Source organism: Bombina bombina, chromosome 1 (genome assembly GCF_027579735.1).
Source record: "Bombina bombina isolate aBomBom1 chromosome 1, aBomBom1.pri, whole genome shotgun sequence".
In the NCBI taxonomy this organism is placed as follows: domain Eukaryota; kingdom Metazoa; phylum Chordata; class Amphibia; order Anura; family Bombinatoridae; genus Bombina; species Bombina bombina.
The window spans coordinates 385,948,602-386,020,690 of record NC_069499.1 but is presented as its reverse complement, the minus strand read 5'-3'; positions in this window follow the sequence as shown (position 1 = coordinate 386,020,690).

Below are 72,089 nucleotides of genomic sequence, written 5' to 3'. Positions count from 1 at the left end.
TAACAACTATCACTAATAACTCCCACTAACTCACTCACGCTCCCACTAACAGACTCTCTCCCACTCCCGCTAACTCCCACTAACTCACTCACTCTCTCACGCTAACACTACCAACTGACTATCTCACGCTAACACTACCAACTGACTCTCTCACGCTAACACTACCAACTGACTATCTCACGCTAACACTACCAACTGACTCTCTCACGCTAACACTACCAACTGACTCTCTCACACTAACACACTCTCAAAAATTCGCAAAATCTCTATTCTTAAATCTCCAAAGACCCACCAGCAACACAGTCAAAGAAGCCCTGCTTGTGTGGTGCTTATATACCCTGTGTAAATGTTTAATGATGTCCCAATTTCCATTGTAATTAGTGTTCAGGTGTGCTTTATTAGCAATTAATATTATTGCAATGTGTATTAGGTGTGTTAATTTGCGCATGCTCATTTTGAGTTGGTATTTGTGGAATGTGTAGAATGCGATGATGTCATAGTGGTCGTTTTCTCTAACATTGTCCAATAGTATTCTTTTTAAATGTGAATTTGCGATGGTGTGTTCTTCGTGAAGTGTTGTATATGTATGTTTTTCATAATATATAATGATATTGAATGCGATTTTTTTTTTAGTGTATGTATATATTTTTTATTCCTTGTTGTTATTGTGCGATTTTCCGCATCTTAAAGTATATGCGTATTCCCCGTATAAATAGTATTAAAACTTCCCCCGCTTGTGAATGTGTAATGCTTGTGTGCTTTGTTGATTGATTGATGTTGTGACATTTGCGGCGTGTTATTGTTGTGCATGATGTGGTATGCGTCATATGACCGAGCTGTGCGTATTCTCGCGAGATCGAGTGTTAGGTAAAAAAAGCTATTTTTTGACTTTCCCATTGATCTCTATGGGAGACTGTCTAACGCGGGCAGGATTACGCGTGTGACATACACGCGTTAGGAGCATCGTTAGATGGTCTTATATTAACTCTAAATACCGGAGTCAAACAATGACGTGCGTTAGACATAAAACACGCGTGGCGTTAACAGCCCATCTACCGCCGAACTCTAAATCTAGCCGTAACTGTTTATTTTGGATTTCTGTAACTGTTTGAAATGGCAATGCGTAAAATAAAAATAAAATAAAGATTTAAAAAAAAAGATTGGAGTGATCGGTTACTAAGTCTTCATGTTTTCTTTCCAATATCTCCGTCCGTTCCACTAGTGAGGAAATGTCCCATTTGAGTTCGCTGACAGATTGGCGGAGGTCTTGTCTCAGGGATGTATAATGGGTGTCTATCTTATCCGATAATAGTTTAATGGAATCTAGGAAGGTGGACTGTGAAAGCGTAGATCTATCTTTTTGTGAGTTATCCATTTTAGTGTTCTCGGGAATGAAGGCAGTAGAGTCTCTTGAATCTTCTCCTGAAAGCTCTGGATCAGATAAGTTTTGTCTATGAAAGTGGTCAGTCAGGGTTCTTTTGGGGTTGTCCTGATGTTTAGGTTTTCTCTTAACTGAATGTGCCATGTTCAAGAAGATTAACTTCGAGATCTCTAAAGTTAAGCAGGAGATATTACTTCCTTGTTAGATTTGAAAACTGGGACCGAATCAGGTCAGCACCTCTACCAACTGGGCTTTAGCCCTCCATCACTTCCCAATGTTCTTATAAGAAGATGTGCCGGATCATCAGGGTATAGGTGGGAATGCTGGGGTAGTTTATCAAAACTATCAGATGTTTAAGGGTGATCCCTCTCCTGGGGAAGTGCCACATCTGGGTGAGCCTGGGAAAAGGAGTGTGGATATGACCCACAGAGTCAAGTATCTGTGGAAAAGGGGGGAGAGGGATCTTTGTGCGACAGGTGTGAGATTCAGTATGTGCAACTCTCACTATCTTGAGTGGGGGACTAGTATGGTAACTAGCCCTCAGTGGCAGATTGAGTAGTGTCTTCTGTAGTAATAGTGGAATGTGAATGAATTGTCTGTCACTGTTAGGCTGGCAGATAAGGTAATGTAGTGTAGCCTGTGTTTATTGGAATAAGGAGAGTGATGACAACTCTATATATTTTTGTTAGACCCCAGTAATTTGTATTTTATAAGGCAGTCCTTTTAGTGGCCTCTTAACTATCTAACTGAAGAGAGGTTATATTAGATTTGTCAGGCAGGGTGTCTGTAAAAGGATCCGGTTAAAATCCCTCAGGCCTCTTAAGACTGCTATATTTGTGGACTGTAATTTTTATAAAGCAAGGATCACCTAAATTACCCTAAATAGGCAGAGGGGCTGTAAGTGCTTGATTGGTGTATCTTACCCTTATGCTTCTGTCGGGTTATAGGGCTTCCGTAGCTGCTAAAGTCCTCTAGGTTTCAGTAAAGTGAAGGGCTAAATATGGCGTCTTTTTGCGCCAAAACAAATCAACACTAAAACTTTCCCCACCGCTCACTTTACTGCTTCAACAACAAAGGAGTTCTTAGCCTCTCCAGTAGTGTTGGGCTTGTGGATTGTGGCCAAGAGAGTCGGGAGTAGTTTCCCCGTGAGTGTGCGAGAGCTCCAGTTGCACTGAGTCACACGCCACTCTGTGATCACAAACAGCTGCGAGGGCTAGTGAGATCAGAGAGCATAATGCTGCGGCTTCAGGTTTGATAAGAAGGACCTGCGGGAGAAGTCGAGTGTGTTTCTGCACTAAAGAGGTAGGTGTTGACAGGTCTCTAGCCGTCCGGGGGCGACGATTATGATGCTTGCTGCAGAGAAAGTGCTTTACTTCACAGGTTGTCCTCTGAAGATGTTCCACTCTGCCAAGAACTCCTTAAAATAGATGATAGCGGAATATAGGGCTAGTTTTAAAGTTATTTTACTTCAAAATAAAACGGTCTAAAGTAGATTAAAAGATAATTTTAGGGAAGAGTTCAAGCTCTTTGCGATCGCTCAGTGTGGCTGTAGGCTCCGCCCCCCCTTAAAAATGTATTTTAATAATAAACTTACATTTTACATTCAATGGGGCCTATTTATGAAAGGCCTGTTGGACATAATCCGACATTGTGGATCATGTCCAACAGACCTTGCTGAATGCGGAGAGCAATACGCTCTCCGCATTCAGAATTGCACATGCAGCTCTTGTGAACTGCTGGTGCAATGCTGCCTCCTGCAGATTCAGCCGCTAGCAGGGGGTGTCAATCAACACAATCGTATTCGATCGGGTTGAATTGCAGCGATGTCTGTCCGCCTCCTCAGAGTAGGTGGACAGGTTATGAAGCAGAGGTCTTTAGACCGCTGTTTCATAACTGTGGCACAATCCGATATGCAGCGTTGCCTGCAAAAGCCGGCGACGCCGAAATTTGCGCTGGTTTGGTATCACATAACCTAGAAGTTACGCTCGTATATTTCTGCCTTCGCCCGTAGTTTTTTGGGCCATAGGCAGGTATACCAAACCAGCGCAGTTTGGTATCCAATATACATCTATATATATCTTACTCCATTTTCACCTCCTACCATTTTCACCTACCCCCTAAAGTGAGCTCCTACCCCGCCGCCATCTACCTTACCTACCCCCTAAAGTGAGCCCACTACCCCGCCACCATCTACCTTACCTACCCCCTAAAGTGAGCTCCTACCCCGCCGCCATCTCCCTTACTAACCCCCTAAAGTGAGCCTGCTACCCTGCCGCCATCTACCTTACCAACCCCTAAAGTGAGCTCCTACCCCGCCGCTATCTACCTTACCTACCCCCTAAAGTGAGCCCCTTACACCGCCGCCATCTATTTTATAAATATTAACCCCTAATTTAATCCCCCTACACCGCCGCCAGCTATATTAACTATATATAGTTAATATAGTTATTATATTATATATATTAACTATATTAACCCTAATATAGTTAATATCCTTATTATATTATATTATATATATATATATTAAGTATAATAACCCTATCTAACTCTAACATCCCTAACTAAATTCTTATTAAAATATATCTAATTAATATTATTAATTAAAATATTCCTATTTAAATCTAAATACTTACCTATAAAATAAACCCTAAGATAGCTACAATGTAATTAATAATTACATTGTAGCTATTTTAGGGTTTATATTTATTTTACAGGTAACTTGGTATTTATTTTAACTAGGTACAATAGTTATTAAATAGTTAATAACTATTTAATAGCTACCTAGTTAAAATAATTACCAATTTACCTGTAAAATAAATCCTAACCTAAGTTACAAATACACCTACACTATCAATAAATTAAATAAACTACAAATATCTAAACTAAAATACAAGTAAATAAACTGAACTAAATTATAAAAACAAACAAACACTAAATTACAAAAAATAAATATATTACAAGATTTTTAAGCTATTTACACCTATTCTATGCCCCCTAATAAAATAATAAAGCCCCCCAAAATAAAAAAATTTCCCTACCCTATTCTAAATTAAAAAAGTTCACATCTTTTTTACCTTACCAGCCCTTAAAAGGGCCTTTTGCGGGGCATGTCCCAAAGAAAACAGCTCTTTTGCATTTAAATAAACATACAATACCCCCCCAACATTACAACCCACCACCCACATACCCCTATTTAAACCCACCCAAACCCCCCTTAAAAAAACCTAACACTACCCCCCTGAAGATCTCCCTACCTTGTCTTCACCCAGCCGGGCAGAACTCTTCATCCGTTACGGGCGATGTCCAATCAAGCAGCAGTGAAGTCTTCTTCCATCCGGGCGATGTCTTCAATCAAGCGGCAGTGAAATCTTCTTCCATCCGGGCGATGTCTTCAATCAAGCAGCAGTGAAGTCTTCTTCTATCCGGGCAATGTCTTCAATCAAGCGGCAGTGAAGTCTTCTTCCATCCGGCGATGTCTTCAAGCAAAGCGGCATCTTCAATCTTCTTTCTTCGCTCCTCCACCGCGGAGCATCCATCGGCACGAAGACTGAACGAGGACTGAGGTACCTTTAAATGATGTCATCCAAGATGGCGTCCGTCGAATTCCGATTGGTTGATAGGATTCTATCAGCCAATCGGAATTAAGGTAGAAAAATCTGATTAGCTGATTGAATCAGCCAATCAGATTCAAGTTCAATCCGATTGGCTGATTGGTTCAGATTTTTCTACCTTAATTCCGATTGGCTGATAGAATCCTATCAGCCAATCAGAATTCGAGGGACGCCATCTTGGATGAGGTCACTTAAAGGAACCTTCATTCGTCGGGAGTCACCGGAAGAAGAGGATGGATCCGCGTCGGCTGCTTCAAGATGGTCCTGCTCCGCGCCGGATGGATGAAGATAGAAGACGCCATCTTGGATTACGTCATTTAAAGAAAGAAGATTGAAGATGCCGCTTTGCTTGAAGGCATTGCCGGATGGAAGAAGACTTCACTGCCGCTTGATTGAAGACATCGCCGGGTGGAAGAAGACTTCACTGCCGCTTGATTGAAGACATCGCCCAGATGGAAGAAGACTTCACTGCCGCTTGATTGAAGACATCGCCCGGATGGAAGAAGACTTCACTGCCGCCTTATTGGACATCGCTCGGATCAGATGAAGAGTTCTGCCCGGCTGGGTGAAGACAAGATAGGGAGATCTTCAGGGGGGTAGTGTTAGGTTTTTTTAAGGGGGGTTTGGGTGGGTTTAGAATAGGAGTATGTGGGTGGTGGGTTGTAATGTTGGGGGGGGTATTGTATGTTTATTTAAATGCAAAAGAGCTGAATTCTTTGGTGCATGCCCCGCAAAAGGCCCTTTTAAGGGCTGGTAAGGTAAAAGAGCTGTGAACTTTTTTAATTTAGAATAGGGTAGGGAATTTTTTTTATTTTGGGGGGCTTTATTATTTTATTAGGGGGCTTAGAATAGGTGTAAATAGCTTAAAAATATTGTAATATTTTTTTTTATTTTTTTGTAATTTAGTGTTTGTTTGTTTTTGTAATTTAGTTTAGTTTATTTAATTGTATTTTAGTTTAGATATTTGTAGTTTATTTAATTTATTGATAGTGTAGGTGTATTTGTAACTTAGGTTAGGATTTATTTTACAGGTAAATTGGTAATTATTTTAACTATGTAGCTATTAAATAGTTATTAACTATTTAATAGCTATTGTACCTAGTTAAAATAAATGCCAAGTTACCTGTAAAATAAATAAATATAAACCCTAGAATAGCTACAATGTAATTATTAATTACATTGTAGCTATCTTAGGGTTTATTTTATAGGTAAGTATTTAGATTTAAATAGGAATATTTTAATTAATAATATTAATATTAATTAGATCTATTTTAATAAGAATTAGTTAGGGATGTCAGAGTTAGATAGGGTTATTATACTTAATATATATATAATATAATAACAATATTAACTATATTAACCCTAATATAATTAGGGTTAATATAGTTAATATATATAATATAATAACTATATTAACTATATTAACCCTAATATAATTAGGGTTAATATAGTTAATATAGCTGGTGGCGGTATAGGAGGATTAAATTAGGGGTTCATATTTTTAAAATAGATGGCGGGGGTGTAAGGGGCTCACTTTAGGGGGTAGGTAAGGTAGATGGCGGCAGTGTAAGGGGCTCACTTTAGGGGGTAGGTAAGGTAGATGGCGGCGGGGTAGGGGCTCACTTTAGGGGGTAGGTAAGGTAGATGGCGGCGGGGTAAGGGCTCACTTTAGGGGGTAGGTAAGGTAGATGGCGGCGGGGTATGGGCTCACTTTAGGGTGTAGTTAAGGTAGATGGCGGCGGGGTAGGGGCTCACTTTAGGGGGTAGGTAAGGTAGATGGCTGCGGGGTAGGGGCTCACTTTAGGGGGTAGGTAAGGTAGATGGCGGCAGGGTAGGGGCTCACATTAGGGGGTTATAGATTTAATATAGCTGGCGGCGGGGTCCGGGAGCGGCGGTTTAGGGGTTAATAACTTTATTAAGTGGTGGCGGGGTCCGGGAGCGGCGGTTTAGGGGTTAATACATTTTTTATTGTTAGGATAGTGAGGGGGGATAGCGGATGGAGGGTTAGACGTGTCGGGCTATGTTTGGGAGGCGTGTTAAAGTGTACGGTGATTTTATAACTTAGTCAGGTTTTGTAGGCGCCGGCAGTTTCTATAGTGCCGTAAGTCACTGGCGACTCCAGAAATTTGTACTTACGCAGATTTCTGGACATCGCTGGTTTGTCAGACTTAAGGCACTTTAGTCTCTGACGGTGCCGTATATAGGATAGCTCGAGTTGCGAGCTGAAACTGCGGGCAGGGGGGTTCCCTCGCTTGCGCCGCAAACTACGATCTTTATCGGATCGCGCCCCTAGTGTTTTAGTCGAGCCTGAAGTCTCACCAGAAACACGGGGCTTTAAGCTCCATATGGGATATTAGGGATGGGTGAAAGTGTAAATTTCCAAAATCGAATGTTAGAACTAATGTTATTACCGAAATTCGAATTACAAATCTGAATTACTGGAAAACACTGTGCCAATAGTGGCCTTAGCAGCCTTCTTCCTATTCTTTTTCGTCTTAGCTGCTGTCAAAGCACTCGCAGGTGAGGCATTCACAGCTTGCAAAGCTTTCTCGAACATCACAAGATCCTCCTTGCAGACAAGAGTACCATTCGAAGCATAAGTGTAGTCAGGTGGCAGTACTTTGGCAGGGCAGAAAGTAATGCTGGTGCTTGGCTGTGCAGAGGTGAAGATGGTTTCCAGATTAGGCATATCATCAGAAAGTTGAGAAGACGCTTCAGGAGCAAGAGGTAGAGGTATAATCTGGGTGTCAGGGATTTCAGGACTAACAAGAGCAGGTTCCGTAGGTTTACAGGAAATAACAATCTCAGAGGTTAGTAGACTCCTCTAAACAGCAGAACCTGGACAGCCATAACAGCAACCTTGGTAGCTCCCAGAATTTCATGTAGAACAAAGAGGGTGAACAAAAACAGTGCCTGTTTGGAGAGCTCCTTCTGGTTCTTTCTTGGGGAGCCTGCCTATTACGGATTAACCCTATCAACATGGACTCCTCAATGTCCTGGGAAGGAGTATAGGATTCATCAGGAGCATTAAGGTTTGTGGTGAGTACTGGTAAAAATCATCCCAGTCACGAGGAAGCAGTGATCTGTGGGAACGTGGAACAGACCTAGGATCCTTAGTTTGCCTTGTGTTAGTACACTGAGTGGCCATGGCTGTTATGAAAGCCTCCAAGTTGTCTAGGACGGGACTCTTAGACAGGAGCATCTGGTGTGCCCGGTTTTTTATCTGCCCAGAAAGCCGGTTGATGGCTCAGCGGACCATGATGAAGTTAGTGGCATATGGAAGAGACTTTAGGGCAAACAACAGCACACAATCTACCTTAAAGGGCAAGAAGGAGGAACGTCTACCATTGAATCTCTCAGGTAAAAGTACAAAAGGTTCACAATACGCTGTTTCTAGTGAAACAAGTTGGATACTTGCTGGGTTCTGAGACAAGTTGGATTTTTGCTGGGTCAGGGTAGTGAGCATCCTGTTCATCTCTGCGGGCTCCATAATGGTCAGTTCTTATGTAAAGGTCTTACCTGGATTGGAGTCTGTAGCAGATATATGTGCTCATCCTTACAGGTATCACAGCCCAAGGTGATCAGGTAAGAAAACCACATGGGCTGTGAATAAATTCACGGGGGCTGTGTGCAAAAAACAAGGATCCAAGTATGCTGTACAAACAAGGGTAAATCCAAGAGACTAGTCAAGATATTGCAGAGATCAAAGCAAGCCAGAGGTGCAGGTAAACGATGAGCAAAGCCGGGGTCACAAGCCAGGGTCAGTCTTGGGGAATCAGGAACAAAGACACCTAAACTAGAAACAGGAAACATAAAAACAAAGAACTGTCAATTAGCACAGGAAAAGGCAGGGTTATATAGCCAGATAATGAGCTGCTAATTGGTAGGAAGTCCCAGGTAAGCCTGACTAACAGGTTGTAAATAAGCACAGGTGATCCAGGTAAAGCAATATCCAGAGTCCAGCCCCAGTGATGCAGACAGGATAAGGAAAGGTAATGAAAGGCTTACATACACACACAAATAGAGAGAAGCAGCTGTGGCTTAGTGGCAAGAGAACAAGCCTTGGATAAGAGAAGACCCAGGTTCAAGTCCCTTGCTTGTCCCCAAAGGGGTGACCACGCCTGACTGTTTGCATGGAACGGTGGGAACCGTGACAGTTGAATAGATATGCAACACAAAATAGTACAATTGTCTTCAAATACATTGTAAAAGCATATGCTGTTTATGTTATTTTAATTCCACTTTAAAAGAAAGCACCTTCATCCTTAAAATGCAGAAACATTTAATATTTCCAGTGGAAATGCTAAGTGTAAAATTTGTGGGATCGCTTAGCTTATAAATAATGATCCCTTATGCTTGAACTGGGAAATTCCTAGTCCCAAAGCAAGGCCTAATATAGCAATTAATATCAATAAATGCTGAAGAAAGCAAATTGCACTTCAGTTTTTTCTAGAAACGGTGAACAATTGGATGATCTTTTTTTTCACTAGCATTTACCATGATCACAGAACATCAAGTACTGAGTGTGTCTGTCATTAATGTGTCACTTTCAGTCTTTCTTATATTAGATACAATGCATTGATCACAAAATGTTTTACATTGATATTTGTGTTTTTGCTTATTATAGAGAACCTCTTGTGCCAAATCTTGTAATACTCTTACTCACTACCAAACGTGTATCTATTACACAGAAATCCAATTTATTTTGGGCTACTATGAAGTATAAGTTTATTTCTAAAGCATGAGTCTTATGATTGTGTATAGGCTGTGGATATTCATACATACATAGATAAAAACAAATGAGCTAATATTGGATTTACTATTTGCATATCTATACAAAACTATACTTTCAAACCAAGTTGTTATGAGTATAATTTAAAGGGACATAAATCACATTTTGAATGTGAAATATTTTGAAACAACAGATATTAAAAATGTATGCTCACATTCAGAGGAGCAGATTCCTTGCTCTATTTAAATTTCTTCGTACAGATGTCCTTGGGTTGGATGTAAGGCTAATATAGTGTATAAAAAATTCACTGTGCCACCGTATAAACGAAACATTAGAACAACTTTGTGATAACTTGCAATAGAGCAAATTACATTGTTCTGTGTTTGATTATAGATCAATCTGTATAATTGCAGAACTTTGCTGCATAAAGTTACGTACCATTCTGCTGATGACTTTGGAACACTGAGATCAAAAACATTTAAGAGTTGTTTTATAGCTCATTTCTCATATTTGATTTTAAGAAGTATATTGAGCCTCTACTTTATTTTAAAAATAAATCAAATTAGGATTCTGCAGTCAATATAGGGTTAGGCCTATATAGTTTGTGTCCACTGTGATACATAGAACAATATCATTTGCTCTGTTTTACGTCAAAATATGTATAATATATATTGTGATATACTGTACTATCATTCTTAGTTTTTTCTTATATTTTTCTTATATAGGGTATCACGCAAGCAATATTGTACGTACGACTTTTTGCGTGCATCTAGTTAGCTCGAGAGTGATAACTTTTTACTTCCAACTCGTAATACCAGGGCAACATGACTAGCGCAATTAGCGATCTAGCGAAAGCACTAAATAGCGCTCCACTTGTAATCTGGCCATTAGCTTGTGGTATCCCCACCTATTCTTAAAGTTTCTATACTGGAGTCTATGTAAACACAGCCAGCAGAAGAAATAACTATCCTGCACCCCACTGAGACTGTAAAGTAATCAAAGGTTAATTGTCCACATAGTCTACACTTGCTTATGTAAATGTTAACAAATAATATTCAGTATTTTTTTTTTAAATTAAATGAGTAACATATAGTGCAGCACTAACATATTCTGAAAAACATTAGTTCGTATGATTAGTTTGAAACAAATGATTCAGCGCTGCACATGTCTAATGTTTAGTTTTGTATAGAAAAACAACTTTGCAGTATACTTCCATTATCTATGTTGCCCCCTTTTCAAGTAATTTAGTGCTGAAAATTGTGGATTTTCTAATGATCATAATTGGAGATGCACATATCATACTTCTCAAAGCTAATTCTGTTACATATATTTCCCTACTTGGCTTTGGCAGATAAAAACTGCAAAACTAAACATTTCACACTAACATAATCACCCTGGCTAGCAGAAACAAGCCTTGGTGGCTCCTCCAAATAAGGCAAGTGGTGAGCTTGGATTTTGAGAAACAAATGCAGAAAATGAGATGTTTATTTGTTTTAAAAATGTTTAGGTTTGGCTGATATTGTTCCATAGCATCAAAAATGCCTTTTAATTTTAAGGTGTTTACTGCACCTTTAAGGTTTCTTTTTTTGGTAATATGGTAATAGCGTTTTCATTAACATTACTATTAAGAGAAAATAAATTATTTAGTTGGTTGATCCTTTAGTTTATGTTGTTCATATTTGTGATATCAATAAACAAAACAACAAAACTTCATGTTTCTAAGCAACAACAAAGTTTTTAGAAATAGGGCAATATCTGACATGCATTGTTGATAGATTAGAGTTTCCATTGCTGACTTTATGCCATCTAAAGGATTTGTAATCTTTCCCAGATGTGTGTGTTTAGCAGTAAAATGTGAGGCACAATATAGGTGAAAGAAATCTGGTTACTGACATGTAATTCAGCATTATGCAAATGAAAATAAAACTAATAATGAGATAGCTATTAAAATGATAACTTGATGTAGTATTATTTCTAAATACAGATATACTTTTATATAAGATTGTTGATAAAAGGAAAGAGATCATTTTTTTTTCTAAAAACCTAGACATTGATAAATTGGGAACTATTTATTAAAGTTTCAAATATGAGATAAGAGGATAATTTTGTTTTCTATGCAACTGTTATATTTGATGTCTGATAAATTTGTGTTTATGTAAGACTTTGAATAATTGCTTTTGTAATGACTTGAACGAATACAGAATTTACTAAACTTTGCTCAGAGCACCCAGATACACTAAAATTATATATTACTCCATTAGCTTCTATTACTTATCACAAAGTAATTATTTTGATTGAGGACTCATGTTAAAACTGACTCAATTATTTAAAAATAGCTTATAGTAAACCTGTAGTCTCAAACCCAAGATTCTTTAAATAATCATTCTCTAGGGAAACTTATGAGTATGTTATAAACATATACATGTATACACATGTAGCTGATCAAAGGATATGACCAAATAAAATCACTAACTGTCTCATAAATTAACCAAACATGAAAGCCTTCTAGAATGTCTATTAGAATCACATATCATCAAAAAGCGCTCATACTTCAGTATGTTTTCCTAATACAAAAGTCTTTATCAGGTACTAATGATGACTTTATACACTGTATATTTTTAAAAGAACATTGAAGTCAAAATTAAACTTTCATATTTAGATAAAGCATACCATGTTTTTTTTTGTTTAAAAGCTTTAGATTGTACTTCTATCATCAAATATACCTATTTCTGTTGGTACCATTTGTTGAAACATGGCCCCTTTCCATATTGAAATGTGCTCAGGAGCATTCGTGAGACTACATCAATATATATACATATAGCATTGAAAAGACATGCACACTCCTGAGCATACCAAGGTAAGCTGATGAAAAAAAAGAAGACAAACTAACGCCTAGATTACGAGTTCTGCGTTAGCCTTAAAAAGCAGCGTTAAGGGGTCCTAACGCTGCTTTTTATCTAACGCTGAGATTACAAGTCAGGCAGGAAAGGGTCTACCGCTCACTTTCTTTCCACGACTAGAGGCTACCGCAGATCCCCTTACGTCAATTGCATATCCTATGTTTTCAATGGGATTTGCCTAATGCTGGTATTATGAGTCTTGGAAGAAGTGAGCGGTAGACCCTCTACCGACAAGACTCCAACCGCAAAAAAAGTCAGTAGTTAAGAGTTTTATGGGCTAATGCCAGAACATAAAACTCTTAACTACTGTGCTATAAAATACACTAACACCTATAAACTACCTATGAACCCCTAAACCGAGGCCCCCCCACATCGCAAACACTATAATAAAATTTTTTAACCCATAATCTCCCGCTCCGGACACCGCCGCAAAGTACATTATACCTATGAACCCCTAATCTGCTGCCCCTAACATCGCCGACACCTATATTATATTTATTACCCCCTAATCTGCCCCCCCAACGTCGCCGCCACCTACCTACACTTATTAACCCCTAATCTGCCGACCGGACCTCGTTGCCACTATAATAAATGTATTAACCCCTAAACCGCTGCAGTCCCACCTTGCAAACACTATAATAAATTTTATTAACCCCTAATAGAGCTGATTACTTTGGTGCAATGCCCCACAAAAAGCCCTTTTAAGGGCTGGTAAAAGAGCTGATTACTTTTTAATTTAGTATAGGCTAGGGTATTTTATTATTTTGGGGGCTTTTTTATTTTATTAGGGGGCTTAGATTAGGTGTATTTGTAACTTAGGTTAGGATTTATTTTACAGGTAATTTTGTAATTATTTTAACTAGGTAGCTATTAAATAGTTATTAACTATTTAATAGCTATTGTACCTAGTTAAAATAAATACAAAGTTGCCTGTAAAATAAATATAAATCCTAAAATAGCTACAATGTAACTATTAGTTATATTGTAGCTATATTAGGGTTCATTTTATAGGTAAGTATTTAGTTTTAAATATAATTAATTTATTTAATGATAGTAAATTTATTTTGTTTAATTTAAATTATATTTAAGTTAGGGGGGTGTTAGGGTTAGGGTTAGACTTAGGTTTAGGGGTTAATAACTTTATTATAGTAGCGGCGACGTTGGGGGTGGGAGATTAGGGGTTAATAATTGTAGATAGGTGGCAGCGATGTTAGGGAGGGCAGATTAGGGGTTAATAAAATTTATTACAGTGTTTGCTAGGCGGGACTGCGGCGGTTTAGGGGTTAATAAATTTATTATAGTGGCAGCGAGGTCCGGTCAGCAGATTAGGGGTTAATAAGTGTAGGTAGGTGGCGGTGACTTTGGGGGGGGCAGATTAGGGGGTAATAAATATAATATAGGTGTCAGTGATGTTAGGGGCAGCAGATTAGGGGTTTATAGGTATAATGTAGGTTGCGGCGGTGTCCGGAGCAGGAGATTAGGGGTTAATAATAAAATGCAGGTGTCAGCGATAGCGTGGGCGGCAGATTAGGGGTTAATAAGTGTAAGGTTAGGGGTGTTTAGACTCGGGGTTCATGTTAGGGTGTTAGGTGTATAGGATAACAATGGGGCTGCGTTAGGAGCTGAACGCTGCTTTTTTGCAGGTGTTAGTTTTTTTTTTCAGCAAGCTCAGCCCCATTGTTTCCTATGGGGATATCGTGCACAAGCACGTTTTTCCGGCTTACCGCTACCGTAGGCAACGCTGGTATTGAGAGTTGAAGGGAAGCTAAATTATGCTCAACGCTCCCTTTACTGAGGCTAACGCAGCCATTCAGACAACTCGTAATACCAGCATTGCCTTAAGGGTGCGCTGGAAAAAAAAGCCTTGTTAGCACCGCGTGTCTTTACCGACAAAACTCGTAATCTAGGCGTAAATGTGATAATAGAAGTTACTTACATGTATTTTAATTGCAAGCTCTATCTGATTTATGAAACCTTATTGGGACAGTAAACACCATATTTTTTGTTGTTTAAAAAGGTAGATAATCCCTTTATTACCCATTCCCCAATTTTGCATAACCAACACAGTTATAATAATATACTTTTTACCTCTGTGATTACCTTGTATCTAAGCCTCTGCAAACTGCCCCCTTATTTCAGTTCTTTTGAAACACATGAACTAACAACCTCTAGTGGTGAAAAACTGTCAAAATGCTTAGAGGTCTTCAAGGTCTAAGGCCTAGATTTAGAGTTGGGCGGTAGCTGTCAAAACCAGCGTTAGAAGCTCCTAACGCTGGTTTTTACCGCCCTCTGGTATTTGGAGTCAGTCAGGAAAGGGTCTAATGCTCACTTTTCAGCCGCAACTTTTCCATACCACAGATCCCCCTATGCCATTTGCGTATCCTATCTTTTCAATGGGATCTTTCTAACTCCGGTATTTAGAGTTGTGGCTGAAGTGAGCATTAGAAATCTAACGACAAAACTCCAGCCGCAGAAAAAAGTCAGTAGTTAAGAGCTTTCTGGGCTAACGCCGGTTTATAAAGTTCCTAACTACTGTACTCTAAAGTACACTAACACCCATAAACTACCTATGTACCTCTAAACTGAGGTCCCCCCACATCGCCGCCACTCGATTAAATTTTTTTAACCCCTAATCTGCCGACCGCCACCTACGTTATACTTATGTACCCCTAATCTGCTGCCCCTAACACCGCCGACCCCTATATTATATTTATTAACCCCTAACCTGCCCCCCACAACGTCGCCGCCAGCTACCTACAATAATTAACCCCTAATCTGCCGACCGCAAAGCGCCGCTACTTACGTTATCCTTATGTACCCCTAATCTGTTGCCCCTAACATCGCCGTCCCCTATATTATATTTATTAACCCCTAACCTGCCCCCCTCAACGTTGCCTCCACCTGCCTACACTTATTAACCCCTAATCTGCCGAGCGGATCTCACCGCTACTATAATAAAGTTATTAACCCCTAATCCGCCTCACTCCCGCCTCAATAACCCTATAATAAATAGTATTAACCCCTAATCTGCCCTCCCTAACATCGCCGACACCTAACTTCAAGTATTAACCCCTAATCTGCCGATCGGAGCTCACCGCTACTCTATTAAATTTTTTAACCCCTAAAGCTAATTTTAACCCTAACCCTAACACCCCCCTAAGTTAAATATAATTTTATTCTAACGAAATAAATTAACTCTTATTAAATAAATTATTCCTATTTAAAGCTAAATACTTACCTGTAAAATAAACCCTAATATAGCTACAATATAAATTATAATTATATTATAGCTATTTTAGGATTTATATTTATTTTACAGGCAACTTTATTATTTTAACCAGGTACAATAGCTATTAAATAGTTAAGAACTATTTAATAGCTAAAATTGTTAAAATAATTACAAAATTACCTGTAAAATAAATCCTAACCTAAGTTACAATTAAACCTAACACTACACTATCAATAAATAAATTAAATAAACTACCTACAATTATCTACAATTAAACCTAACACTACACTATCAATAAATTAATTAAATACAATACCTACAATTATCTACAATTAAACCTAACACTACACTACCAATACATTATTTAAATAAAATATCTAAAAATAACTACAATGAAATAAACTAACTAAAGTACAAAAAATAAAAAAGAACTAAGTTACAAAAATTAAAAAAATATTTACAAACATTAGAAAAATATTACAACAATTTTAAACTAATTACACCTACTCTAAGACCCCTAATAAAATAACAAAACCCCCCAAAATAAAAAATGCCCTACCCTATTCTAAATTTAAAAGGTTCAAAGCTCTTTTACCTTACCAGCCCTGAACAGGGCCCTTTGCGGGGCATGCCCCAAAGAATTCAGCTCTTTTGCCTGTAAAAAAAACACATCCAATACCCCCCCTAACATTACAACCCACCACCCACATACCCCTAATCTAACCCAAACCCCCCTTAAATAAACCTAACACTAAGCCCCTGAAGATCTCCCTACCTTGTCTTCACCTCACCGGGTCCCGATCTGTCCAGAAGAGCCTCCGATGTCTTGATCCAAGCCCAAGCGGGGGCTGAAGAGTGACGTCCATCCTCGGGCTGAAGTCTGGATCCAAGCGGGGGCTGAAGAAATCCATCATCGGCTGAAGTCGGAAGTCCATCATCGGGATGAAGTCTTCTATCAAGCCACATCTTCAATCTTCTTTCTTCTGGAGCGGAGCCATCTTCTTTCCAACCGACGCGGAACATCCTCTTCAACCGACACCTACTCGCCAAATGACAGTTCCTTTAAATGACGTCATCCAAGATGGCGTCCCTCGAATTCCGATTGGCTGATAGGATTCTATCAGGCCAATCGGAATTAAGGTAGGAATATTCTGATTGGATGATGGAATCAGCCAATCAGAATCAAGTTCAATCCGATTGGCTAATCCAATCAGCCAATCAGATTGAGCTCGCATTCTATTAGCTGATCGGAACAGCCAATAGAATGCAAGCTCAATCTGATTGGCTGATTGGATCAGCCAATCGGATTGAACTTGATTCTGATTGGCTGATTCCATCAGCCAATCAGAATATTCCTACCTTAATTCCGATTGGCTGATAGAATCCTATCAGCCAATCGGAATTCGAGGGACGCCATCTTGGATGACGTCATTTAAAGGAACCGTCATTCGGCGAGTAGGCGTCGACTGAAGAGGATGTTCCGTGTCGGTTGGAAAGAAGATGGCTCCGCTCCAGAAGAAAGAAGATTGAACATGCGGCTTGATAGAAGACTTCATCCCGATGATGGACTTCCGACTTCAGCCGATGATGGATTTCTTCAGCCGCCGTTTGGATCCAGACTTCAGCCCGAGGATGGACTTCTCTCTTCAGCCCCCCACTTGGGCTTGAATCAAGACATCGGAGGCTCTTCTGGACAGATTGGGACCCGGTGAGGTGAAGACAAGGTAGGGAGATCTTCAGGGGCTTAGTGTTAGGTTTATTTAAGGGGGGGTTTGGGTTAGATTAGGGGTATGTGGGTGGTGGGTTGTAATGTTGGGGGGGGTATTGTATGTGTTTTTTTTACAGGCAAAAGAGCTGAATTCTTTGGGGCATGCCCCGCAAAGGGCCCTGTTCAGGGCTGGTAAGGTAAAAGAGCTTTGAACTTTTTTTAATTTAGAATAGGGTAGGGCATTTTTTATTTTGGGGGGCTTTGTTATTTTATTAGGGGACTTAGAGTAGGTGTAATTAGTTTAAAATTGTTGTAATATTTTTCTAATGTTTGTAAATATTTTTTTATTTTTTGTAACTTAGTTCTTTTTTATTTTTTGTACTTTAGTTAGTTTATTTCATTGTAGTTATTTGTAGATATTTTATTTAAATAATTTATTGATAGTGTAGTGTTAGGTTTAATTGTAGATAATTGTAGGTATTGTATTTAATTAATTTATTGATAGTGTAGTGTTAGGTTTAATTGTAGATAATTGTAGGTAGTTTATTTAATTTATTTATTGATAGTGTAGTGTTAGGTTTAATTGTAACTTAGGTTAGGATTTATTTTACAGGTAATTTTGTAATTATTTTAACTATTTTAGCTATTACATAGTTCTATTTAATAGCTATTGTACCTGGTTAAAATAAATACAAAGTTACCTGTAAAATAAATATAAATCCTAAAATAGCTATAATATAATTATAATTTATATTGTAGCTATATTAGGATTTATTTTACAGGTAAGTATTTAGCTTTAAATAGGAATAAGTTATTTAATAAGAGTTGATTTATTTCGTTAGATAAAAATTATATTTAACTTAGGGGGGTGTTAGTGTTAGGGTTAGACTTAGCTTTAGGGGTTAATACATTTATTAGAATAGCGGTGAGCTCCAGTCGGCAGATTAGGGGTTAATGTTTGAAGTTAGGTGTCGGCGATGTTAGGGAGGGCAGATTAGGGGTTCATACTATTTATTATAGGGTTAGTGAGGTGGATTAGGGGTTAATAACTTTATTATAATAGCGGTGCGGTCCGCTCGGCAGATTAGGGGTTAATAAGTGTAGGCAGGTGGAGGCGACTTTGTGGGGGGCAGATTAGGGGTTAATAAATATAATATAGGGGTCGGCAGTGTTAGGGGCAGCAGATTAGGGGTACATAGGGATAATGTAAGTAGCGGCGGTTTACGGAGTGGCAGATTAGGGGTTAAAAAAAATATGCAGGGGTCAGCGATAGCGGGGGCAGCAGAATAGGGGTTAATAAGTGTAAGGTTAGGGGTGTTTAGACTCGGGGTACATGTTAGAGTGTTAGGTGCAGACGTAGGAAGTGTTTCCCCATAGACAACAATGGGGCTGCGTTAGGAGCTGAACGCTGCTTTTTTGCAGGTGTTAGGTTTTTTTTCGGCTCAAACAGCCCCATTGTTTTCTATGGGGGAATCGTGCACGAGCATGTTTTTGAAGCTGGCCGCGTCTGTAAGCACCGCTGGTATCGAGAGTTGAAGTTGCGTTAAATATGCTCTACGCTCTTTTTTTGGAGCCTAACGCAGCCATTCTGTGAACTCTCAATACCAGCGGTATTTAAAAGGTGCGGCCAGAAAAAAGCCAGCGTTAGCTACGCACCCCTTTGGCCGCAGAACTCTAAATCTAGGTGTAAGAAATTAGCACATGAACCTCCTAGATTTAGCTTTCAACTAAGAATAAAAAGAGAACAAAGCAAAATTGGTAATAAAAGTACATTTGGAAAGTTGTTTAAAATTGCATGCTCTTTTTAAATTATGAAAGTTTTTTTTTACTTTACTGTCCCGTTTAATCAATAAACCTAACAAAACAGTATGCCACCAATCAAGCAACACCGAAATATAATACAATCCATTACAATAGCCTTCATTACAAATGACAAAGTATTGGAAATTGCTCCTTAAAGTTTATTCTTGCAATTGAAATAGCTGATTTTGCAGATTGATATGAACACTCATAGGGCCCCATTTATTAATAAAGAAAGTCCATATATCCAATTTCTAATTAAGGTGCACTCACCACTCCAATTAACCGATGTAGATCGCTGTGTGCCCTCTGAACATATGTCTCAAAATTACAATGCAGCAACCTTAACCTTGAGTAGAGAATGATAATGTTATGACAGAGTTAAAGAAGTGCTGTAGAGGGAATCTTAAAACATAACACACTTTATTGTGACATCTAAAAAACAGATCCATCACAGACACTATGATCTTTTTGCCATCTGAAGTGTTTTGTGCAATACCATCTGCGCTTTGTCAAAAATATATTTCTGACAAAGCAAAGTTATTAGTGCGTAAAACGCATCAGATGGTGCAAAGATCATAGTGTCTGTAATGGATCTGTTTTTTTTTTTAGAAGTCACAATAAAGTCACAATAAAGGGTTTATCTATGTGACATTATATTCAGCAATTCGTTTTGTGTCCTCTACTCAAGAGTACCCCATTTATTAATGGCCGGGCAGACAAGGTTCGCTCCGCTGAACCTGTCGGCTCTGGTTTTATGGCGGGCAGGTATATATGTTGCTTGCATATAACATTGCACAAGCTGCTTTTGTGCCATGCTACCCTCTGCTCATGTGCAGCTGTCAATCGCCCCAATATTATTTCACTCTGCCACACTGATGGCGGAGAGGCTAAGTAGATGCGGTCTTAAGACCGCAGCTACTTAACTAACTAGCAGTTTGTGGTGTTGCATCAAATATAAAAATAAACATGGAGGAACAATTTTACATTCATTTAATTATCTGCATCAGGTATAACAAGTCATCTGAGACACTTTAAAGGACTATAATAGTCGAAAAATTAGATGCTCTAATTTATTACAACATGCAATTTTTTAGACTATCGACCCTACATTACTGTGTGCTTAAATACCACAAAGGGGTTAACCACAAAATAGAAATGCTGTTTAGGACCCACAGGAGATACCACTGCTGATCCAATCAGCAGCACTTGTTGCATTTCTCAGATGTACAACTGGTTTTAGTTTGGATCAAGCAGTGCTTTGTGGGTCCCGAGCTATCCTTTTACTGTGCGTTTAATCCCTTTGCACATGAATTAGAGCATGTACTTTGTTGGCTATTATGGCCCTTTATGAGGAAACAAATTATACAGTACAGTATCCCTTTAATTACTCGCACCATTTTATATTTCATCAGTTAGCACCAACCCTTCTTCAAATATTATGAATATTTCACATATGTAAAGCATCACCAATCCCTCACAAAGTAAAGAGTGTTTTTTAGTGGCAACACTCATGAAGCACATTCATTTCCTGCAACCCTGTTAGCCCCCACTGCTATAAACATCATAACCCCCTGGCTCACTGATCCTTGGCTCTCTTGGGTCCTGTTTCTATGTGGCCCTGGTTACATGTGGGAAGAAGAGTTAACAACTGGAGTTACATCCCCACTGCTCTCATCCAGAATGCCCTGCTAGCAACATGAAGCATGAGCACAGTCATTGTTCTAACACTATCTCATCTCTTCTCTCTACAGGTATGAAAATTCACCTCTTTTCACCACGATCTAAGATGAATTCCCTTGTCCTGTAAACAGTTTAATTTCTGGTAATGTTTGATTGTTATGACTATTTTGTAATCTGATGAAATCTATTTAGCTGTATAACTATAGCCTACATTTCTAAGGATTTGTCTTTTCTCTACAATCTAATTTGCAAATTTGTAACTCCTGTGTAGCCAGACTGCCTGTAGCAAGGTGAATAGCATTAATTAATTAGTAGTTAGCCTTCACTGCTATAAACATCATCATAACCCTGGCTTTCGGAGCCTTATCTCTCTTGGACTCTGTTCTAAGTTACCCTGGTTACATTTGGCAAGAAGAATTAACAACTGCAGTTAGAAAATGAAGGGGGAAACTGCAATCTTCATCTTATATCAACGCCTTTACTGGTAATCCTCATAATTATACACAAACACTAAACTCTCCATGTCTTTTCTGACCTTTATATCTGCCATTTTTCTAAAAATCATGGCATATGCCTATCACAATATCCCCATACCTTCCATATCTCACCCTGCATTCTCACATACGTATGCTGTCCTCCCATGAACTACTATGTCTCCTTAGAAAAATCTCTGATCAAATTCTCCTGTATCCGATCATACACAGAACAATAGCGAGAAAAGGAAATTATATCTAAAATTCAGCTGTTATATGGGCATCTAATTCCAGGGATCATCAACCCTAACCCTCCATTACAGACTGCACACCAACGGCAATGTTCTGGTACAAGTGCTTAAAAATCTTTATCCTACCATGTAATAAGGAGCTCCACTCGAGCATACATCCTCAACATTCACACAGGATAAGTCCCAGCGACAGCTGATGCTCCATTACTAATCAAACACAAGGAGTGCTGAATGTACTTCTCTTACCTACTAGCAGTTAGCTGCCCTTGGCTTGTCGCCCCTCTATGATGTTATATCCATCGGTAGGCAGGACCCGTGATCCTCAACGCTAGCACTGTTCTGATACCAGAGGGGTTATAGGGGAAATTAATATACACAGCACTGACACTGATTTTGCTAAATTTGATGCTATCCTAAAAGAATCTGTGGCAGAGTTTAAAACTACCATTATGGAAACTAAACATTCTAAATTCTTAAGAGACAGGTCAGATTACATTTTTTACTCAGTCTATATATGGAATAGAAAATAACATGTGATAGCTGTCATGTTCAGTACGTAGGGTTGACTACTCAAGATATCCGTTCTAGAATGAGGATGCATTTTTCCATGATTAAGAATGGAAAGACCACAACTCCTTTAGTACATATTTTTGCAGGCAAGCATAATGGCAATTTGAGCACTTTTAATTGGTGTGCCAAAGAAAAGGCTGTATTGCCTGCAAGGGGTGAAGACTTGGATCAGCTACTTTCTAAAAGAGAAATATTTTGGATTTTTAAGTTGAAGACAAGGATTCCTTTGGGATTTAATTCCAGCTGTTACCTAATTAACTATTGGGAATAGTGTTAAGTTGGATATTAATATTATCTGATGTTATGAATAATTCATGAAATATATCTGTTCACAATTTATTTTCCATTCAAATAATTTGAAATAAGTAATCTAATTTAGAATATGTTTGCAAAAGTATCTCATAAATACATGTATCGAGGTATAAATGTTCATTTTGATGGGTCATAAAGTATAACTACATGGTCAATTGTTTTGATACACTTGTTGCCTATTGATTATACATTATGCTTGAGGAGTAATATATATACATATATATATATATATATATATATATATATATATATATATATATAAACACGTTGTTTTGTTTTGATATACAAATGATTAATATTATGTTGATAAATGTGAATCAATTCAGGCATTGAACTATGTATTGTATCTCAATGGTGAATATATTTTTCAGCAGCTATTTAGAGGTTTAAAAAAGGGCGCATGTAGTACACATGTTTTAACCAATTAACAGGAAGGAGTGTGTTAAAAAACTGTGATGTATGTGTTTTGTACAGGCTATGATTATGGCTACTTGCTAAAACACGTAAACTAGCTACGCTTTTTATCTTTCTTGTTTTGTTGCTGTATCTTGTATGTTTTAACTTGGAAGAGTAAAGTGTCTTTTTACTTTTATGGAGCTGAACTTTTTCCATTTCTGCTTCCAATCATACAAACTCTTACAAGTCTCAGTCTTGCCTTCTCTCACTCATACTCTTACTACTTCTTGCTGCTGGTGACATCTCTCCCAAACCTGGCCCCTTAACAATTACTAAATGTCCACACTCTCACTCAGTCTCCAACAGTAAAATCTCTAAGCCACGCAAGTCTATCAATCTCATCTCCATTAACCCGGGCCACTTTACTCTTTTCTTGTGGAACACTCACTCTATCTGCATCAGACTTACAACCATTCATGACCTGTTTGTTTCTAATGCTATCAACCTTTTAGCAATAACCAAAACCTGGCTTTCTTATTCTGACACTTTAGCCATAACCCTAGGCCAAGTGAGAGACATGGTTGCAGTGTTGGGATCTTGCTTCCCCCCTCCTGCACCTATCAGTACCTGCCTCCGCTCTCATCTCTCTCCCTCTCCTCCTTTAAAGTTCACCCCTCCCTCAAAGTGGCATTCATCTAACACCCTGCTGGACCAACCTACCAATTCTTTGAAAAATTTAACACCTGCCTTCTTCACTTTCTCTCTCCAAATATACCCGCTCTAATAGTTGAGAACTTCAACATCTCCATTGATAACTCACCTGCCCCTGCTGCCTCTAAACTTCTTTTACTCGCATCCTCCTTCAGTCTCTCACAATCCACCCAATTCCCTACTCACCATGATAGACACCTTATTGACCTGGTATTTATCTACCTCTTCTCTATATCTGACTTCACCTTTCACCCCTTTCCTATTTCAGACCACTCACCTATAATCTTAATGTACCGGTTTAACACACTTCTCCGTCTTTCTGCCGCAACTGTAGAAATCTGGACTCTGTGGATCCTTTCCAATTTGTCAGTTATTCAACATCTCAACCCTCACACTTCCACTATGACCTGCCCTAATCTTGCTACAGCCCACTATAACAATATTCTCTCATTTGGTCTAGACTCTCTTGCTCCTCCCCTACTGTGAAAAACTCCATGCCATCAGTTACAGCCCTGGCTCAGCAAAGCACTACTTGCAAAAATGTCTGTAGGAAATCTCGCTCTGAACCTTATTTCATCCACTATAAGTTTATATTTCATTCATACAAATCTGCCCTTCACTTAGCCAAACTAGCCTATTTCTCTTCTCTTATTTCTACTCTTTTTTTCAACCTCAAAAGACTTTTCTCAACTTTCAACTCTCTCCTCTACCCACCAGCACCATCCCATTTGTCTGTTTTTAGTGTTCAAGACCTGGCAGACTACTTTTTATACAAAACACATACTATTCAAAGCAACATCCCAACACAATATTGCAATCTTCCATCTCTACACCCAGTCACCCTCTTCCACCCTCTGCATCTTCACCCCAGCCACCTAGAATTAGGTTTCTTCCTTATTGTCTTCCTCATGCCTCACTACCTATTCACTTAATCCTAGCCCTTCAGATCTAATACCTTCTCTTTCTTCCGCCATCACTCCAGCTCTTACTGTTTTATCTTCTACCTATAAAATTCTACCTGTTCATTCCAATTTTACTTCAAACATGCATAGGTCACTCCCATACTCAAAAAACCTCTCTTGACCCTAATTCTTAACTGCAACCCTATATCACTTCTTCCATTAGCATCAAAACTCCTGGAAAAAAATAGTTTACGACTGTCTAACCCACCTCCTGTCTTCCAACTCCTTGCTTGACCCCTGCAATCTAGCTTCTGCTTCCAACAGTCAACTGAAACTGCCTTCACCAAAGCTACTAACGATCTTCTTTCTGCTAAAAGTGACGACCATTACTCTATACTTATCTTACTTGACCTCTCAGCTACGTTCAACACAGTTAACCAACACCTGCCCCTACATATGTATGCATAATGTTAACAGTACTCATATTTAGTAATAAATGTCAGTGCAATTATAAACCTCCAGGGTTATACTATAACTATAATACAAAATAAAAGCAAGAGATGAACATATAAAGGTGTAAATGTGGTAAATGGCAGTTAATGCTTAGTATTAAACCTGGAAGCAATGTCCATAGGTAGGTATAAATCCCAGCACTAGAGGGTGAGGCTTAGTAGACTTTTCAAACCATTTCAGACTTATACCCCTAATGGTGTAACACGGGTAAAGCCCACACACTTTCTGTATACTTTAAAGACAAGGCATGAGTAAGTGCACCAAGTATCCGATCATCCTAAACAGGTTAATGACCAGAAAACGTGCCACCAAGGGTAAAAAACAATATATGAATCAATTAGTCGGTTCTTCACTCACCCCCATATGCGATATGGAATACCAACAGTCTCAAAGCAGTCACGCTCACCTCAGTCAGGGAGAAGCTTCAGCCTTAATTTTAGCCTTAATTTAAACATAGTACTCCAGATACTTCAGATCAAAATCCTTGCTTGAATGCTGAGACTCGTCTGTACGGCTAGAACACGTGACCTGAGAATGGACCAATCAATCGAATCCAGGCTCGATGACTGCTGCCAATAGAAAACATCTTAGGGTATACAGTGAAGAAGCTGTATGGATCGGATTTAGGACTTCATAGGACAGGAAGCGGATCCAGAAAAAGGAAGAAGTAGTCATGATGGTCTTAAAAATCATATCATCTTTATTAGAACCAAATTTTAAAATCGTGGAGACATCAGAACAGGAGCTTTAAAATGTAGCCAGTGAAAAGTCTGACAGGTTTTGGTCACAGAGGACCGTAATCATAGACATAATTTGATACACATGTTCATTGCTTTAAAAATGGTAAAAAACACAGTGATTGGATAATAGCAATGCTACGTATTGAACACATAATTTAAAAAAGAACAATGTACATATTGAAAAGGTTTTGATAGAATGAGCTAGATATAGGAGGGTGTTGTATACATAATGCACACATGAAGAGGCAAAAGGTACAGAGTGGAGAATTATTCCATATATAAATTGGAACATACATTATTCTGCTAAGTAAGTCACACAAAGGCATTAATTCATAGCAGAGAAATGGCATATATCATCCATAATTATTATTAGTCTGTAATGACAAATAACCTATAAGGTTAATCTCAAATACATAATAAACCTAGGAATAACCAAAGAACACTTACAATATAACAAGAAGAGGCAGTATGAAATAAGATACAAAAGTAAACCCCGAAATGACTGAGGGATAAAAAAATAATAAACTAAATCCTTAACCAAAAATATAAATATTCTCTAGAGTGATGATTTAAGGAAATACCTATAAGTTGCTTATTAGGACTTGCACTGCCTCACTCAGCTCAATGCCCTATCAGATTAATTAGTTAGTAGAAATCAAAAATGCTCAGATGATATAAACCTAACATGGAGGACTGTACCTAAAACAGTACTGCAGGTACCTGTTTATCTATGCCAATAGTTTAGTATATCATGCTCAGAATTGAAACCCACTGGTACCAAACAATTCAGTTTAAATATCCAGTAAGTCTCTTGTCTACACAGTGTTGATAATCTGTCTCCTCCTCTAGGCGTCCTGGGGATTTGTTCAATCGCCTGCCACTTAAAACTTGTCACATCTTGGTTATGTATATCCAGGACAGTGTCTGGACAGTGCTGGCTGAGCATGGCCTATCACCAGATATATAGGACAGATGTTCTCTTACTCTGGTTCCCACATCTATTGTTGTTCTACCTACATAGGACTTGGAATACTTGGAGCACTCAATAAGATGACAATGTAGGTACTCTTACAGTTAATGCATCCCTTGGTGTCAAAACTTTCTCCTGTGTGCCGAGACACAAAGGATCTGCCAACCTGGATATGGTCACATGAGCTGCAAGTGCGTCTACCACATCTATAAGTCCCGTCATGGCATAACCATGAACTCGGTGCTGCTTGTTCTCTGAGAAAACTAGGCGAAAGTATGTTACCCAGCGAGACAGCCCATTTTGCTACAAACATACAGCCTCCTTCAATTTTTTTCTCTCAATTTCTTGTCCCCCATCAGTTTTGGGTAGATTCTTTCCTATGATATTGCATAAAAGACTGATTAGAAAAAGGAGTGATAAATTTAGGTTTATTATTTCTCAGGGGTAGATCTGTCTTCCTATTTGTAGTACATTTTAAGAGTTGTCCTATTCATTTTATTCACCTCCGATTGGGCCCTATTCACCACCTCCCTAGGATAGCCACTCTCTCTGAGTCTTTTATTTAAGTCTCTGCTCTCCTCAAGAAATGTTCCTTGCTGGGTACAGTTACGGCGTACCCTCATAAACTGACCCTTAGCAATACCACCAAAGACATGCTTGGGGTGACTGCTTTTAGCAGGCAACACAGTATTGCCCGCAATTGGTTTCCTAAAGAGAGAAGAGACAACTCTATTCTCCTGGGATATCCCCTTGAGGGTAATATCCAAAAAGGAGATGGTGTTTTTATTCCACTCAAAGGTGAACTGAATGCCAAAATCATTGGTATTGAGACTTTCCACAAATCTCTCAGCCATCTCCAAATCTGCCGACCATATCAAGAGCAAGTCATCGATATAGCGGACATATCTAACAATATGATCAGAAGGAAGGGCACTACTACCTCCATAGAAATGGGCCCTCTCCCACCACCCCATAAAGAGGTTGGCATAGGAGGGGGGCAAATTTCGCCCCCATAGCGGTCCCACGTCTCTGGAGGTAGTAGCAACCTTGAAACATGAAAAAAACTGTGATCAAGAAGGAACTTAACTGAGCTCACAATAAATTCCTTCAATTCCGCTGAGAGTTCTGTATACAGGTCCAAACAAAACTCAATAGCCCTCAGGCCATGCGGGTGAGGGATAGTGGAGTACAGTGAAACAACGTCAATTGTTAACCAACTGTACTCCTCTCTCCAAATTACATCTTCCATCACACACATGGCCTGAGTGGTATCTCTAATGTAGCTGGGTAGCCTCTGGACTAGGGGCTGCAAAAAGTGATCCACCCACTTAGATAATGGTTCCATTAGGGACCCAATCCCCACCACGATTGGTCTACCTTTAACGTGGGTGGTACTCTTATGGACCTTGGGTAGGTGGTGGAAGATGGGAACAACCGCATTCTTTACCAACATAGGGCTCGCTTCCATTGAGTCGTATTTCAGTTTGCGTGCACTCGCAAACCGTTAAATATGCTGTCAAAAGCAATATCATTTATCAACTGTTTCCAATGGTGCGTTATACCTCAATATCGGCAGCTGGACTCCGGCTGCCGAAAAAATCTTTGCGTCCCATAGAAAGTAATAGAAGCCGTTAATCGATAAATTATACCAGGTTTCCAATGAAAGCGCAAACCGTTAATATACTGTCGGAGGCTGTTGATACATTGAGAAATATTACACCCAGCTCAACTAGGTGTAAAAGAGGAAAATTGTGCTTTTTGAGACCTATTTTCTATTGAAATTATAAAACTTGCAAATAATGCAAGTGTTTTAATGTAGAAATAAATTGTTATAAGTAATATTTATTGTTGTCTCATGTATAGAAATAGTTGAATTTATATTCTAATAGAAATATCAGTATATATTTAAATATAATAATATATGCAAGAACATATCTACAGAATGCAAACTAGACCTATGCCTAGGGCAGCAATACATATTACTTATATTTATGAAGTGGTAAATATAATTATATTAAAAAATAGTATTTGATTATTAAAAATATGGATAAGTGTATCTTTATTTTTCTTGAGAGGTGATCACCGGTAAGGAGCACGGACGTTAAACGTAAATTCTATACCGTAAGGTCGGGTTACCTTAGCAACTAATTGATTTTCAAGAAATCCGACATCAGATGGAAGCGTTAACACAACGTTAACTTACAGCTACACGAAAAGAGCGACTGCACGCTATCCGCAAAATATTTCAATGGAAACCTGGTACTAAAATGGAGCCATAAATTACTTTAAGTTGTCGGCCGCTTCGGTAGCTTACGGCTCCATTTTTAACAACTCAATGGAAGCGAGGCCATAGTATCTGCTGTTGCACAGTCCATTAATCAATCCTCCACTGCCTCATCAACCAGATGACTCAGTTCACCATAAAACCTGGACGTAGGATTTCCAGGCAAACGGATATAGGTTTCAAGGTCATCCAACTGTCGGTATGCCTCAGCCACATAATGGTCCCTGTCCATGATAACGACATTGCCACCATTATCCGACTGTTTAATGACAATATCGTCATTATTTTGTAAGCTGGCTAAAGCTGATTTCTCTTTTACAGTCAGATTATGTATTATGTGGCCCTGATGTCGTGCTCATGGACAATCTAGTTAGATCCTCCACCACTCTCTGGTGGAATACTTCAAGAGACTTACCTCTTACATGAATGGGATAAAAAAAAGATTGAGATTTAAGTGTTGGAGTTTTATTTGAAAAATGGTCTCTTTCAAGGCTCCCCTCATATAGTAGATTCTCTAGGGATATTACAGCACATGTATCTGCATAATCAGGATTGTTTCAGGCCTCATTATCAAGGGAACCATGTCCCACATCACCATAGTCAGGGTTAGACTCTGAACCAGAGAAATATTTATAGACAGTGACGTCTCGAATCAATTTGTTAACATCAATTATGGTCTGAAAAAGATCAAATTTTCTTGATGGAACAAAACCAAGACCATAATTGAGTTACGTTCAGTTTCAGTTAGATGATACCTGGAAATGTTAATAACCACATCTACTGGTATTTGTTTTGTTTTCTGTTGTTCTTTACTCTCAGTGGGTTTCTTTGGTATACAAGATCTCCTGTCTGGGTATTTTTATTGATTCTAAAAAGTGTTGCAAATCAGGGAGCCAAACTCAAAATTAAAACTGGGTCAATAGTACCACAAACATCAAAGCTGCAGATTTTTCATGGGGCTCAGGACCAATTTGAGGGGGGGAGTGGGGAAGCAAGTTATGATTACCCCAAATACCCAGACAGGAGATCTTGTACAACAAAGATAGCGACTGAGAGTAAAGAACAACAGAAAACAAAACAAATACCAGTAGATGTCGCTATTAACATTTCCAGGTATCATCTTACTGAAACTGAACGTAAGGTACTCAATTATGGTCTTGGTTTTGTTCCATCAAGAAAATTTTATCATTTTCAGACCATAATTAATGTTAACAAATTGATTCGAGACCTCACTGTCTATAAATATTTCTCTGGTTCAGAGTCTAACCCTGACTATGGTGATGTGGGACATGGTTCCCTTGATAATGAGGCCCGAAACAATCCTGATTTTGCGGATACATGTGCTGTAATATCCCTAGAGAGTCTACTATATGAGGGGAGCCTTGAAAGAGACCATTTTTCAATTAAAACTCCAACACTTATGTCTCAATCTGTTTTTTATCCCATTCATGTAAGAGGTAAGTATCTTGAAGTATTCCACCAGAGAGTGGTGGAGGATCTAACTAGACTGTCTATGAGCACGACATCAGGGCCACATAATCTGACTGTAAAAGAGAAATCAGCATTAGCCAGCCCACAAAATAATGACGATATTGTCATTAAACAGTCGGATAAAGGTGGCAATGTCGTTATCATGGACAGGGACCATTATGTGGCTGAGGCATACCGACAGTTGGATGACCTTGAAACCTATATCCGTTTGCCTGGAAATCCTACGTCCAGGTTTTATGGTGAACTGAGTCATCTGGTTGATGGATTAAAGGACTGTACAACAGCAGATACTATGTTGGTAAAGAATCCGGTTGTTCCCATCTTCCACCACCTAACCAAGGTCCATAAGAGTACCACCCACATTAAAGGTAGACCAATCTTGGCAGGGATTGGGTCCCTAATGGAACCATTATCTAAGTGGGTGGATCACTTTTTGCAGCCCCTAGTCCAGAGGCTACCCAGCTACATTAGAGATACCACTCAGGCCATGTGTATGATGGAAGATGTAATTTGGAGAGAGGAGTACAGTTGGTTAACAATTGACATTGTTTCACTGTACTCCTCTATCCCTCACGCGCATGGCCTGAGGGCTATTGAGATTTAGTTGGACCTGTATACAGAACTCTCAGCGGAATTGATGGAATTTATTGTGAGCTTGGTTAAGTTCCTTCTTGAGCACAATTTTTTCATGTTTCAAGGTCGCTACTACCTCCAGAAACGTCGGACTGCTATGGGGGCAAAATTTGCCCCTCCTATGCCAACCTCTTTATGGGGTGGTGGGAGAGGGCCCACATCTATGGAGGTAGTGGTGCCCTTCCTTCTGATCAAATCGTTAGATATGTCCGCTATAGATTCCGCTCCGAACCTTGATGCGCCATCCTCCTCCAGCTTATCTTCGGGCACCTCTCAAGTTACCACCACTCGCCCGCCTGCCGCCACCACCAACACTAGCACTACAGCCACTTCACTTGATGTGTCAGAGGAGTTTTTTACACATCAGTTGGAAGAAATGAGTGATGCGCAACCATCATTGACAGAGGATGTAGATAACAGTGATATGTCTCAGTCAGGCAGCATTACAGACATGGACGTACGATGTGATGATGATGATGTTATACCTGCTGCTGCTTCCTTTGTTGATTTGTCAGATACAAGTGAAGCGGTTAATGATGACGATGCGTCCGTGGATATCACGTGGGTGCCCGCTAGAAGAGAAGAAGAACAGGGGGAAAGTTCAGATGGGGAGACAGAGAGGAGGAGGAGGAGACGAGTTGGAAGCAGGGGGAGGTCATCACAAGGAGCTAGTGGCACAGTCAGAAAGCATGCATCGGCACCCGGGTTCAGCCAGACAGCACGCCAATCAACGCATGCTGTTGCCACCACCAGAATGCTGTCATCAGAGCTCAGCAGTGTGGCATTTTTTGTGTGTGTCTGCCTCTGACAACAGCGATGCCATTTGCAACCTGTGCCAAAAGAAACTGAGTCGAGGGAAGTGCAACACCCACCTAGGTACAACTGCTTTGGGAAGGCACATGATCGCACATCACAAACGCCTATGGGATCAACACATGAGTAGAAGCAGCACACAAACTCAAAGCCGCCATCCTCCTCCTGGTCCAGCATCTTCAGCCACGTCAATCACTGCTGTCCTCCTTGCCCCCTCTCAACCATCCGCCACTTCGTCTCTCTTCCGGAGCAGTTCCTGCTCATCTGCCCACAGTCAGGTGTCTGTCAAGGAGATGTTTGAACGTAAGAAGCCAATGTCACAAAGTCACCCCCTTGCCCGGCGTCTGACAGCTGGCTTGTCTGAACTATTAGCCCGCCAGCTTTTACCATACAAGCTGGTGGAGTCTGAGGCGTTCAAAAAATTTGTAGCTATTGGGACACCGCAGTGGAAGGTACCCAGCCGAAATTTCTTTTCACAAAAGGCAATCCCCAACCTGTACTCAATTGTGCTAAAGGAAGTAATGGCATGTCTAGCACACAGTGTTGGGGCAAGGGTCCATGTGACCACTTATAGCTGGTTTGCAAAGCATGGTCAGGGCAGGTATATCACCTACACTGTGCATTGGGTAAACCTGCTGACGGCTGCCAAGCATGGAATGCGTGGCTCTGCAGAGGAGAAGTTGGTGACACCGCCACGACTTGCAGGCAGGCCTGCTGCCACCTCCTCTACTCCTCCTACTCCATCCTCTTCCATAACCTCCTTGGCTGAGTCCTCTTCTGCTGCTGCGTCTTGCTCCACATCAACGGCATCCCCCCAGCTCCGCAGGTACTATTCCACATCCCGGATATGGCAGTGTCACGCCGTCTTGAGGTTGACTTGCCTGAAAGCAGAGAGTCACACCGGACCAGCACTCCTGTCCGCCCTGAATGCACAGGAGGATCAGTGGCTGACTCCGCACCAACTGGAGATCGGCAAAGTGGTTTCTGACAACGGAAGTAATTTGGTGGCGGCATTGAAATTGGGAAAGTTGACACATGTGCCGTGCATGGCACATGTGTGTAATCTGATCGTACAATGCTTTGTGCATAAGTACCCAGGCTTACAGGATGTCCTGAAGCAGGCCAGGAAGGTGTGTGGCCATTTGAGGCGTTCCTACACGGCCATAGCGCACTTTTCCGATATCCAGCGGCGAAACAACATGCCAGTGAGGCGCTTGATTTTCGACAACCCGACACGTTGGAATTCAACACTCCTTATTTTCGACCGCCTGCTCTAACAAGAAAAAGCTGTTAACGAGTATTTGTATAACCGGGGTGCTAGGACAGCCTCTGCGGAGCTGGGAATTTTTAGCCACATTACTGGGCACTCATGCACAATGCCTGTAGGCTCATGCGTCCTTTTGAGGAGGTGACAAACCTAGTCAGTCGCACCGAAGGCACCATCAGCGACATCATACCATTTGTTTTCTTCCTGGAGTGTGCCCTGCGAAGAGTGCTGGATCAAGCCTTAGATGAGCGTGAAGAGGAAGAGGAAGAGTTGTGGTCACCATCACCACCAGAAACAGCCTTATCAGCATTGCTTGCTGGACCTGCGGCAACGCTGGAAGAAGATTGTGAGGAAGAGGAGTCAGAGGAGGAATGTGGCTTTGAGGAGGAGGAGGAAGACCAACCACAACAGGCATCCCAGGGTGCTCATTGTCACCTATCTGGTACCCGTGGTGTTGTACGTAGCTGGGGGGAAGAAGATACCTTCAGTGACATCACTGAGGATGAGGAACGGGACATGAGTAGCTCTGCATCCAACCTTGTGCAAATGGGGACTTTCATGCTGTCGTGCCTGTTGAGGGACCCTCGTATAAAAAAGCTGAAGGAGAACGACCTGTACTGGGTGTCCACGCTACTAGACCCCCGGTATAAGCATAAAGTGCCAGAAATGTTACCGAATTACAACAAGTCAGAAAGGATGCAGCATTTCCAAAATAAATTAAAAAGTATGCTTTACACAGCGTATAAGGGTGATGTCACAGCACAATGTGAATCTAACAGGGGAAGAGCTGAAAGTAATCCTCCGACTCCCACGACCACGCCGGCAAGGACAGGATGCTTTACAGACGTGTTGTTGATGGAGGACATGCAGAGCTTTTTACCTCCTATGCATTGCCACAGCCCTTCGGGTCCACCCTCAGAGAACGACTCGACCGACAGGTAGCAGACTACCTCGCCTTAACTGCAGATCTCAACACTCTGAGGAGCGATGAACCCCTTGACTACTGGGTGTGCAGGCTTGACCTGTGGCCTGAGCTATCCCAATTTGCAATAGAACCTCTGGCCTGCCCCGCTTCAAGTGTCCTGTCAGAAAGGACCTTCAGTGCAGCAGAAGGTATTGTCACTGAGAAGAGAAGTCGCCTAGGTAAAAAAAAAAGTCTAGATTACCTCACCTTTATTAAGATGAATGAGGGATGGATCCCAAAGGGACTGACATTGGGCTATACATTCGAGTAAAAAAAGGCCTGATGAGATGAGCTGCCTTGGGCTAAAAATGGTCCACACGCTGCTGTATTTTATCTTCAAATGCCGGATGACTTGCGTGACTTATCCGCCACCAACTAGGGTTCAAGCCACAATGTTTTAGGGCACTTTCTGCCTGGGAAACAAACATCAAGCTGCAACAATACCTAATTTTTCAGGCATGTGTACATGCCAAATTTTTCTCGCCTCTGGTGCTGCACTGTGGCTTCAAAAACAAAACCAAAAAAAAGACACTTAACAGGATTAAACTGATAGGAATAGTACTACTTAACACACCACTCCTATCTGGTGGCACATTAGATTGCACGCGCAGTGCCCCAAATTTGAAGTAGGAGGACCGACCAAGCATCTTTTTCCATCTCCCGGTTCCTAAAATCCATGCCACATACACATCCCCTAATAGGGGACACCGCAGTGGAAGGTACCCGGACGAAAATTTCTTTGCACAAAAGGCAATCCCCAACCTGTACTCGATTGTGCAAAAGGAAGTAACCTTACCATGGGTCTCAGACCGCATGTCTTGTAATTCTCTGTCTGGGAAATTATATATCTATCAAATCTATCTATTTATCTATCAAATCTATCTAACTATCAATCGTATCTATCAAATGTATATTGCATCTATTAATCTATGTAATCTATGTATCTATCTATCTATCAAATCTATCTATCTTGTAACCGGACGGTTTTGTGACAGCCACTTGTGTTTCGGCCAAATGTCTGTTGGACAAATGTCCGTCAGCTAAAAGTCCAGCCATGATTGCACGCGCAGTGCCCCAAATTTTAAGTAGGAGGACCGACCAAGCATCTTTTTCCATCTCCCGGTTCCAAAAATCCATGCCATATACACGTCCCCTGGCGCCGCAACTGCCTCTGGGAACCTTACCATGGGTCTCAGACCGCACGTCTTGTAATTCTCTATCTGGGAAATTATATATTTATCAAATCTATCTATTTATCTATCAAATCTATCTAACTATCAATCGTATCTATCAAATGTATATTGCATCTATTGATCTATGTAATCTATGTATCTATCTATCAAATCTATCTATCTCGTGGCCTGACGGTTTTGTGACATCCACTTGTGTTTCGGCCAAAAGTCCGTCAGACAAATGTCTGTCGGCCAAATGGCCGTCGGCTAAAAGTCCGGCCACGATTGCACGCGCAGTGCCCCAAATTTGAAGTAGGAGGACCGACCAAGCATCTTTTTCCATCTCCCGGTTCCTAAAATCCCTGCCATATACACGTCCCCTGGCACCAAACTGCCTCTGGGAACCTTCCCATGGGTTCCAGACCGCACGTCTTGTAATTCTCTGTCTGGGAAATTATATATCTATCAAATCTATCTATTTATCTATCAAATCTATCTAACTATCTATTGTATCTATCAAATGTATATTGAATCTATTGATCTATGTAATCTATGTATCTATCTATCTATCTATCTATCTATCTATCTATCTAGCAAATCTATCTCATGGCCAGACTGTTTTGTGACAGCCACTTGTGTTTCGGCCAAATGTCCATCGGACAAATGTCCATCGGCCAAATGGCCGTCAGCTAAAAGTCTGGCAACGATTGCACGCGCACTGCCCCAAATTTGAAGTAGGAGGACCGACCAAGCCTCTTTTTCCATCTCCCGGTTCCTAAAATCCATGCCATATACACCTCCCCGATAGGGGGAGTAACAGGTATTAAATTAATCAGAATAGTACTACTTAACACACCACTCATATATTGTGCCACAGTAGATTGCACGCGCAGTGCCCCAAATTTGAAGTAGGAGGACCAACCAAGCATCTTTTTCCATCACCCTGTTCCTAAAATCCATGCCATATACACGTCCCCTGGCGCCGCAACTGCCTCTGGGAACCTTACCATGGGTCCCAGAACGCACGTCTTGTAATTCTCTGCTAGGAAATTATATATCTATCAAATCTATCAATTTATCTATCAAATCTAACTATCAATCGTATCTATCAAATGTATATTGCATCTATTGATCTATGTAATCTATGTATCTATCTATCAAATCTATCTATTTCATGGCCGGACTGTTTTGTGACAGCCACTTGTGTTTCGGCCAAATGTCCATCGGACAAATGTCCATCGGCCAAATAGCCATCGGCTAAAAGTCTGGCCACGATTGCACGAGCAGTGCCCCAAATTTGAAGTAGGAGGATCGACCAAGCATCTTTTTCCATCTCCCGGTTCCTAAAATCCATGCCATATACACCTCCCCTGGCGCCACAACTGCCTCTGGGAACCTTCCCATGGGTCCCAGACCACACGTCTTGTAATTCTCTGTCTGGGAAATTAGATATCTATCAAATCTATCTATTTATCTATCAAATCTATCTAACTATCAATCGTATCTATCAAATGTATATTGCATCTATTGATCTATGTAATCTATGTATCTATCTATCAAATCTATCTATCTTGTGGTTGTGCAAATGGACTGTTTGCAGTTGTTTGCAGTGCGTTAAACAGGGAGTTTGGTCTGTCACTGTGAAGCGGGCATAACCCTTACACTACCTGACTGATACAACATCATACCTGATGTTTTAAAGCACGTTATTCCAAACAATTTAGGAATGTTAGGTGATTTATGCCCTTTATGGCTTAAAACCATACTCTGCATCAACTATGTAATTTTCCGTGGGAGTTTTGCCATGGATCCTCTCCGGCATGCCATAGTCCAGGTGTTAGTCCCCTTGAAACAACTTTTCCATCACTATTGTGGCCAGAAAGAGTCCCTGTGGGTTTTAAAATTCGCCTGCCTATTGAAGTCAATGGCGATTCGCCCGGTTCGCCCGTTTGCGAACAGTTGCGGAAGTTCAAGTCCGCCGTTTGCTAACGGAAAATTTTAAGTTCGCGACATCACTAGCTGTCTCGCTGGGCAACATACTTTTGCCTAGTTTGCTCACAGAACAAGCAGCAGTGAGTTCATGGTTATGCCATGACGGGACTTATAGATGTGGTAGACGCACTTGCAGCTTATGTGACCATATCCAGGTTGGCAGATCCTTTGTATAAATTCTGGTTATAAGTGACTAGCGCCTAGAAATAGTATACCGGCTACACTATAAATAGACCCCCTAACCGGGTCCTACAAGAGAATAAGAACAAATGTGATATAGGAGCGCCAAAGGCTTAGATATAAACCAGGTTACAAATGCGGTTATAAACCATTAAAGATACTGCTGGATCCTAATTATCAGTGTGTACCACAAACTCAAAAGTACAACGGGCAATGGGAATGAGACAAAACAACTAGATCTTAATATAAAGTATTAAGGACTAAATAAGTATCAAAAAAATATATTTAATAGATAAATAATCAAACATAAAATTAAAATTAAGAATAAAAACAAAAACAGACCAAATACTACAAATTAAATTCAATGACACTGAATTAATAATGGATAACAATAAATAAATAAATGAAGATTAAAATCAAGCAAAAATTCATAAAAATATATAGATAATTCAATTAGACCTCCAACTGATGGGTGTATATATTAAAAGTTTCTATATAATAAATAATATGTAGCCCAAAATTAGAAAAAAGGCTCTTTTAATCGATACCGGTATGATTAGAAAAATGTGTAAATAATGATAAAAATATTAAAAAGTGTGCAAAATACAAATGCCAGTGTTAGTACAAATTGATAAAAAAAAAAAAAAAAAACATTGTGGGTGAACCAAATATACAAATCAAAATCGATACAGATTGCAAATAGATCAGTGTGTAATCAGTATTTCAAACACAAAATTAGGTGATGTTAAACAAGTGTTATAAAAACAAGTGTTGTAACAAACAGATGTGATATAAAAGATAACCTAAAATTCCTATATGGGATAAGCCAAACCAAATGTGCCAACCGTTAAATCAAATCGTTACAACATAATATCCAAAATAGGGTGATATAGAATCCAAATAAATCCGGTTAGAAAATACTCCAAGTGTCCAAGTTTGAAAATACAAAGTCAATTGATAAATAGTTCCTGTGTCCAAATTTGGTACCAAAATAAACAATGACCTAAAAAGAAACAAGCGATATACAAATTGCATTTGGGATAGAGTCTAATGGTTAATTAACTCACCCAAATGAAGTGGTCCTGGGGTAATATTGAGCCTCACAAATCCTGCTTAGAACGTCGTCTACGCGTTTCAGCCCTTAGATATGCCTTTTTCAAGACATCCCCAGCGGTCTTTAGACCGCTGCTTCATAACTTCTGTTTCCGGTGAGCCTTCCAGAAACACGGGGCAGAAATCAACACGATCGAATACGATCTGCAGGGGGGACAAAAGTCTCTGATCTATTATTTTTCCCCCCCATTATGCATTTTCATGCTTTTTTACTACCTATCTAATTGGTGTATTCTGTCTCCCCTTTTTAATTAGTCTCTTGACACTAAAGATTATATTTTCCCTTTCTCTGTGTATACATTTTAGAATTGATAATAAATAAATAAATATATACACACATAAATCTATTTTTTTTACACATTCATTATTCTAATCAAATACATAACAATGTAATGATTTCCCATTTCTTCTTGGAAGTACTACCCAAAAGTACAATAAACTGGCCTATCTTCTTGCAAAGTACATTAAACATTTCCATCACCAATGGTAATACTAAAGTTCTATCTACTTTCAACTCCCTTCCTTAGATGGCTAAAGTCAACAATATTACAACAACGTTATACCAGTAGTTTCATAAGAAAAAAAAATATGGCAATGTTGGAAATGTAGGTTGCACACTGTCATGAATGAGAAAACCATAATCGTTCAAGGCTATTAATATAGCTAGTTATGTTAAACATCCTCTAACATCTTATTTGCCATGGAGATTTGAAAATATCCAATAGTTTAAATCTACATTCAATTATAGCCCTAACTTTAAACGTACAACACTAAACACTAAAATCAAGCTCTTCCATATTAATAATGAATATTTAAGGTCTTTACAACACACTTCCTTTATTTACAGTGAGGTATTTTAAAAAGGAATATCTCAAAGAAATGTGGAGTTCAAAAATATTTTAAGTTAAATCAATAGCGCTCCTATTCTTGCACTCATATTACAAGTTCAAAGTAGCATGAAAGCAAAAGACTCAGGTGGACTAACATCTGAAGGTCAGACAATGTAACTGGGCTAAATCCCTTTCCCCATAGACTTCTATAGGGTGCTCTACAAATGCAACCTCTGGCTTTCGCTCTTCCGCTTACTCAAAGGTGCGCTAGGAGAACTGTGCTAAAGCCAAATATGTGTTAACAATACTTTTTTCTTTAGAATAATTTATAAATATATATATATATATATATATATATATGTATATATATATATATATATATATATAAATATATAGATTTATATCTATATGATTATGTTATATATATATATATATATATGAATATATATGTATATATATATATATATATATATATATATATATATATATATGTATAAGAAGGACAAAATCCAGCGAGCCACTTCAAAGAAATGCGGTAAATTTAATAGGATAAAAAGAGACACACAAAAAAAAAATAAAAAAAAATAATAATAAATATATATATATGTATATATTAAAAATAAATATAAGGTTAGCGCTGCCTAGCATAGATATAAAAAAAGTGGTAGCAAATTAGCAAATAAAAAATACAGTACATAAATACATACAGTATATCTATCAATAAATCTAGTGAGAAATAACAGTATACAGATAAAAAATTGATGAAACAATTAAAGTTAAGTCCATAAGCACATGGGTAAAAGCGCCAAATCTGCAGTGCAAATAAATCTGGATATTCCTATTTCTTCCAATTCAATCCCCCTATGAGTATGCACTTACTTGAGCAAACCTCAATCAATATGAGGTAAGTAGAGACGTAATCACCATCAAATCACGCTGTCTGCAAAGCCACTTGTTTAGGAAGCAGAACCTTCTTTACTCTTGGGATTTCCAAAGGTAGAAACTTTCAAACTCCCTTTCCTTGGAGTGTGGTGAAACTTTGTATGTGTTTTCACTGCAAATTGCAATTGCCACAGCTTGCACAAGAGTAAATAAAAATGTGCGTCACCTCTCCAAATCTGATTTCAAATGTCTACAAACTAAAACTGTAAGTAGAAAGAACAGCACAAAATGTCTGCAATAACAATCACAGAAAGCTGCTTTTGGCATTAAAAAGTAAGATTTGGAGAGGTGACGCACATTTTATGCAAGCTGTGGCAATTGCAATTTGCAGTGAAAACCCATACGAAGTTTCACCACACTCCAAGGAAAGGGAGTTTGAAAGTTTCTACCTTTGGAAATCCCAAGAGTAAAGAAGGTTCTGCTTCCTAAACAAGTGGCTTTGCAGACAGCGTGATTTGATGGTGATTACATCTCTACTTACCTCATATCGATTGAGGTTTGCTCAAGTAAGTGCATACCCATAGGGGGATTGAATTGGAAGGAATAGGAATATCCGTATTTATTTGCACTACAGATTTGGTGCTTTTACCCATGTGCTTATGGACTTAACTATAATTGTCTCATCATTTTTTTTTATCTGTATACTGTTATTTATCACTAGATTTATTGATAGATATACTGTATGTATTTATGTACTGTATTTTTTATTTGCTAACACTGTTTTTATATCTATGCTAGGCAGCGCTAACCTTGTATTTATTTTTTTCCTTATTAAGAAGGGTGACATGGGGAATCTCCCTTCGAGATTGGTGCAGCAGCAGCATCCATTTGCATACATAAAACTAATATTCTATTATAATTATTATCTAGGATTCATACTGCACTACCCTTATCTAGAGCGCTAATAGACCCTGAGCTTCCTGGGATTTTGTTCCTGGGATTCTACTTGTTTGATTGATATATATATATATATATATATATATATATATAAGCACAAGCAGGGAACCAGCACACTTTTCTCATGCAGCTGCCGGGGTGCGCTTCCAAACATTCAAATATCACCAAAACAAAGAAGGCACTCTCCGTTAATCAAGCCGTTTAATAGTAAACGTTTTCGGGGTCTCCCCCGTCCTCTGACCCCGAAAACGTTTACTATTAAACGGCTTGATTAACGGAGAGTGCCTTCTTTGTTTTGGTGATATATATATATGTATATATATATATATATATATATATATATATATATATATATATATATATATATATATATATATATATATATAAAAGGCATGTGCATTCAGTTTTATCCCAAATGCAAAATGTAAATTGAGCAATGTTTAGCTCAGCAGTGATATCCAATAAAAATATAGGGCGCACTAAAGGGATGTTAGCAGCATTATACTTTTTCTAGCAATTTTTCTTTACCTTGGACTTATAATATTAATTTTTGCCGTAATCTTAGCGTGGTTCAAGGATATTTATAGCGCACCCTGCTCTATTTGTAATCTAGGCCGAAATGTATTTGTTTTTAAGGGAGGATGCATAGATGATAAAAAAAAAGATATCCAAGACTGGTTATTAAAAAGATCTACAAAAAGAATGATTGTTATAGTCACCTACAGCTGTGATCTTTTAAATTTTACTGTAAATAATAAAAAAAAAAATCCTAAAAAAAAATCACATTTCAGTTTTTTGACTCATTGCTTGAAAAGTACTTCATGGAGTAACAAAGATAAGGAGGTATCAGAAGAAAAATATAACAGTTTGCTTTATACATAATATACATTGTTGCTTTCAGATAAAATTCTAGATTTAAATTATTAAACATTTAGGGCCAGATTACAAGTGGAGCACAAAATATTGCTTTCGCAAAATATATATTTGTGCTCTACTTAGCAATACCAGCACACGCAAATGTGCGCCAGTAATGCAAGATAGTAGCAAATGAAAGCTACCTTGCGTTAGCATTGCAGGGAAGCTTTTTGCTCATGAAAGCATGCTTATATATATATATATATATATATATAAAAATGCAATGGCTCCTGGAGGTTAGTACATATGCCAATAAGTGTTGCAAAAAAACACTAAAATAGTACTTGGAGTTTTTCCAGTGCATGGAGATCCAACTAAATCAATGCATAAATAAAGATATATGACAAACGTAGATCTTGTCCATCACAGACTTATATTCAGTTAAAATATATATATAAACTTGCATACAGTGAAAAACAAGGAAACATTACCAGGATTGCAAGTCATTATGAGCTGTACCCCAGGCGCAACACCCATATCAACAATTCAAGTTTAGACAAACTATACAAATAAAGTCATGCATGCTACTGCATATTGCCTATTTGAAATGATCAAGATACAGTGTTAATACATGTTAAACATTGTTGCCAACCAGGCAGAATTATATATGTCAGTCATAACTAGCCCAGCATTTAAATTGCCATATAATTATAATATCGTTGCCGCCAATCAGTCAAGAGTTCACAATGAACTTGGCAAATTATGCAACTAGATATTTGGGGACAGCTACAGTGTAAGTCATGGGTCTTGTGACTATCTTTCTAGAGTGTTGCAACAACAAGGAATATACTGATGATTATTGCTCACCGGACTTCACACAGTGATCCTCCCAAAGCTATCTTCAAGCAAAACGCTCACTGGACAAATGCCACAATATGACCCTTACACAAGGCTTGCAAATACACCCAATCCTTCTAGAAGTATCCAAAATCACTGCTCACGTATCGTTGCTGGGAACACAATCTTTTGTTTCTCAGGTATGGCCATACATTTCATGCTGAGATCAACTCGGGGTTAATCCACCTAAGTTAGTCTGGCGTGTCAGTTAGCTTCAGGACACCATGCTCATCAAACATAGGCGTGGCCATAAGTGCTACACGGGTTTCACATTTGGCATCTGATTGGGCTTTTTCAAGCATCATGCTCTGTAGAAATAGTACTGCCTTTTTATAGATCCTTAAAATGTAGTGGTGAAATGGACCAGCCTTTTGCTCATAAATAGTCCTATGCAACAGGGATTCCTTGTGAGAATTATAGCATGTCCTTGGGATGGTTCTTATTCTAATCAGCATATAGTATTTCCTCCCTTGTCATCAGTAAATCACATTACTTATTTTATTTTAAGTTGAACATTACCAAATTTTCTAACTTTATTTAGTCTTACAGAGAATGCCTGTATGCAACATTAAAAGGGAATTGGAATTGCACTTCAAATATTAGAAAGCTTTAAAGTATGTTTAAATTGAAAGGAAATCATAATACAGACCATTATACACATTTATTGTCTTGTATTAAAAATCAAACAGTCCACACATAAACGTTAAAGGGCCATGATACCCAAATGTTGAAACACTTGAAAATGAAGCAGTATAGCTGTAAAAAACTGACTAGAAAATATCACCTGAACATTTCTATGTAAAAAAGAAAGATATTTTACCTAAAAATGTTCTAAGTATGCAAACCCCATTGCAAAGACTTTAAGCAGCAAATCAGTATGTCTGTCCCGGGACAGGCAAGGGAGTAAGCCTCCTATAATTTCCCTATTCAGTTTAAGGAAGTTTACTATGAAATCTCATGAGAGGTAAATCAAATCTCATGAGATCACAGTTAAAAAGAGTTCATGACCTCAGCACTGCTGATGCTGATTGGCTGCTGTTCATTTCTTTATTTATTTTATTTTTACCTGCAGCTGGGCAGCAGCTAAGTATAACATTTTACACAGAACTTACTCTGCTGAGCTGAGGACATTGTGAGGTAAAATATTTTCCTTTTTTACATAGAGATGCTCAGGTGATATTTTCCTGTCAGCTTTTTACAGTTATACTGCATCAGTTTCAAGTGATTTAGCATATGAGTAGTATGTCCTTTTAACCTTTCATATAGCCCACACATATACAGTATCATAAGCTTTATATATATATATATATATATATATATATATATATATATATATATATATATATATTTAAGAAAAAATAGAATATATTCTGCTATGGGAGAACATTGGAATGTAAAACATACTTTGGTTAAGCTGATCGAGTCTAAGTGGGAAATACGTTAACGTAGTCACAATATACGAAGTACGAGTTTTTACGTGCATCTGGTTAGCGCTTGTGCGAAAACTTTTCAATTTACGCAAAAAGCTTAATTTGTGCTCCACTTGTAATCTTGCTCTAAATTGGAAATAAAAAATGTATGCCTTGTACAGAAAAAATAATATAAAGAATATTTTAAACTCTTAGGCTTATCATATAATGTACTCAGTTAAAATCCTAAGTGTAAATAGCCAGTTGTACAATAGATACAAGGTCATTTGAGACTCCATCAAAATAAACAAGTAGCCATCAAAATGAAATCTACTACTTGGCAAATATAGGAGATACTAAAAATGCATTATATGGATAAAACAAAGATTCTCTTGAGTCTACAATAGTAAGATAAATGTATACTACACATGTAAATAGTGATAAGCAGCTTGGCATCGTCTAAGAGAAAACAAGTAAAATAGTTTTGACTGCTGACTAAGAATATATATATCCTTAGGTTTTGTAATTGTAATCTTGCTGAAACTCTATGTTATAACACTCTAAACTTTATAGAAATGTTTAAAGTATATCAGTATACAAATTAAATTAAAAAAAATAAAAACATAATTGCCTCTTTATTTCAATGTTAAAAATAAAAACTTGACATTATGGCCCCTATTTATCAAGGTCTGGCGGACCTGATCCGACAGTGCGGATCAGGTCCACCAGACCTCGCTGAATACGGCGAGCAATATGCTCGTCGTATTCAGCATTGCACCAGCAGCTCACAAGAGCTGCTTGTGCAACGCCGGCCCCTGCAGACTCGCGGCCAATGGACCGTCAGCAGGGGGTATCAATCAACCCGATCGTACTCGATCGGGTTGATTTCCGGCGATGTCTGTACGCCTGCTCAGAGCAGGCGGACAGGTTATGGAGCAGCAGTCTTTGTGACCGCTGCTTCATAACTGCTGTTTCTGGCAAGCCTGCAGGCTCGCCTGAAACACGGGGCATCAAGCTCCATTCGGAGCTTGATAGATAGGCCCCAAAGCCTTATATTTTTACTATAATTACCGTTTGGGCTCCATGAAGCCCCAGTGGTTCAGACTTTTGAGCTCTCTCTCTCCCCCATCACTTTTGCGCTCTCTCTCCCCCCCTCTTTCTCTCCCCTCTCTCCCCCCTCTCTTTTGCGCTCTCTCTCCCCTCTCTTTTGCGCTCTCTCCCCCCTCTCTTTTGCTCTCTCTCCCCCCTCTCTTTTGTGCTCTCTCTCTCTCTCCCCCCTCTTTTTGCTCTCTCTTGTCCTGTATGTGAACACTGAAATGTGAAATATTAATAACTCCTGTTGGGTTAGCGAGCAAGCAATTAATTTTTTTGTATGCTCTCCATTTTAGTCTATGGGGAGAAAAAGTCCTCACGTGAACGCGCATCGGGTTTCGCTTGCAAAAAGATTACTTCTAGTGAAGTTTATGCTAAATAGCATGTGACTTATAATCTAGCCGTATTTTAGTTTTATAAAATTCCTTGTTATTTGAAAAAAAATCTATGATGGTATATTCCACTTATTTCCAGATATTTTGACCATGTTGAATGATTATATTGTGTGGATGTTGTGGTTGTTGGTTTTTTAAATAGATTTCAAAGACAAATTTGAATGCATACCACACTAAAGATGGTTAGTTAATGTTAGACATTTTTACTGTACCTAGGTGCTATGGAAATACCATCAGATGTGCTATTGCTTTTGGGTAAAGAGTTTAACTTCTACAAAATAACTACCTCTTGTCTTTATTTTTGTGGTCGGATAAATGCTACCTATGTAGCAAATCATTCTTTAGTACTATAAAAACATGCCTCTTAATCTGCTGATTAGAAAAAAAGGCTATCTTCTGAATGTTGTTTTACTTAATAACAATTCTTTATTGAGTGTGATGATATCACATGCATAAGCCATGACATCTCTACATAAATCTTTCTTCTCTATAGGGGAGTGGTGCTTGTCATAAAACAGGAAACATAGAAGATGATGGTCCACATGTACTAAGGCCAGTACGGACAAGGTTCTCAAGTTAGCAACCTGTATGCCTGTTTTGCATTCTCCACTGCCTGAATGTGGGCCTGGGTGAGAGGGGCCCTCACCATGGTCCTTGTACTTTGGAAGGGACCCTCACTGTCAGAGGTGTGGTTATGAAACGGCGCAATGTACATCCTGTATATTGTTTATAAAGATGTGTTTATGGTATCAAGAGGTGTAATACATAATGCTATTCTTTATATAGTAACACTGAATGTTGGTTTATAGGTGGGCCATACAGGGGGCAGGGCATACGGGGGAGGGAAATAAAAACACTGGGCTTTGGGGACCCACAAATCTGCCTTGCCCAGGGCCCTGCAAATGCTAAGTGATGCACATAACTGTAAAAAGCCAACATGAAAATATGAAAAAATGTTATCTCAAAATGTTTTAACTCACCAGAGTAAGTGCGCTGTGAACAGTTATACTTTAGCTCCTGTCCAGTTTAAACAAAAAAAATAGCCAATCAGCATCGGTAGTGCTGAGGTCATGCCTTGCCTTGCTGTGCTCATGAGATTTCACTGAAATCTAGAGAGATTTCATAGTAAACTTCCTTAAACTGAATAGGAAATTAACATGACATGCCAGACGCACACTCCATTGCATGTCATGGGAATACTTAGAAAATTTCTTGGTAAATATGTTCCTTTTTTACATAGAGATATTCAGATGATATTTTCTAGTCAGCTTTTTTCAGCTATGCTGCATCACTTTCAGTTGCTTCAACATTTGGGTATCGTGTCCCTTTAAGCCAAACATAAACAGTCCATAGCATTTATTTCAATATTGATATATACTGTTTTTATTCTTTTTCTTCTCATTAAATAGAGGGCATTGTAGTTTTTTATAAAAAAAAAAACAACTAGCACTTGGGTGGGAGTGGGGTGTTAGAAACAAAATGACACTGAAAAGTGCCTTTACATTGCAGTCTATGGGATCTGTGTGTGGATATATATATATATATATATGTATATATATATATATCATAATTTATGTAAGAACTCACCTGATAAATTCATTTCTTTCATATTGGCAAGAGTCCATGAGCTAATGACGTATGGGATATACAATTCTACCAGGAGGGGCAAAGTTTCCTAAACCTCAAAATGCCTATAAATACACCCCTCACCACAACCACAATTCAGTTTAATGAATATCCAAGTAGTGGGGTGATAGAAAAAAGGAGTAAAAAGCATCAAAAAAAGGAATTGCAAATATAATTGTGCTTTATACAAAAAAACATAACCACCATAAAAAGGTGGGTCTCATGGACTCTTGCCAATATAAAAGAAATTAATTTATCAGGTAAGTTCTTACATAAATTATGTTTTCTTTCATGTAAAAGATGTGGAACTCCACACAAGAGTCACTAAAGAGGGAGGGATAAAATAAAAACAGCCATTTTCCGCTGAAAAAATTAAATCCACAACCAAAAGAATACATTTTTCTCATAACTGAAAAAGAAAAAAACTTAAAACAAAAAGAATCAAACTGAAACAGCTGCCTAAAGAACTTTTCTACCAAAAACTGCTTCCAAAGAGGCAAATACATAAAAACGGTAGAATTTAGTAAATGTATGCAAAGAAGACCAAGTCGCTGCTTTGCAAATCTGATCAACTGAAGCTTCATTCTTAAAAGCCCACGAAGTGGAGACTAATCTAGTAGAATGAGCTGTGATTCTCTGAGGCGGGGCCTGACCCGACTCCAAATAAGCCTTATGAATCAAAAGCTTTAACCAAGATGCCAAGGAAATGGCAGAAGCTTTCTGACCTTTCCTAGAACCAGAAAAAACAACAAATAGACTAGAAGTTTTCCTGAAATCTTTAGTAGCTTCAACATAATATTTCAAAGCTCTTACAACATCCAGAGAATATAAGGATCTCTCCAAAGAATTCTTACGATTAGGACACAAAGAGGGGACAACAATTTCAATATTAATGTTGTTAGAATTCACAACTTTAGGTAAAAATTTATATGAAGTCCGCAAAACTCCCTTATCCTGATTAAAAAATCAGAAAAGGAGATTCACAAGAAATAGCAGTTAATTCGGAAAATCTTCTAGCAAAAGAGATGGCCAAAATGAACAACACTTTCCAAGAAAGTAGTTTAATGTCCAAAGAATGCATAGGCTCAAAAAGAGGAGCCTGTAAACCTTCAAAACCAAATTGAGACTTCAAAGAGGAGAGATTGATTTAATGGCAGGCTTGATACGGACCAAAGCCTGTACAAAACAGTGAATATCAGGAAGCTTAGCAATCTTTCTGTGAAATAAAACAGAAAGAGCAGAGATTTGTCCCTTCAAGGAACTTGCAGACAAACCCTTATCCAAATCATCCTGAAGAAACTGTAAAATTCTAGGAATTCTAAAAGAATGCCAGGAGAATTTATGAGAAGAACACCATGAAATATAAGTCTTCCAAACTTGATAATAAATCTTCCTAGAAACAGATTTACGAGCCTGTAACATAGTATTAATCACAGAGTCAGAGAAACCTCTATGACTAAGCACTAGGCGTTCAATTTCCATACCTTCAAATTTAATGATTTGAGATCCTGATGGAAAAACAGACTTTGAGACAGAAGGTCTGGCCTTAATGGAAGTGGCCAAGGTTGGCAACTGGACATCCGAACAAGATCCACATACCAAAACCTGTGAGGCCATGCTGGAGCTACCAGCAACACAAACTATTGTTCCATGATGATTTTGGAGATCACTCTTGGAAGAAGAACTAGAGGTGGAAAGATATAAGCAGGTTGGTAAAACCAAGGAACTGCTAACTCATCCACCGACTCCGCCTGAGGATCCCTGGACCTGGATAGGTACCTGGGAAGTTTCTTGTTTAGATGAGAAGCCATCAGATCTATTTCTGGAAGACCCCACATCTGAACAATCTGAAAAAACACATATGAATGGAGAGACCACTCCCCCGGATGTAAAGTCTTACAGCTGAGATAATCCGCTTCCCAATTGTCTATACCTGGGATATGTACCACAGAAATTAGACAAGAGCTGGATTCCGCCCAAGCAAGTATCTGAGATACTTCTTTCATAGCTAGGGGACTGTGAGTCCCGCCCTGATGAGTGACATATGCAACAGTTGTGACATTGTCTGTCTGAAAACAAATGAATGGTTCTCACTTCAACAGAGACCAAACCTGAAGAGCCCTGAAAATAGCACGGAGTTCCAAAATATTGATTGGTAACCTCACCTCTTGAGATTTCCAAACCCCTTGTGCTGTCAGAGTTCCCCAGATAGCTCCTCAACCTGAAAGACTTGCATCTGTTGTGATTACAGTCCAGGTTGGATGAACAAAAGAGGCCCCTTGAATTATATAGTGGTGATCTAACCACAAATTCAGAGAAAGTTGAACATTGGTATTTAAGGATATTAATTGTGATATCTTTGTATAATCCCTGCATCATTGCTTCAGCATACAAAGCTGTAAAGGTCTCATATGAAAGCAAACAAAGGGGATTGCATCCAATGCTTCAGTCATGAGACCTAAAACGTCCATGCACATAGCCACTGAAGGGAACAATTGAGACTGAAGGTTCCAACAAGCTGAAACCAATTTTATTCGTCTCTTGTCTGTTAGAGACAGAGACATGGACACTGAATCTATCTGGAAATCTAAAAAGGTGACCCTTGTCTGAGGAATTAAAGAACTTTTTGGTAAATTGATCCTCCAACCATGTCTTTGGAGAAACAACACTAGTTGATTCATGTGATATTCGGCAAAATGTAAAGACTGAGCTAGTACCAAGATATCATCCAAATAAGGAAACACCGCAGTACCCTGTTCTTTGATTACAGAGAGTAGGGCACCGAGAACTTTTTAAAAAATTCTTGGAGCTGTCGCTAGGCCAAATGGAAGAGCGACAAATTGGTAATGCTTCTCTAGAAAAGAGAATCTCAGAAACCGATAGTGGATGGATGAATTGGAATATGAAGATATGCATCCTGTAAGTCTATCATGGACATATAATGACCTTGCTAAACAAAAGGCAGAATAGTCCTTATAGTCACCATTTTGAAAGTTGGCACTCTTACAAAACGGTTCAAAATTTTCAGATCCAGAACTGGCCTGAATGAATTTTCTTTCTTTGGGACAATGAATCGATTTGAATAAAACCCCAGACCCTGTTCCTGAAATGGAACTGGTATAATTACCCCTGAAAGCTCTAGATCTGAAACACACTTCAGAAAGGCCTGAGCCTTCACTGGATTTGCTGGAACACGTGAGAGAAAAAATCTTCCTACAGGAGGTCTTACTCTGAATCCTATTCGATACCCTTGAGAGACAATGCTCTGAATCCATTGATTTTTGACAGAATCTGCCCAAATGTTTTGGAAAAATTTTAATCTGCCCCCCACCAGCTGAGCTGGAATGAGGACAGCACCTTCATGCAGACTTGGGGGCTGGCTTTGGTTTCTTAAAAGGCTTAGATTTATTCCAACTTGAAGAGGGTTTCCAATTGGAACCAGATTATTTGGGGGAAGGATTGGCTTTCTGTTCCTTATTCTGTTGAAAAGAACGAAAATGATTAGAAGCCTTAGATTTATCCTTAGATCTTTTATCCTGAGGTAAAAACTCCCTTCCCCCCAGTAACAGTTGAAATAATTGAATCCAACTTAGAACCAAATAAATTGTTACCTTGAAAAGAAAGAGCTAGTAATCTAAACTTAGATACCATGTCAGCATTCCAATATTTAACCCCTTAATGACCACAGCACTTTTCCATTTTCTGTCCGTTTGGGACCAAGGCTATTTTTACATTTTTGTGGTGTTTGTGTTTAGCTGTAATTTTCCTCTTGCTCATTTATTGTACCCACACATATTATATACCGTTTTTCTCGCCATTAAATGGACTTTCCAAAGATACCATTATTTTCATCATATCTTATAATTTATTATAAATTTTTTTATAAAATATGAGAAAAAAATAGAAAAAAAACACTTTTTCTAACTTTGACCCCCAAAATCTGTTACACATCTACAATCACCAAAAAACACCCATGCTAAATATTTTCTAAATTTTGTCCTGAGTTTAGAAATACCCAATGTTTACATGTTCTTTGCTTTTTTTTGCAAGTTATAGGGCCATAAATACAAGTAGCACTTTGCTATTTCCAAACCATTTTATTCAAGACTAGCGCTAGTTACATTGGGACACTGATATCTTTCAGGAATCCCTGAATATCCCTTGACATGTATATATATTTTTTTAGAAGACATCCCAAAGTATTGATCTAGACCAATTTTGGTATATTTCATGCCACCATTTCACCGCCAAATGCGATCAAATACAAAAAATCGTTCACTTTTTCACAAACTTTCGGTTTCTCACTGAAATTATTTACAAACAGCTTGTGCAATTATGGCATAAATGGTTGTAAATTTTTCTCTGGGATCCCCTTTGTTCAGAAATAGCAGACATATATGGCTTTGGCATTGCTTTTTGGTAATTAGAAGGCCGCTAAATGCCGCTGCGCACCACACGTGTATTATGCCCAGTATTGCAGGGGTTAATTAGGGAGCTTGTAGGGAGCTTGTAGGGTTAATTTTAGCTTTAGTGTAGTGTAGCAGACAACCCAAAGTATTGATCTAGGCCCATTTTGGTATATTGCATGCCACCATTTTACCGCTAAATGCGATCAAATTAAAAAAAACGTTGAATTTTTCACAATTTTAGGTTTCTCACTGAAATGATTTACAAATAGCTTGTGCAATTATGGCACAAATGGTTGTAAATGCTTCTCTGGGATCCCCTTTGTTCAGAAATAGCAGACATATATGACTTTGGCGTTGCTTTCTGGTAATTAGAAGGCCGCTAAATGCTGCTGCGCATCACACGTGTATTATGGCTAGCAGTGAAGGGGTTAATTAGGTAGTTTGTAGGGAGCTTGCAGGGTTAATTTTAGCTTTAGTGTAGAGATCAGCCTGCCACCTGACACATCAGACCCCCTGATCCCTCCCAAACAGCTCCCTTCCCTCCCCCACCCCACAATTGTCTCCGCCATCTTAAGTACTGGCAGAAAGTCTGCCAGTACTAAAATAAAAGGTTTTTTTATTTTAATTTTTATTTTTTTAAAGCATATTTACATATGCTGGGGGTGTAGCATCCCCCCTTAGCCCCCAACCTCCCTGATCCCCCCAAACAGCTCTCTAATCCTCCCCATCTGCCTTATTGGGGGCCATCTTGGGTACTGGCAGCTGTCTGCCAGTACCCATTTTGCAAAATAAAAAGTTTTTTTTTTGTTTTTATTTTTAGTTTCTGTAGTGTAGCTTCCCCCCCCCCCCCCCACAGACCAACCCCCACCACCTGCCTGATCTTTTTACTTCCAACTTTATTTCCCCTTTTTAGTAAATTTTAATGCTACTTTTTCTGTAGTGCAGCGGTTCCCACCCGCTCCCTCCCGTGCACGCGCCCGCCCCCACCTCCCGTGCACGCGCGCGCGCCCGTGCGCGCCCCCCGGGCATTCCCGCCCCCGATCCCGCCCCCCTCAGCATCATCCGGGGCCATCGATGGCCGCCACCCGCCTCCCACACCGGCTCCTATCCACCCACAAACCTAGCCGTTAATGTCCGGTGCAGAGAGGGCCACAGAGTGGCTCTCTCTGCATCGGATGGCTACAAATGGTTATTGCAGGATGCCTCGATATCGAGGCATCACTGCAATAACCGGAAAGCAGCTGGAAGCGAGCAGGATCGCTTCCAGCTGCTTTCCACACCGAGGACGTGCAGGGTACGTCCTCAGGCATTAACTGCCTTTTTTTTGAGGACGTACCCTGCACGTCCTCGGTCGTTAAGGGGTTAAGCTACAAAGCTCTTCTAGCTAAGATAGCTAAAGACATAGATTTAACATAAATTTTGATGATATCAAAAATAGCATCACAGAAAAAATTATTAGCATGTTGAAGAAAGTGAACAATGCTAGACAAATCAGGATCTGTTTCCTGTTGCGCTAAATTTTCCAACTAAAAAGTTGATGCAGCTGCAACATCCGCCATAGAAATGGCAGGCCTGAGAAGATAGCCAGAATATAAATAAGCTTTCCTTAGATAAGATTCAAATTTCCTGTCTAAAGGGTCCTTAAAGGAAGTACTAGCTTCCATAGGGATAGTAGTACAATTGGCAAGAGTAGAGATAGCGCCATCAACTTTGGGGATTTTTTCCCAAAACGCCAATTTAATTGCTGGCAAGGGATACAACTTTTTAAACCTAGCAGAAGGAATAAAAGAAGTACCAGGCCTATTCCATTCCTCTGAAATCATATCAGAAATAGCATCAGGAACTGGAAAAACCTCTGGAGTAACCACATGAGGTTTATAAACAGAATTTAAATGTTTACTAGTTTTAATATCAAGAGGACTAGTTTCCTCAATATCCAAAGTAATCAACACCTCTTTTAACAAGGAACAAATATACTCCATCTTAAAGAGATAAGTAGATTTGTCAGTGTCAATATCTGAGGTAGGATCTTCTGAATCAGATAGATCCTCATCAGAGGAGGATAAATCAGTATGTTGTCGGTCATTTGAAATTTCATCAACTTTATGAGAAGTTTTAAAAGACCTTTTACGTTTATTAGATGGCGGAATAACAGACAAAGCCTTCTGAATTGCATCAGCAATAAAATCTTTTATATTCACAGGGATATCATATACATTAGATGTTGAAGGAACAACAGGCATTGTACTAGTACTGATGGATACATTCTCTGCAATGCTTCCTTGCAATGTGAATGCGAGCTTGTGTTCGCATTGCGATTAACTTGTAACACCAGCGTCCCATTATCGTGCACTGGTATTACAAAGTGAAGCGCTAATATCGTTTGCATGCAAGCGATATTTAGTGCTCCACTTGTAATCTGGCCCTTAGTCCTCCTCCTCATATCTTTTAAACTTACATGTAAGTAAATAAAGACACCTCAGAAAACACCCATATTCATTTTTTGGCTGACAGAAAATGCTGGAGGTTTATGACAAAATGTTTGATTTTTATTAGTTTATATGGACATTGAATACTCTAAATTATTTACGGGCAAAACAAAAAAGAAAAGCATTTGTGACTGTCTCTTACCCTTTTTTTGTACTTCTTATTCAATGAAATTCACAATCAAGATTTATTATAAATATATATTTTTAGACACTGCTACTTTACTCATTAAGCAGTATTTCATCCACCTTCTTGTGTATTTGTCAAAGTTGCTCACATAAAATAATGACATTTAAGTATTTTAAGTTTAAAAATAACAACTGAACTAGTTGGGTGAAGTTAAAATCACAATTATCAATTAGCCCCCTAAAATTTGTCAAATGTAATAAATAATTTTCCTGTAGGAAAAAATCAAAGCTCTTTGCCGTTTCAGCATAGTAAAGTTGATTCCTGTAGAGAAGCAAATCATGACATTTCTGATATTTATTTTGCATTGTGCTTTTACACTTTAGTTGCTGTGACAGACAAAAGCACCCTCAACAAATTGTTCTAATAATTGTTACGTAAATGATAACCATGCAGAGACATGACAAAGTCATCAGAGGACAAATGCTTGACAAAATATATTCTATATGTGCAATTATCAACATCCTTCATATGATGTAATTGATGTTGATATTTTTGATAAAGATAATAATCTGCTATTTGCTTTGAAAAATGAAATATCTATATTCAGTTTTGACAGTGTATGAATATTAAAAACTTTAACATTTTGGAATGTATGAAAATAAAACATTTTTAAGGATCCTTGTTTATCGTATAATTCCAGAATTAATATGAAAATAAATGGAACAGAATAGGGACTTTCCACCATATATTAGTCCGACTCTTTAGTGGTGTAATTGTGTCAGTTTATGTTACAAGTTTAATAAATAAAGGTGATAATTATTTCAAAACAAGTGTAAGCAAAAGTAAATTAATAAATAAAATGTAAGCAAATATTTTTGGCTAGATTACAAGTGGAGAGCTATTTTGCGGCAGTTCACATGTTAACTTTGCTAGAAGGAGGATTTTTGCGCACAACGAGTTGTGCTTGTATTACAAGTTGAAAGTAAAACGTTTGTGTGTTAGAGCAATAAAGGCACGCAAAAATCCTCTATATAAGGGGAATCTTGTATTTAAGAAGAGGACATCCCCAGAGGAGCACCGTCAATGTAGAAGAAAGAAGAGGAGCGCTGCCAGAGCTGCCCACCTAAGGAGCCGGATTTTAGTTGGGGAGTACTAATTTTTGGGGTTTAGCGTTAGTTTTTTTTTAAGGTAGGGATTATAAAAGAGCTTAATCACTGATGCCCTTTTCAGGGCCTCTTTTTTTTTATATGGTTTTTATTTATTTGAATAGAAGCTAAATGGCTGGTGCTCTTTTCAAGGAATCTTTTTTTAGGATTTTTTTTTCAAATTTGGTTTGTAAATTATAGTTTGGTTATTTTTTTGTGGGATGGGGTGATTTTTAGAGTAGGTTTTAGTGTAAGTTAAGAGTTTTTTTATTTTTTTTTTATTTTTTTTTATAAAGGGGACTTTAATTTTAGAATAGGTCCTACTAGTTTTTTGTATTTTTTGTAATGGTATGTATTTATTTTTGTGAAGGGGATTGAGGCGGTTTAGTGTTTAATAGGTTAGGGAGTTTATAGCAATGAGCTATGTTGCTGTTTAGGGTTTAATAGTGTAGCAGGGTAATTTGTGGTGGGATGTGTTGTGGTTAGGAGGTTAATACTGTAGCGGGGCAGTCTGTGATGGGGTTGCAGTGTTTGACTTAAAAGTGTAGCTGGTAAGTTTGCGATGGAGGTGTGGTAGTTTAGGGGTTAATAGTGTAGCAGGGTAGTTTGTGATGGGATGTGGTGGTTTAGGGGGCAATAGTATAGTTTAGTGCAACTTTTTCCCTCACCCAAATTCTTTAAGCAAACTTACAAGTTGTGAAAAAAATTTGAGCGTAAAATACGATTGCGTTTCAGAAATTGCATTTACTTTTAAACTGTAATATGAGAACAATTTTGCGCTAGACGGGGCCATTGAAAGTCTAGGGGTTGTACATTTTTGCAATTTCGTGCAAACAAACTTGTGGTTATTTAAACACTGCTGCACTCATAATACAGAATTGAGTGCAAATAACACAGCAATCTCACAATCATATTTGCACTTCTCAAGCTAACAATTGCTCTCCACTTGTAATCTAGCCCTTTGTGTTTTTAAACAGGGAGAATCTGACACTAGTAAGTACAACACTGGTTCCTGTATGAAACAGATATTAGTGTTATAGAATATTAAAATCAATTGTGATTCCCAATTTGAAAATAGTGATCTTGTTGGTAAAAAAACCCCCATCTGCACTGTCCAGAAACCCCCATAATAAAAACAGAATTTCTACTGCCCGAAAACTCATATTATACTTTAACTACAGCTTTTCCCAAGAGCAAAACAACTGAACTCTCCTAATTCCCAACCATTTAACCCTGTTGAGTTGGATTTACAACACAACCACCCTTAACTTTAACAACATTCCCACCATAAACAGCCCCACTACTAGATGAACCCTCACAAAATTCCTAAATTTGCAAAATATTTAACTTTAAGATTTGTGATATTTGCTTGCCCAGTCCCATCAGTTAAAAAAAAATGAACAGTTCATATGTTTCTCCAAGTGCAAGAAGAATCAAACAACAGGACAGGAAAAACTGATAAGAAAAAAAAAAAAAACATTAGGAAATGATGCAAGTTATAGTGCATTATGGTTTGGATACCAATACTAGAATTTTTGGACTTATATGCCCTTACAGGAGATAAGAAGAAATGTTTAATGCAGTGAATTCCCAAAGGCTGTGTTGTGAAACATAACTCATTCCAATATTCATAAATACATATTTTTACTTAACACTTTTATGTGACTTAGGACCTGATGTTCTAAAGTTCTCTGCTCTGGTAAGATTATACAAAAAGTCTCAACATGCAAGAGGGACTCCTGCATTACTATTTAATGCAAAAAATAAAAAGATTTTGCATGCTTTCTCTACATAAGTTTTTGAATATCAGCCCCTAATATGATGGCTAAAATTTAATAATTTTATATTTTGTTTTATGATTACATGTTGGGTGAGGTTTTTAATGTGCCCCCATCATTTGACTTTTATTTATGTAGTTAGGGATATACCTACCCAGTTTTAAAGTGTATACAGTGCATAGTAGATGTGTGCTGGAGTTTTTGCATGCACTTGATATGAGCTTTTTTAACCTATTTCTGGTGCATGTATGGGGGTATGTGAAAGGCTGCTGACATACAGCACAATGGGGGTCATTAAGTGATTAATAAAAGTAAGAAGTAAATATTAGATTGGATTTTTTAAATCCTTCTGCTCTTACAAATTATGTTTGGGTTCTCCTTCTTGATTACATTATCAAGTAAAAATCATATGGGGACTACAGAAGAACATTTTATTTGAGAACATACTGCATTAACAATGCACACACATCTTCTATTAATATGATTGTTCAGATAACCAAGGGGAAACCTAAATGTGGCGCATTAACATAAAAATTCCTTATAATGATGATGGGCAACAGTGTACAACTGTAGTGAAAAAGGTGACATTCGTGAATGTGAATCATGGGTAATAATACATATATATTAAAACTGGCATTTGATGTAAAAAATAATAATTGATTAATACTAAAAGAGGTGAATATATATATATATATATATATATATATATATATATATATATACTGTATCTATATTGTGAACATATATATCTATATTGTTATTGGTGGAAGTCCACACAGTAAAAAACCTTTGCAGAGGTAAGTTCCAAAGTGCAGGGACGAAATAAAAAAGTCCAGTGATAGTTTCTCTGTGATGGCATTGGGAAGTGATTACCCTGTGTTGGCGTAATAGCGTATCCAAAAGGTGAAGTTAACAAAAGGATAGTCCAATATTGCTGCTGAACACAATGATGAGGCTTGCTCCGCTTGGTTAACAAGATGAGATCGAACAATGCTAGAAATTAGAAGAAAGAGAAGGGGCGCCTCATAGTGAATTCCATTACAAATAATAAGAAACAAAAAATAAAAAACTTTTGTGAAACAAAGTGCTATATAGGCAGGCTAACACCCTTGTGATGACGAGTGGTGTCTCCATGGGAACTTTGCAGTAAGTCCCAGATCTGTAGAGGGGAGCCGAATCTGGATGCTGGTTAAACAACCGCGAACGGCAGAAAATGAAAAATGCAGGGTTTTTTGTGAACACTTTTGCAATAAGTTAGGCTGAAGACTTAAACCGTGTTAGTTAAAAACAAACAGACTTTAATACTGCAACGCGTTTCTCGACCTAGTTACTGGTCGTTTCATCAGGCATAATAATGTTAACATACGGGTAAAAACTTAAATACCCTAACATGAAATTCTATTGGTCAAATAGTTTTTTCAAAATGTCCAATCACGGACCAAAACCTGCATTACCAATGTTAAAATAGAACTAAATTTAGTCAGTTCTGAAGGAAAAGCATTTAACCCCTTAATGACCACAGCACTTTTCCATTTTCTGTCCGTTTGGGACCAAGGCTATTTTTACATTTCTGCGGTGTTTGTGTTTAGCTGTAATTTTCCCCTTGCTCATTTAATGTACCCACACATATTATATACCGTTTTTCTCGCCATTAAATGGACTTTCAAAATATACCATTATTTTCCTCATATCTTATAATTTACTATAAATTTTTTTATAAAATATGAGGAAAAAATAGAAAAAAACACACTTTTTCTAACTTTGACCCCCAAAATCTGTTATACATCTACAACCACCAAACAAAAACCATGCTAAATAGTTTCTAAATTTTGTCCTGAGTTTAGAAATACCCAATGTTTACATGTTCTTTGCTTTTTTTGCAAGTTATAGGGCCATAAATACAAGTAGCACTTTGCTATTTCCAAACCACTTTTTTTCAAAATTAGCGCTAGTTACATTGGAACACTGATATCTTTCAGGAATCCCTGAATATCCCTTGACATGTATATATTTTTTTTTAGAAGACATCCCAAAGTATTGATCTAGGCCCATTTTGGTATATTTCATGCCACCATTTCACCGCCAAATGCGATCAAATAAAAAAAAATGTTCACTTTTTCACAATTTTTTTCACAAACTTTAGGTTTCTCACTGAAATTATTTACAAAAAACTTATGCAATTATAGCATACATGGTTGTAAATGCTTCTCTGGGATCCCCTTTGTTCATAAATAGCAGACATATATGGCTTTGGTTTTGCTTTTTAATAATTAGAAGGCTGCTAAATGCGACTGCGCACCACACGTGTATTATGCCCAGCAGTGAAGGGGTTAATTAGGGAGCATGTAGGGAGCTTCTAGGGTTAATTTTAGCTTCAGTGTAGTGTAGTAGACAACCCCAAGTATTGATCTAGGCCCATTTTGGTATATTTCATGCCACCATTTCACCGCCAAATGCAATCAAATTAAAAAAAACGCTAAATTTTTCACAATTTTAGGTTTCTCACTGAAATTATTTACAAACAGCATGTGCAATTATGGCACAAATAGTTGTAAATGCTTCTCTGGGATCCCCTTTGTTCAGAAATAGCAGACATATATGACTTTGGGGTTGCTTTTTGGTAATTAGAAGGCCGCAAAGTGCTGCTGCGCATCACACATGTATTATGGCTAGCAGTCAAGGGGTTAATTAGGTAGTTTGTAGGGAGCTTGCGGGGTTAATTTTAGCTTTAGTGTAGAGATCAGCCTCCCACCTGACACATCAGACCCCCTGATATCTCCCAAACAGCTCCCTTCCCTCCCCCACCCCACAATTGTCCCCGCCATCTTAAGTACTGGCAGAAAGTCTGCCAGTACTAAAATAAAAGTTTTTTTTTTTAAAAAAAAAATACATCTTTAGCATATTTACATATGCTACTTTGTAGGATCCCCCCTTAGCCCCCAACCTCCCTGATCCCCCCCAAAAACAGCTCTCTAACCCCCCCCCCTGCCTTATTGGGGGCCATCTTGGGTACTGGCAGCTGTCTGTCAGTACCCAGTTAACAATATTTTTTCCTCTTTTTGTATTTATTTTTTTTACATTTTGCTGTAGTGTAGCTTCCCCACGACCAACCCCTACCCCCACCCCCTCCCAGATCCCTTAGATTAGTTTTTGGGGGCATTTACTCCCCCTCTTCCTCCCACTTACTACATAATTATTTCTGTAGTGTAAGTGGTTCCCACCCGCTCCCTCCCGTGCACGCGCCCGCCCGCCGATCCCCCGTGCACGCGCGCGTGTCTGTGCGCGCCCCTGACTCTCCCGCCCCCGATCCCGCCCCCCTCTGTGAATCTGAAGCCATCGATGGCCGCCCACCCGCCTCCCACTGCAGCTCCCACCCACCAACGATTGCGGCCATCGATGGCCGGTGTAGAGAGGGCCACAGAGTGGCTCTCTCTGCACCGGAGGGGTACAAATTGTTATTGCAGGATGCCTCGATATTGAGGCATCCTGCAATAACCGGAAAGCAGCTGGAAGCGATGAGGATCGCTTCCAGCTGCTTTCCAAACCGAGGACGTACGCCACACGTCCTCAGGCGTTAACTGCCTTTTTTCTGAGGACGTGTGGCGTACGTCCTCGGTCATTAAGGGGTTAAAGAATGTATAATTGCATAAACATAGCAACTTTAAAAAAAAAAAAAAAAAATTCCACAATAATATTTTAAAAAAATCTGTGCGAGTTTGTCGTGTATATTTACACTGAGGATTCCCTAACTGACCTATCAAAAAAAATAATATAAAAACAAGTTAAAGGGACAGTCTACCAGATAATTGTTATTGTTTGAAAAGATAGATAATCCCTTTATTACCCATTCCCCAGTTTTGCATAACTAAAACTTAGTATCTAGAAACCTTCTTCCAGCCCCCTGATCACATGACTGTGACTGTTTATTATCTATTGTCTTAAATTTAGCATTGTTTTGTGCTAAATCTTAAATAACCCCCGGTGCCTGAACACAGTGTTATCTATATGGCCCACGTGTACTTTCTGTCTCTTTGTGTTGAAAAGAGATTTAAAAAGCATGTGATAAGAGGCAGCCCTCAAAGGCTTAGAAATTAGCATATGAGCCTACCTATGTTTAGTTTAAACTAAGAATACCAAGAGAAAAAAGAAAATTTGATTATAAAAGTAAATTGGAAAGTTGATTAAAATTAAAATAATGAAAGTTTAATTTATACTAGACTGTCCCTTTAATATGCCTGGAGTTCTATTATTGATACCTAGAAGATACCCAAAAGATACCAGACTTTTTCTTTTATATATATTTTTATTATGTATTTCAACTCCCCACATACCTGCCATTCTATTTAATAGGAAAAAATGTTTCAGCAGTTTTTCAAGAAATTGTTATACTTAAAAAATTAAGTACACTGGAGTTATAATAATAACTAAATATAAAAATCCATATTTGAAATAACTTTTATAGACAGCTTGCATGCAGTTTTTTTATTTTAATGGTAAAGCTCTTAGGTATGTTCAGATTACATGTCAATAAACTTAATTAAATTAAAAAAATAGCTAAAAAAAGTTCAAATTTAACATTTAAAATAAGAAGCCTGTACGCAAAGCAATTATGATCATTTTATCGATCATTTATGGTTGCAATATTTAGCAAGATTATATGAAATTGTTAGGCTGCGGTCTTCAATCCGCCCGATCCTATACGATCGGGCTGATTGATACCTCCTGCTAGTGGCCGATTGACTGCAAATCTGCAGGGGGCAGCATTGCACAAGCAGTTCACAAAAACTGCTTGTGCAATGATGCTGTCAGCATTTATCCATGTGCGGCAGACATGATACGCTACCTTGTATCATGTTGTATCCTGTCCGTCCACAATTTAGAAAATCGGCCCCAGTATATTAATGGGTATATGAAAATAAAACTCCATTCATGCATGTAAGGCATCAATTTTTAATTAGGAGCAGTTTTTTTCTGATTCAATTATTGGGCTCCATTTATGAAGCTGCAGATGCAGCTTTGGAGCCTGAGAGTTACAGGCTTAAGACCGCTACCAATAAACCATTCTGCCACTATAATGAAGTTAAATCATCCTGGTCAGGTCCGATGAGGATGATTGACAAACCATGCTCATTAGCAACTGGTTGAACAAGAACAGGGGGCAAGGCTGCACAAGCAATCGTTTTTGCAATGATAACTGTGGGCAGTGGACACAACCTGTTCGCCACAATACTGGGCTGACACGGTTCCCATTTATTTTTTTAATAAACAGGCCCCATTGACTTTTTATATCAATTAGATAAGCTTTGAAAAAGATATCCAAGATGCTATGTGAATTTTTTTTAATAAATTCAAACTGTTTGGAATGGGGATTTTTTAATGATAAATTCATTAATAGAAATAAGCAGTCAAGTAGAAAAATATCTCATACATTCTGGCAAAAATAAAACAACTCCAGATTCTAAGTATAACTTTCAGCCTGCTTTATATTGAAATCTACCATTCTGGATTTTGCTGGATATCCCATACACTAGGTGCACTAATATGTATGAGATTTAATGTTAAAATAACTTAAGCGCATGGTCCTCTTCTTGCATTGATTTATTTTTATTTTACTCAGTGTTGTGTTATTGCATATCCCAATTCATGTACCCAGTGCTACAGACCTTGGCAAAAATGTAAAATAAACAATAATAATGGTACCAATCTTCTTAAATTGCTGCTTTTTAAATATAAACCATTCAATTGCGTTTTACTGAACATTTTTATACCATTAAATACAATTTGGCTATTTTGACACATATTCTGGAAAATAAAACATCTATAGCTTTAATTTTCTGCCTTGGAAAAAAGTAAGTAGAAAGCCTTTGAATGTATAGATGTTTATATGAAATAATTCCATGTCTGTACTTAATTGCTCAAAACACATTTATTTTAAGTCAGAATTTAGTATAAAAGTCAAAGGTATAGCTACTTAGAATATTTAATTAAAAACAGTTGGCAAACTTGTTTAAATCTAATATGTTGTTGAGATGTCACAATCACAGGGCAAATGTCTAAAAAGTCCTCCTTAAAAAAACAGGTTCAACATATTGTACTACAGGGCTCATCAATATCTGCACAGTGATGCAGGCATCCAGGAGGCCAGTCCATTAATGAAATGTTAATGACTGAATTAGACCCGTAATAACTGTTGTGGGATGAACTGCTGCGAGTCCATTAGCATCAGACAAGCCTGCTGAGGAACAAGTAAACACAATGCTAAATGAGAAACAAAATCTGAGGGCTGTCAAGTTTGCGTCAAGTTGGTGTTTAAAAGTCCACAAATGTAACCTAAATGGCCTCTCTAGATTTAATATCCAAAATGAATATACATTTCCAACTCATATCTGGATCTAATATAAAGATACATAAAATGGGAGGTGATCATTTATTTTCTCAATAAAAAACAAAAGCACTACAACTACGGCTGACTTTGAACACCATACAAAATATAACACTTACTTTCTTTGGTGTCGTGATTATGCAAAATGGAATTAATGGTAGCTCTGACAGTGGACAAATAATGCTTATAGTAGTTTATAGTTTTTATTTTTATTGTATTTTTATTAAGAACTATGCATACACTATCCCAATGATTCAATGATAATATAAAGGCTTTGGAATTCCTTATATTGGTTTCTTCCTGATTTGGGTTTTATTTGTTACATGGTTCAGTAGCAAAGAATTGATAACCTGCTGTGAGTCACAGTATTTTTATAACAGAAGTCATTCTAAGAAGTGTGAGTATGTCGACATCTGTTTAATAAATGTATTTTCCTTAATGGCACATTTAGCTAGCCTAGCCTTTAATAAATTTATACTGTAAATACACATTTACATTTTTTTTTGTTTGTTTGACAAGACAACTTTCAGCCAACTTCAAGTGTATTTAAAAACTACTTTATTAATATTTAATTTGTTGAATTCATATTTTTTGCATCTTATACACTATTACTTAATCTCATTTATCCCTATATCAGTAAGCATTTAATTTACAGGTATATACAACCCAAAAAATTTATTTCTTGAATCAGATAGAACATTCAATTTAAAAACAACTTTCCAATATACTTCTTTTATCTAATTTGTAAACAGAAAATAAATCATTAAAATAAGGCCAAAAGATGGTTTCAATCGGTTAGGACTGAAAAGTTTGAAAAGTCGAAATATCATGAAAATCTGCTAGAAAAAAGATGTTTTCTCTCATGGTGCCACAGTTGAATTCTGAAAACTGAGTTCATGTTATACAAAGCTAATTGAAAATTACATGATAACTGAATTTTCTAATGATTTTCTAATATTCTGAATTCATGACCTTAACGTTGAAAACTCTGGAAAAAGACTAGTGAGTCTCTTTGTATGAAAATTCTAATGGATTGGGGCAAATGAGATTATTATTTGTGTATGTATATATTTTATATTAATAAAACTGGTTCAGATTTTAATTGCACAGAGCACAAGTGGTATATAATATTATTTTTAAGAAATACAAATATAAGCAGCGCTAGAAACAATAGCCTTATTTTGCCAAACTAAAAAATCTGCCCCTCAAATGCAGAAAATGTATGACTTTATAAATTGTAATGTATAGTTGGTGCCCCAAAGAAATCTTTTAGAGCTAGGATGGAAGAAAGGATGTAGTTTGTATATGTGTATATATCAGTAGAATATATAGAAAAGCAATAATTGGTTAAATAATCATACTATAAGAGAGTCACTGGTAAAACCAAATGATTGAATAAGTGCATTCGCTGTATGAGAATAAATGCTTGTTTATTTTTAAAACCTTAATGCAAGGTTTTATATCTAACTAAAAATAATAATGATAAACAATTTAAAACAATATAAACCCTTTTTATAATAAAACAATTGCAACAAAAGGTATGATTGATGCTGTTTCAGTGTGTATATAAGAGGGACGTCTCCCTTAATATATTGCCTCAAGTATAAATGTACAATAGTATAAAAATGTTATAAAATGCACCTTAAATAGATTGTCTTAAGTGATAATGTCACCTTGATTCAAAGTGTAACAAGATTACAAATGCATTTTTTAAAATAGGCATAAAAATAGTATAAATCTAAGCTGCATTTGATTCAACGTATATATATTATTGATACAGCGTATTGATACAGGTCTGTGTTTTGCAGAGTTCAATGTTTGTATGTTGATACAATATATGCTTTTTGTACATACAAGAGGGTCACGTGGTCTGAGTACTGGGACGTCAGATCGGATTCTCTACTGACGTGACCTGGTTTTGAATGCCCGTTGCAATGTTACCAGTGCACTGGTTGAAGCGTGGTCTATGTTGCCATGGTGACCGCAAGGTTTAGCCATTGTTGAAATCCTAAATGCTTGTATTAATGCTCTTCTATAGATTGTAGAAAACAAACATAACTCCTCTTTATCCTTAGGATAGTCCTTGGAGTTTTTTAGTTTGCAAACGTTGTGCTGTCCTCTTATTTTGGAAACTCCGATATACTTGAGTTTCTAAAAAGGACAATTCCTTCTGACGATATATTGATCTTTTTAGAGATGTGTCCTCTGTTTTTTTCTTTCTTTCTCAGACCTTTTCAGGTGGATACTGGAAATAGATAAACAAATAAACACAGTTCTTTGAGTGTATCAGTCTGTATTGTTGGAGAAGCTTTTTTTTTTAAAAGTTAGTTGATGCAGTTCTACGCGTTTCACCCTCACAAGGGCTTTATCAAGATATTGTGTTTATTTGTCTATCTATATCTTGTATCCACCTGAAAATATCTGAGAAAGAAAGAAAAAAACAGAGGACACATCTCTAAATAGATTGATATATCGTCAGAAGGAATTGTCCTTTTTAGAAACTCAAGTAAATCGGAGTTTCCAAAATAAGAGTACAACACACCGTTTGCAAACTAAAAAACTCCAAGGAATATCCAATCTACAGAAGAGCATTAATGCAAGCATTTACGATTTCAACAACGGCTAAACTTTGCGGTCACCATGGCAACATAGATCAGGATTCAACCAGTGCACTGGTAACATTGCAACAGCCATTCAAAACCAGGTCACGTCAGTAGAGAATCTGATCTGACCCAGTACTCAGACCATGCGACCCTCTTGTGTTTACAAAAAGCATATATTGTATCAACATATAAATGTTGAACTCTGCAAAGCACGGATCTGTATCAATAAGCGGTATCAATAATATATATACGTTGAATCAAATGCAGCTTAGATTTATACTATTTTTATGCCTATTTTAAAAAATGCATTTGTAATCTTGTTACGCTTTGAATCAAGTGTCATTATCAATTTTAAACAACTTTCCAATTCACTTTTATTACCAATTTTGCTTTGTTCTCTTGGTTTTCTTAGTTGAAAGCAAAATCTTGGAGGTTCATGTTCTAATTTCTATAACCTTGAAGACTGCCTCTAATCTGAAAGCATTTTTGACAGTTTTTCACCACTAGAGGGCGTTAGTTCATGTGTTTCATACAGATAACATTGAGCTCAGGCACGTGAAGCTTCTTGGAATCAGCACTGAAAAATGCAAGTCTTTCAAAAGAACTAAAATAAGGGGGCAGTTTGCAGAGGCATAGATACAAGGTAATCACAGAGGTAAAAAGTTTATTATTATAACTATGTTGGTTATGCAAAATTGGGGAATGGGTAATAAAGGGATTATCTACCTTTTTAAACAACAAAAATTCTGGTGTTTACTGTCCCTTTAAGACAATCTATTTAAGGAACATTTTATAAAGTTTTTATACCAAGGTGTTACTAACACCATTGTACATTTATACTTGAGGCAATATATTAAGGGAGAATTCCCTCTTATATACATACTGAAACAGCCCTAATCATACCTTTTGTTGCAATTGTTTTATTATAAAAAGGTTTTATATTGTTTTAAATTGTTTATCATTATTATTTTTAGTTGAATATAAAACCTTGCATTTAGGTTTTAAAAATAAACAAGCATTTATTCTCATACAGCGGATGCACTTATACACTCATTTGGTTTTACCAGTGACTCTCTTATAGTATGATTATTTAACCAATTATTGCTTTCCTATATATTCTACTAATATATACACATATACAAACTACATCCTTTCTTCCATCCTAGCTCTAAAAGATTTCTTTGGTATATAATATTACACAGACTCACTAGACAATAAAAAGTCCTACTTTGGATACAGAGTCATGATGCATCTTTATGATTCTCTGAAATAAAGTTCATCATCTTATAATAAGTTTGTTTTTTTACGCACGTTGGGTTAGCGAAAAAATAGTTTACTTTCAACTCACAATACAAGTGCGATCCGACACGCGTAAAAAGTTTATTTCTAATGCTCGAGCAGGAACGTTAAATGTATCAATCCTTCTACACAATTTAAAATATCACACTTTGGAGGCGGAGCCTGGCTGTGCAGGAGTATGGCTGTGTTTTTGTAGTGCTCCTGAGCCGTAGGCCGGCCAAATGCCATCAAAATATAAAAAGGAGACCTGAGTTATGACCTAAACTGAACATAAGAACCCAACAAGCCAATATTGATTCATATTTGCACAGATTGCGGTGCTGTGGCTGCTCCCTTTGTTCCCGGAGAGCGACGTAAAGCATTGCAGTCGGGCCGCAAAAAAAAAATCTAGGGGCCTATAAGCCGTAACAGCGCAGAGCTCGCCATCCGACTTGTGAGTGAGAAATTTGACCGCTAACAAGGAGAGCAGTTGGGACACCTCACGGCACCTTTCTACTTGCGGCGGAGGGCCTTCCTAATATCCATCTACCTCTGCGGTGGTGCCGGCGGAGAGGGAACGGAACGCGCAGAGCCTGGCGCCCTGTGCATACAACGGAGGTTGAGCTTCTGTATCGGGAGGAGACAGAGAGGTGCCGTGTACCCTGCATCTTAATCTCTCAGCCTGACCTTGTGGGGCTTGTCGGTTGTACCGCCCGCATCAATACCTTACCCGCTGGTGCACCGGAGGAGGTCAGAGGCTCCACAGCTCAACAGAGAGGATTGCGGCCTGCTGCATGTGAGTGAGAAGTGGCTGGGCAGAGTCTGGGGGCGGCAGGGATTACAAGCTTGCTTGTTTACACTGGGGTGAAGAGGAGTTATCAACATAGGCCTGCAGTATATGGGATATAAATAAGTACCTAAGAGAACAGAGGCAAGCTTAAACCTCTGGTATTTCAGGCATACGTGACTTTTTGCACTTTATAGCAATATACACTGCAGCATATCAGCCTGCCTATTTCACAACTAGGGAACAATCTTGGTTCAGATTAATGTTGCAGGAGTTAATACAGTGAATCTGTAGTGTCTCTCCTATAATATTCTGTTACCCCTGGGACTCTGTCTGAGGCTGAACTGGGCTTGGAGATTCTGCTTTTTACATATAATACAGACATGGCACAAAAAAAAACAGCCTGGTGCTGAAAAAGGCACGAAAACAAGAAACATGAATTATTATATAAAGCCCACTGACCCTCTAACGTCTGATGATGGACAGACACAGTTGCCCCCTAGAGAAGATGCTATGGCTCTTAATACCCCTGATTCATCACAATATGTCACAAAAGAGGACTTGAAGTTTCTCTCCTACAAAGAGGATATAAAAGAAATAGCAGCAGACATCAAGAATTTATTCGGTGAATTAAAAAGGGATCTATCTGAACTCTCTCAGAGGGTTAATACTGTTGAGACCACACAAGCCACACTGCAGGGGCAGCTGAAGGAAAACACCTCCCAGACACAGCAAAACACTAACGCTATTCATGGTCTTCTGGAAAGAATAGAGGACTTAGACAACCGCAGCAGGCGGAACAACCTAAGAATTAGAGGAATACCGGAGACAATCAATCCCACTGCTCTTCTGGGGTATCTGCAGGACCTCTTCAGAACCATTAAAGGAACACCACTGGCGCAAGAGGTTATCATAGAAAGGGCGCATAGGGCGCTGAGACCTAAACCATCTTTAACCCCTTAAGGACCAGCGATGTACCCTGTATGTCGCTGGCCTTTTTTTGGGACTTGATTGTTTTATACCGTGGTCTTGCCACCAGCGTTGAGACTGCTCTATTCCACAAAGCCTTCTGGAGGGAGGGCATTAATAGCGTGTTCTTGTTAGACTTGTGCTATTATGTCCTGAAAAAACCCTTAACGACCAGTGACATACAGGGTATATTGTTGTCATTAAGGGGTTAAAAGCCCCCCCCCCAAGGGATGTCATCCTTAGGCTGCTGGACTACAAAGACAAAGAGGAGATACTCCGTTGCAGCAGGAACAAACAACCAGTTCAGCATGCGGGGATTACCCTGCAAATCTTCTCTGATCTATGTCCTGCTACCCTACAGAAGCGTAGGGAACTGCGTTTCCTAACATCGGTTCTACAGGAGAACAAGATTCCATACAGATGGGGATTCCCCACCTGCCTGGTGGCTTCTAATGGAGAAAAATCTACAATTTTCCGCTCCATGTCTGACCTGGAGAATTTCTGCTCTGTGTTGGGGGTGGAGGTTCCCAGTCCAGATAACTTTGCAGGCCCATCCTCTGAATTCCCAGGGAGCAGTCGCTAGATCTAAATCGGAGAGGTAAGATTAATGGCTTATTTCCATTGGAACTGATCCAAAATGTGTGGGGACAATCTTACATTACAAAGACTTCATCACGATGAAACAGCTTCTAATAAGGACTTTGTCATTCCCTTGCCATAGTTACTTGATAGACCCGTTTAAGCTACAGTTAAGTAAAGGTGCAAATCCCATGCTGTTGCTTTTTATCTCACAATATCTCCCCTTTCTGATGTTACCTACCTAATTTAATAGTTGTATGTTTATTATTGGGAGATGAGGGTTTCCAAACTGATTGCTTTGTTTTCACATACAGGAGTTCCATTTCAATCCAAGTATAGCCCCCCTGGTTATCATGTCCTCCTTGAGTATTAACAGTCCCTGGTGGGTTCCCTGTCCCCCCCCTCCCAAGGTTCAGGTACACTATCTGTGGGAGAGACTGTCAAATATAACTATAAGTTCTCTGCATGTGATGTTCATTTAAACTTGGGATTTCATGCAGACAAGTGTGCGTAACCAGGGTTTATCTGGTTCGGGACTGGACATTACTTATATCTATATGAGAAGTCCATCACTAACTGTATATGTTCCCCTTGGTTTTAAGATGTTGGCTCGTATCCATATTTCATATTATAATAGTTTATATTAATTATATGTTCTATGTCAATGTTTATGCAATTTTGTTCTCTCAGGTCTTGTCAAAATTTTTACAATAGGCCAGCCGCAGGCATATTCCCTCTAGTAAAAACCTATACAGAGGTTAGTTGGCCGCTTTTAGTCACAGTATAGTTGTTACACCTGTTATTAAAATATTACTATATTTCAGATACCTCCCTACACCTGAATTCTATTATACAACAAGATCCTTGATAGTCAGCAAATACAGTCTACACAGATTGTGACCCCCCTTAGATCTTGGACCCTCACTCCTAAATCCACTACTCTTTCCTGACTGCCTCCTCCCCTCCCTCCCCTGCTTCCCTCCCTAACCTTATCTTTTCCCAACTGACTCTTCTCCCTCTTCTCTTCTCTCACCTCTTTCCCCTTACTCTTAAGTTAGGTTTTCTTTTTTTTTTTTTTCCTCTTCAACAATGAATGCAGGATACACTAAATACACTAAACCACGGGTTCACCCCCTGAGATTCCTAACAATAAACGTGAAAGGTTTGAATAGTCCTGGTAAACGCTCTATTGTCACAAGAGAGCTTAACAAGCTTCAGGGGGATGTGGTTTTTATACAGGAATCTCACTTTGCCAAACAAAAAGAACCAAAATGGCACAACCATAAATATCCAACTGCTCTCTTTTCATCCGGTCCCCGTAAACAAAATGGGGTGGGTATTTTAATACATCACAGGGTACCTTTCCAGGCGCAGGATGTTGTGAGAGACAGGGAAGGCCGATACATCATAGTGGTAGGATTATTACATAATGTCCAAGTGACATTGATTAATGTATACGCCCCGAATGTTGCACAGCATATCTTCTTTAAGACACTCTCGGGTAGATTGCTCGAACACTCTAAAGGAATTACCATCATGGGGGGGGATGATCCCGAAACAAGACACCTCTAATGGCCTCTCAAGCATGCCTCATCATATACTGAAACATATTAACACGATGCTTAGAGGTCATCTGCTGCATGACATATGGCGCACGCTACACCCTATTGAGACTGAGTTTACATTCTACTCTAATCCCCATAGGAAATACTCCCATATTGATTACTTGTTTACAGACTCCCAGGGTATTGAATATGTACAACGTAGTGATATTGCCCCAATTACATGGTCTGACCACGCGCCGGTCTC